We start from the raw sequence: 67,820 nt of genomic DNA, 5'->3' as shown, positions 1-67,820 counted from the left end.
GCCTTAATCCTCTCTACCCAGCTGTTCATTGCACAGCTGAAGGCACCATCTGCCAGGTCACGACCGGAGAGTCCGAGATCAACGCGGCCGCTACAATTAACTCAGTGGTGCTGTCGGGAATGTTTGATCTTCGAAAGACATACTTCTTGATTGCAGGAATTGCCGGCGTGAACCCCAAGCATGGCACGCTGGGAAGTGTGGCCATTGCTAAGTATGCGGTTCAGGTTGCTCTGCAGTATGAACTCGACGCCCGAGAGATGCCACCCGACTGGACCACGGGCTACTTTTCATACGGAACGCTTAGTCCTGGTCAATACCCAACCAGGCTGTACGGAACCGAAGTATTCGAAGTGAACGAGGCTCTTCGAGATGCGGCATATGGCTACGCCTCCGAGGTCAGGCTAGAGGACTCTGCCAACGCGAGGGCTTATCGAAAGAAGTATGCTGCCGCAGGGCCTTCGTACGCCATGGCCACAAGACCCCCCTCAGTTATCAAATGCGATTCTGCAACGAGCGACGTATACTATACGGGTCACTTGCTGAGTGAGACCTTTGAGAATGTGACCAGGTTACTAACCAATGGGTCTGGAACGTACTGTGTGACGGCCCAGGAAGAAAACGCAATCCTAGGGGTTTTGGTCCGCCTTGATATCTGGGGTTTGGTAGACTACGGCAGAGCAATCATCATGCGGACAGGTGAGTCCTGGCCTGTTATAGGTTATTTGTCAAGGCTAATGGGAAGAAAAAGGTTCCAACTTTGACCGTCCGGCGCCTGGCGTTGACGTCCTCGACAACCTACGCGCCGCCGAACAGAATGGCATCACTTTAGCCACCACAAACCTCTACCTGGCCGGAGTATCAATCGTGCGGGGATTACTCAACGAGTGGGATGGTATCTTCCAGAAAGGCATCGCGGCGCCAAACTATCTCGGCGATATATTTGGTACCCTAGGCGGGCAGCCCGACTTTGGGCCGGGTGGTGTCGACGGAGCAGGGCTATGATCTCAGAAAGGCGGCTGTAGATAAGGAGAGCAGTGACATATATTTTTTTCCCAAGGTCAAACGATATGCGTTGTTCCTCTCCGCAACTGATATTGTCGCCCCGACGAGGAGGCACTGGCCTAATCCTGCCACTTATGTTATCGTAGCATTGCTATGGTGGTGCTGGATGCTATTTGCCCTGATAACCCCGAGCTTTCTCTCTGCTCCTCTTCAAGTCTATCCGTCAAGCCGGTGCTGCTCCCGCCTGAACTGCGTTGATACCCGCACGGGCGATACGTCGGTCGTCATCAAAAGACAATGTAGAGTCGACCTGGTCAAAAGACACCCAGTGAGTGTCGAAGTCTTCGTTCTCCTGTTGCGGTCGGTCCTCTGGGGCCGCTGTGGAATCTCCCGACGCGACAAACCAGAAGATGATCTTGAGCGTGCCCTTGGTGACACGCTGAGCGACGGCAATTGGTTCCGTCACGGACTTGGGGTGTGCTGAGACGTCGAGCGACGAAGGTATGGTGGCCAGGGTATCGATGGCGACAGGCAAAAGTTTGGCGTGCATTCCGGTTTCTTCAAAGGTCTCGCGTAGAGCCGTTTCCTCGAGGGTTTCGCCGACATCTTTGCGGCCCTTGGGAAGAAAGTATTCGCCCGTCTTTCGCCAAAAAATGAGAAGCACTTTCGACGCAGTGATGTCAATCGTCACAGTGCCACAGCTGATGGCAAAGCGGTCCGAGAAGTGAAGACTCTTGTCGGTCGAGGCCATGGCGACGTAATCAGTATTCTAGATCCTTTATGAGCGCGAGTGAATACGATGGAGGGATCCGGGAGTCAGCTTGCCTATGGGGTACGGTAGAGATTGCCTGACCTTTTTTTGTGATGGGAAATTTTATTTGCTGATGGAGGGGAGAGGGGGAAAGGGAAGGAAAGAGGGCAAGGCTTGCAGTGGCACGTGAAGCTGCTGCATATGTGGTTTGCCTGTACGGGTGTCACGATAGAGTATCCCACCGGAACTTCAGCATCCCCGCAAGATCGCCAGGGCGTTTACACTATAATAGCTATTTTTTAAAAAATTGATATAAAATTAAATGTTATAGTAAGATAAGGAATTTTAGAAAATAATGTTTTTCAAACTATAAAATATTACGTATCTAATAAATATTACATAATATTATTAATATTTAATAAGAAATACTAAGGTAAGTTAAAAAAGTAAAAAATATTAAGAGGGTATTTAGTTTTATTAGTATTTTATATAGTAATATAAGTATATTCTGAAGATATTTACAAAATTTATATTTAATTCTCTAATATTTTTTAAATCTTTTTTTCTTTTATTCTATTTTTAAATATTACTATTTTATTAAGAATTGCCGACGATCTTGGGGGGATGACGATGTTCTGGTGGGGTACTCTAATGCTCAAGCCACCCGTTGGACGGTAACGCAAACAGTCTAGAGGCAACTATCCGCGTCAAAATAAGCGTCAAAATGAGCGCCAATTCTGTGTATATCTGTAACTCTATTGGATCTATGGAGGTACCTATACTGTTCATTCTCGACCATCTTTGACTAGACCATTTGTTTTGGGCCAACTTTGCGCCCCAAAGGTTCGGTCTATGACTCCTCGCATGTCGACCGCCAGATCTACTCCAATGGCAAGGTTCAGAAAAAACAAGTCGGGACGTTTGGAAAAGTCCCGGGTTAGAATAGCACAGCAGAACAGGGCATGCGCCAGGACGCGCTCAGCAACACCGCCTTGGATTCCCAGCCCATTGATGTGCTCGAGGACAGGACAGACAATATACTCGAATTTGGTCCTAGCCATGGCTTTGTCCAGGAAGCTCGCATTGAGTTGGTATCGGACATGTATCCCAGTTGCTTCTACTGTCCATTCCACCGTCGGCGCCAGCGGGGGGGATATTGCTGTTGTACGTTGTGATAGATCAGGTCCCAGCATGTCCCCCCAGAGAGCGTTGCAGAAGCAGTCCAGGTAGATTGGCTTGACCATGTCCAGTACAATCGAGTGGTGCCCTGCCACCTCGTAGTCGATGTACCGCAAGGTAGGCGTGGTGGTTTGCGGCCCGGCGACCATGATGTTACCCCCATGCCCATCCCCCAGGCCGTACACGTTGGGCAGCAAGGAAAAGTGATCGGCGTCTGGATGGAGGAGCAATTCCGCCTGGTGCAGATAGTGCTGCAGGTTTTGGCGCCGCACATTGTTAACGTATATTGGCAGCTGGAGAAACTCGTCCAACGGGATTGTCGAGCCAGATCCGGAGGTGCGAAATACCGAAGAGGTGCTCGGGTAGAATTGTTTCAGGTGTTTGTTCACGTGTAGCCGGTGGAAAAAGTACTGGTGTATCCGGGCCTCTCGAGAACTGGCACGGCTGGGATGCCCGGCTGAGTAGGAGAGCTTGTAGGAGCGCATGACGTCGTGAGCTCTCTTCGCTTCGACGCTTAAGAGCCAACGATGGTCGAGAGCCCCCATCCTGTTCTCTTGTTTTGGCAACGGTGTTCCCGCAAGATAGCCAAAGCGTATGTCCAGGAGCGATTTTCCGTTGAAGTACTCATAGTATATCCGCTTTTGCGCACGATCGACTGCAATGATGCGTTGCAGGTCGCGCGCTCGATAGAGCCGCCGGAGCAGCGTAAGAGCATCCAGCTCGAAGACGAAACTCCCTGTAGTCTTGATAAAGACCTGGTGACGCGGTCCACCTCCCAGAAACTCCAGGTTGGCACGTTCGCACACTGAATTTCTCGAAAATGGGCTCTGGGCGCCTACTTTATCCGTGACCACGAACTGTGTGTGTGGTGGTGCTGGAGCGGCGCTGGTGTCCACTTTGGTCCTGGCGAAGCTTGAGTTGAGCGCTGGTTGTAGGGTCCATTCCGGCTTGTCGTAGGAGATGAATTCCACCGGTGAAGTTGTCATAGAGTCGCCCTGGTCTGGCCGGATGGTTAGAAAAGTGGTGCGTAGGCTTCTAGCTGGAAGTGAGCTTGGCGACGCGGCCGTTAACGGGCGAGTCGTTTCTCCCTCCAAGATTAGACGGTCCTTGAAAGCTTTCCCGAACGAGGCCCAGCGGTAGAGGGAGAAGGGGGCAGGGCCGAGAGTAGATGCCGTGTCGTTCTGGTGAAGCATGTGTCCCCACTTGGACCAAATGAGTTGTTTTAGTGAGGCTCCCAGGCCTCTCGAGCGTTCGAACACGCACCGCGAAGTCACGAGCAAGTCACATAGAATCCCAGGCCATGCTCTGGTTTCGGAACTCCGATCCGCAGGTACAGTGATTTGGATCAAGTCAAAGTCGGACATGATGTAGACGTTGTCGGTAACCTGGATGGGGGGGCAGACTAGAATCCCCGGACCCAGTGCACCCTGATTGAGCTGTATCGTGTGCAACGTCTTGTGTGACAAGACGCCGAGGTAACTGGATCCGGGATAGGAAACCGCAGCAGCGAGGTGCTCTTGAGACCATATCTTCATAGTCCGTTTGGAACCCGAGCGTGTCCATCCAGAGAAGCGCAAAACTTGCCAATCTAAAGTAGCTGCTAACTCCAGAGCTTCCTGTGAAGATATTCAGCTTCAGACCTTCAAGCGATTCTACTAACGACCTACCTCCCAAGATGCAGCCGAGCCGTCTTCTTCGACTACTCCGAGCAAATCGCAGAGGTCTGCTCTCCGTTCTCTTAGAAGAGAGATTATATCGATTTTCCTAGGAACAAATCCCACGCCATCCCAGTCTACATCACGTATTGACGCTTCAGCTAAGTTTGTCTTGTGGATGATGCTGCCTCCAAGAAAGATGGACAAGAACCCAAGTGATGATGGGTCAATACCCAACTGGAGGTATTCCGACATGGTGAAGGAGCTATGGCAAGGATAACGTTATCGGCCTCTACATGTACACTCGGAGCCACATTCTATATATCTACCCATTTTCGAGAGATATTCCGGCAGCAAGACTTTTTTTTTTTTTTTAAATCCCAAAACTTCTGGTAGGGGGGTGGCCCCGTACTCCACGTAACATTGATGTTTTAACCGCACCCCTCCCCGCTGTCAGCACAGCTGGCATCATAAGCACAGCTGGCATCATAGCTGGCATCATATGCATCTACGAGTGGGTTATGTTGCATTGAAGGTGCGGGACTTTAGGCATCAAGCTGGGAGCGAGTGGGGGGGTTACATGATTAATATTTTCGCATAATTGATTAACAACTTCAATCCTTATTGGCTTCTTAGTCCTGCGTATTTTCGACGTACATTACTAGAAGAAAGGACAGAGTATCTTAACGAGGAAGACGATTTCCTTCGCAAAAGACGACTGCTTTCGACGACGATAACGATAGAGCCCCAGAAAGATGGACATTATGCAGACTGAAGCCCTTGATCAGGTTCACGAAGGGTGCGAAGATGGGCACTCGAGGCTCTCATCCGGGGGTGAGGAAAGTAGCTCTATTGCCCATACTACCACGATCGATCAAGACAGGCTCATGGAACTCGCAAAGGAACTATTCCGTGGCACAGTCCCTCGGGCGCTTGATTTCGAGATTCTACTCCTGAAACGCAAGGAGGATACTCTACACCTACATCAGCGATTCTCTACCAACGCGGCTGAGAAAGAGTCCCAAGTGCTTGATCGGATTAGCGCAGCACGGAAGGAAGCTCGACAAGTATGTAGCTGCTGGGGGGGGAAGAGAGGGTTGGAGGCCTTGGGAGCAGATCCGTTCGAGTTAACGAACAACAGGTTGCTGCTTACACGTGTATATCCGAGTACATGTTTGCCGAGCCACGTATCGACAGGCATTTTTGCTATCAGCGCGTCGTTTCCGAAGCCCGTCTGCGAAAGCAGCCTCTGAAGCTCGTAGATGTGGGCTGCTGCGTCGGGACCGACATCAGGCAGCTTATCCACGATGGCTTCCCACCAGGCGTATGTTCCGAGGGACCTTGCCACTGTCGTTATAATCACTTACAAACCGGTGACGGAATAGGACATCACTGGGATCGATATTGAGAAACGTGAGCGCATACAGTAATCTCACCTCTCGCATGGTGCGCCCGCTCCTAATATCTCGCTCTTTCTAGGTTTCTTCACGATTGGTTTCGCCCTGTACAATCAAAATCGTACAGATTCCCCCACAACATTCGTGCAGGCCAACATCCTCGATCCCGACTTCACCCGACGATTCTCTCACCTAAAAGGGAAATTTGACTACGTGCATTCCGCAAACGTGATTCATCTCTTCGACTACGCAAGCCAGGTAGCCTTTCTACGGGCTCTGGCGTTTCTGGCCAAGCCCGGCGGCCTGGTGTGGGGCAGACAAGTTACAGAGACGGAAGATAGCCCAACACGATCGGTAAAGCTGGAGGGCAAAGGAGAAAGATTCACCCCCGTCGAGTTTATGCGCATGTGGACAACGGCAACTGGGTTCCAGGGGCCAGGCATAGAGTGGACAAGCCGGTTGGTCCCTTATGATGAGCTAAGGCTTCTTCAAGATTATAAGAAGAATACTTTGGAATGGTGTGTAACAATTCCGCTAGAATCTAGTTCGGTAGATATATGATGCATCACGTTGTGGATAGATTTATCACAGAACACGAGTATACTAATGGAATATACTGAGTTGATGACGATGATGGGATGCCTGTGTGACGGTCTATACCGTATAACATTGGCCTCGCTGACCCTTGGCCACCCTGGTGATCATTAACCTATTTCCAGACATGTTACCTGGATAATGATTGTTCGGTAACCTCTAGTTATCCCGATCAGAGCTACGGAACTCTGCTTTTCTTCTTTGTTTCCTTAGATTCATTGTATCGGCAAAGCGTATTCCCCTGCCGCATCTCTGCTATGTGACCATGAACGCTATTATGTACTTAACGCCATTGGCACCCCCCCCCCCCCCCCCCCCCCAGCTATGTACATACATATCTCTCATCACATTGCATTACTCTTATTTAACTCGACGAATACAATCATGGCCTCTTTCAAGACGAACCAGCACGCCAATACGACGACAGACGCCAGCAAGACGCTATTCAAGCTGGCCTCAGAGGCACATACCAAGCCTTTATGTGCTTGATTTCCTGTAGGTGAAGTATATATTTACATTAGACCTGGGAAGAGAAGCAATAATCTGACCCAATGTTATAATGCCAGAGAAATTCTCAAAGACCCATGAATTTGTTATGATCTATTAACATCAACAGTAGTCCTACAATTGCTTAGGTTAAATAGGTACACTGCATTATGTATCTATAGGCATTATAATCCCTGCAGATTGTTGGACCTGCCTGTCTTCATAAAGCCCCTCGCCCTGTTTGGTAACCGTATACCTAGTTCTTATATCTTCAAAGGAAAATTTCCCTCCACTATGGCTAGTATTGGTGGCAACCATATTTCGATCCGGTTACGGGTATTACACCCTATACTCGATAGTTGACCACAATTAGCTAGATTAAGGAATCCATGTTTTAATAAATTATTTGCTATAAGATTTCTTGCGTTAAGAGACGGCATCAACATAAAGAAGTCAAGATAATAGACATAAACAAACATCAGGGGTAGAAAAGAAAGACCTAACAATTGACAAATGGGAGCGATCAATGACACTAAGAGCTAGCTTTGCATTCTGACAACAAACACCCAGGGAAGTTATCTCTAGCGATTGCTTGATATAGATAGTATCAATCTCATAGTAGTCAGCAGATAAAAGTTTTACTGCCAAATTAAGCCATCATCACAAGCGACTGTCAGTTAAGAGGAGAATCCACTAACCATATATGTCAGCCAGACGAGATCATCACAAGTTTAAAGAACTGCATTATACTCACCCATCTACTAACATAGCCTCGCCGCTCATGAACGAGCTTATCCAAGAACTTAGATATATAATACTATTAGCGAGCTCTTCGGGCTGAGCAAATCGTTTCATCGCTGTTCGGTGCATTCCCTGATCAAGGATGTATTGCAATTCCGGGCCAATGCTTCCCATGACAGGAGTCATAGTGTAGCCTAGATAAATAGCATTAATCCGTATATTTTCCGAAGTATATTGGTTTGCATCCTGTTATAGTATATTAGAGATAGCATATATTTTTTCGATAAACATTTTCTTAAAGAGGAAGTGGAAGAGGGTTACTTGCGCTTTTGGTTAGTCCATAATGCCGCGTTTACCTAGGCACTAATATCAGCTTGTTGGACAACATCAGGAATCATCATCAAAAAGTAGTGATGAAATCTCGTCGCTGGAATCGGATAGAGTTCCCAAAGTATCAGCTTCTGGTGTAGCGCTTCTCGACGGAGTCATCGGCAGTGGGTTTGAAACAACTGTCTTTCTATGCGCCTTCCATTTGTGAAATGCCTTGTGGGCATCTTGAAGATGACGGCTTGTGCAGTTTGTAAGAGCAATAAACCTCTCCATTTTGTCATAGAGGATGTTGGCATCGATATGTTTTGTCATGGCTGAAAGCTCAGACAAAAGATTAGTGAATTCCTCTTGCTCCTTGGCTCTACGAGGCCGGCTTCCGCAACGAATCGTAGTCTCTTTCTTGAATCCTCGGCATGTATCGAAATTGAATTCGTTTGCATTTAGAAATGGTTTGATGCCTTCCCGTACGGAGGCAAGTTCCTCGAAAACTCGTGGGTCGATCGTGGTTGTCATGTTGACGCAGGATTGATTCTTAATCGCCATGATATGGTTCTCAACTGTAGAAAGAATCGGGGGAGCCTTAACTTTTAATACCTGGAAATGAGAGGCTGGGGGGCTATGCTGGTTAAGCAAGGGCTCGTATGCATGTTGGTTGTTGATTTCCCTAGCTCCGCATCTTGCCCATGTGTCCTGCTGTGAAGAAACAAGTCACGATAGGCTGACTCTATCGCGATATGTATCAGTTTAATGTAGCTAGTCAAAAAAAGGCAGCTCGTTTCAGAAAGCTGAGTGGTTAATCTATTCATAGATTCCACGTAGAACGGAAATCCCGTGTTGTTTGCGACGGCTTGTCCGTTGTTAATTGCTTCATATTCTTGTGGTGTTGAGAGAGTAGGCAAAACTTTTGATTCTGTGCCAAAAAAAACAAGAAGTCATTGCACCTTGCACTATAGAAACGACGTTTCTTGTTCATAATATGTTCGGGATTTAGCATGGCGCCAGATATCGCCCATGTAATGTTATTAGGTCGACATCACCGCCATCAAAACTCACGCATTACCATCGTTACTATTCCCTCGATTTTAGCATACTTCGTACTAGTATCCACTTGTCACTACGATGGAATCCTTGAACTGAAACTGTGGGAGATGAGAGTCTAAGGTAGGCTTCTGCATTTGACAACCCAATCTATAGCTTAGAATGTAAATATGTGTCTTACTTATAAATTTCAAGGTCCATCAGAGGCACGTGTCGACTATTTTGGTCTGGAACTGCAACAAATGGGGTGATTGTTGATTCACATTGATATGAATGCAATAAAGATGGGTTCTACTCTCTACTCACCATCAAAAACATGGTCATCATTAAATCAGGATACCAGGTTTAAACAGCGGAATGAAGACTCGGATTCGGCTGCAACGACAATCATCCCATGGCACTTGAGAAATTTCACTGGGAATGTTCAAAAAACGCCAACACTAATGCAGTGGCCGCAGCTTTATTTGACTCAAATACGCAGCCTCATTAAACATCTTCACATGGGAATATTCGGGACCTCCGCCAGCTCCAAACCTTTTTCCGTCTCCAAGGTAGACATTGCGGAATCTCGAGTGTGGCAACCCCGGATACGCGCCATGGTCAAATAGTCATAGGCGCACATGTTGGTCCACCCAGCTGTGCGTGCGTCCTTTGCGCAGCTGACCAAATATGAGAGATGAAGGGGACAATTAATAAATTTGTATATTAAAAAGCGCAACCTGTACGCTCAGACTTGGAAACCTTTGAAGCTGTCTGGAGCCGGGGTTTGAGAGCAGACCGGTGTGGTTTCAATCTTGTGGTCTGGAGGTGTAATGGATGGTTTGAAAAGTTGACGGAATCACGAGTTTCCACTACCTCTCTGGTCGTATGTGGCAGTGGTTTTTTTCCATCCATTCCAAATTGCTATTTATGGGTGAAAGTACCTATGTATGGATAACACCTCAATCGTGCAAAATATAGTTTCTGAGTGATGAATGGTTCATGTAAAGACCCTAAATCCGACACTCCGACATAAATGATATAATTCAGCTTACAAGACGCGTTCCAAATGAGCTAGGACCTGTCAATTGTTTGCCCCCCACTCCTCAGTGTATCTTGTTGGCGATACAATTTGTCAATCCAGTTCAACTCTATTCAGGTCTTTGGGAGATTTTGACAAATTTGGTAAATGTCCGTATCAATCTTGTCCAGACATCCATTACTGCGGCGCCTTGAGAGATGAAAGTCTATGGGCTGCGACTCTGCCTCATCTTTGCCGAAAGGGCTTGGCTCCATTCCTTGTTCCAGCTTCGCCATGCCAAACGAAAAGTATTTATGTTTAGATAGCAATGTGTGAGTATACTTATATCTTAGTGACTGTCCTCTCTGGCGACTCGCAAAGTACATATGCATTCACATTCTCCTTTGGGAGTTTTCAAGAATCCAGTCCAGGGAGAATAGACATCCATCGCATTGCAATCCTTCAGCCATGCTCATAATATTGTTCTTGGTGAAGGTACATGAAAAATATAGAGAGTCTAGACAAAGTTGCACTTTTCAGGCCCGCACATTTGTTCTCCATCCGGATTCTCCAGTTCAGCCAGTTCAGGGAACGCAAGGCTGTGGAAGTGCGCCCAGGCTCGAAGCGATTATACGGTATGCTTTGCCACTACCAATCAACTTGCGTACATTGATTGTGTTGCTTTGGTCACTCAATTTCACCAATCACAATCATCATTCGGTGCCCATCAAATCTGCCCAACAATGCCACAAATCTTGCCCACCCTGTTGCCTATTCCCTGTCGAATAAGAGATTTCCCATTCAATTTTCGGAGTCGCTCGTCAATTGTCTTGAGTATTTGTTCATTTTGAAGATTTCATTTAACCAAGTTAACGGTACTGTATCACGCTTGGGCTATTTTTTATCACTACTTATATCACTAACCACTTCACTCAGGCGAAAACAATTTATCCGCCAGGCATCATGGCAACGGTGTCTAATCCTGATGCCACCCAAATAGCATTCGCAGAAGCCGTCCGCGAGTTCAAATCGAAGCTGAAAAATGATCAATTATACGCAGAGATCCTAAAAACTAAGTCAATCGACGAGGTCTATGATGCAACAGACGCGCTTCAGGCTGAACAGGCAAAACAGGGACGACTTCGGCATCTCTCGAAAATCAAGCCATTTCTTGAAGGACTCCAAAGCTACGCAGATACCATCGATACATTCGTACAAGTCAAACCAGACGTTCTTGCACTCATTTGGGGTCCCATCAAAATGCTTATCCAATGGGCCGCCTCTCTAACACTGTCCATTGATGCTCTTGTCAATACTGCAGCTGAGATTGGTGAGCTGCTACCCGAATTCAAGCTCATGGCTGCCATGTTCGGCAACAATGAGCCAGTGAAGCTTGTGCTTGTCCTATTTTTTCAAGATATTCTTGACTTTTATGCCGTGGCTTTAAAGTTCTTTGGCTTGCCTCGTATGTTATGAACCGAGCACAGTATATAAAGTGAACTGACGAGAGAGCATTGCAGATTGGCGAGTCATGTTCGAGGCTCTATGGCCCTCTCAAAAGGAGAAAATTAAAATTGTCATGGATCATATCCAACGGCACACAGATTTAATGAGAAACAAAGTGCGCTTGGAGCACCTCAGGGAGGAGTATGAGCACAGACAGCGAGCTTTCGATCATTTTGAAGCAACACAGAAGAGTAATATGCGTCAAGAATATAACATTATCAAGACTGATGTCTCTCCAAGGTTTTACGATGCTGAGCTGTATCGGATACGAGGTCAGGTCTGTAAGGGGACTGGGAACTGGCTGAAGCAAGCCACTGATTTCAGGAAGTGGTTAGATGGGGACGATGATTCAAGGCGGATATTATGGCTCTGCGGTATTCCAGGAGCAGGTTCGCCATCCTAATTCTCTCGTTGCTACTGCATTGAAATGAGTTGACAAGTTCGATAGGAAAGACTCATCTAGCCGCTGTGGCAATCGACTTCGCCATATCGACTAGAACTATATTCGCTTTTCTCAGCCACGCTAACAGTAGCAGCACCACGGCCATATCAGTTGTACATTCTCTAATATTCCAGTTAGCTTCAGATGACGAAGATCTTCAGGCGATTTTCTGTGGTTCAAATAGAGAAAATCTTAAAAACAGCCTTGATGTCGCTATTGGCATTCTACAAACGCTGCTTAACTCCACCGGCCTCGTGAGCATAATTATTGACGGAGTTGATGAGATTGACCCCTCTGAACGACAGAAGCTACTCAAAAAGCTTTGTGAAATATCTACGGCCTACAAGAAGACTCTTATATTAATAAGCAGTCGGGGAGAACACGACATCTCAACAGTCCTGAGCCAAATATCATCAACAATTCGAGTGGATACACACAATGCTACAAGCATCCAAATATTTGTTGACGACTGGGCACAAACGTGGTTTTCAGCTCACGATTTTCTCCTCGAAGATAAATCCGAGATTGAAGATCTCCTCGCGCCGCTGTCTTCGAAAGCAAAAGGTATTCCCATATTTTTACATTGTTATTGGCCGTCGCTTACTCTCCAGCAGGGATGTTTCTTTACGCCAAGATCATGTTGCGCAGCATTGACGAGCTTGACAACTTGGATGAGATCCGCAACGAACTGAGAGTACTTCCTAAGGACCTAGATGAAGCGTATGGAAGCTCAACGGCTATACATAAACAGGAAGCTGATAAATCTATAGATATGGGAGACTGTTCGAAAAAATCGATCGCAAGTCCGGAATCGTGAAAAAGAAGTGCAGACTTATTCTCGGCTGGATCAGCTGCTCACCAACGCCTTTGACGCTGCTGGAACTAGAGCAAGCTTTGGTGGTGACGATCAGCGACACATCTAGAGTATCCTCGCCACTGAATTTTGTCCGCCTTTGTGGTCCCATTGTCGAAGTTGTGGGGGACAACATTCAGTTTGTACACTTCACGGTTAAAGAGTGAGTAGTTCCACTCCTGCCTCGACGATCTCGCTAACCTGCTTTTATAAAAGGTATGTTCACAGTCGACATAACACTGTGAACTACATTGATCGGACAGAGGCGACACTAAGCTTAGCGATTTGTTGCATACGTTACATGTGCCAGGATCACCACTCTCCCGATATCAGCAATGACGACCTCGAGGTCGGCATAAAGATGGGTAACTACAGATTGCACTACTATGCTACCGACACATGGCTGAACCTTGTTACCCAATACCTGCGCCTAAACCAGTCTATACCTTTATCAGAGGAGTTAATCACAACTCTATACAAGTTTTATAAGGAACGAGGCAAGCAAGAATCATGTAGCCGCAAAGAACTGAATGAACAACGATATCCACCAGAACTACAGAAGCTCGAATCTTGCTATCCAAAGCTCTTTTGTTTCCTTCGGAGTAATGCCCAATTCCAACAGAAATGCTCTATATCGCTTTACCATCTCGAACAAGGTAAAATGTCGTGTTTCTTCGTCCTCTCATTGTAAAGTAACATTTCCTCCAGGGCACTACTGGAGCAATCTTCACCCTATCACGACTTCAACTATTTCAATGAAGCTATATACGCAATTCAATCGATTTCAAGGTCAAACGCAGCATCGGACAAATCATAATTTGTGCTCCATTATAGAATGTCATCATGGCAAACGATTGTACAAATGTGGCATCTTTTCTTGCTCATTTCAGCGATATGGATTCGCCAGTCGACATCTCAGAGACTCCCACGAAAAGCGCCATGAGCTCCCTTGGAAATGCGACATTCCCAAGTGTCATCATTCGGAGACCGGGTTCCTTTCCAAGGCTATGAGAGATAGGCACTTGGATCTCCATCGAACAGAAGCCCACAATGGTTTGTCACATAAAGAGGCATTGTCAATCGACCTTGAATCCGACGAGTTTATACCTTTATTATTTGACCTTGTTTGCATTGATGATCTGGAGTCAGTTGAAAAGCTTTCACCTTTTTTCTACAGGCTCAAAGACAACGATTCAAACTATATTGAACTGCTAAAGATCCTTGGGCATTCTGGGTCTGCGGCAATGACTAAGTTGATTTACGAAAGAGGGATTCGGGAGCAACTCTCATATGCAAGCTGGTATGAACTCTTGTTAGCTTGCGTGGATGGCCAAAATATTGAGTCATTGAAGGTAGTGCTGTCAAGAAATGATGACCAATTTGCAAAAGAGTTCCAACATACTCATTGGCATAATTGTCAGAAGCTTATAGGACGTTCGATCGCAACTGGATCTATGGAGATGATTCAAGCAATTGAGGATTTTGTGAAAGAGGCTTATACGGAAACAAAATGGCCTCTACAGATGTCGTATCTGCACAAAAATACTATCAAAGCAACCGCAAGATGTCTGGAGCGAGAGGAATATCTAATCAAAGCATGGTCTACTCATGATATTGCTAACCCCCCATCTGCGGATCTTGCCAGAGCACTGAGGGATATTGCCCAGACAACATATTCAATACGCCTTTCCAGTGTGTTGCTACAATACGGTATAGACGTGGACGAAAAGCAGTGTGATGGAGCTCTTACGCCACTCCATTGGGCTACCCGCCATGACTGCGCTGAAGCAGCATACTTCATCAAATTTCTATTATATCAAGGAGCAGATCCAGACATTTGCGACCTAATAAGACAAGAGAAGTGTTCTAAGAATATATTTAAATGGCTCGGCATGGCTTGGGATGAATTAGTGGAGAAAGTAAAGGAGGATAGGGCAAGAGGGATTCAGTGGTCATGATAAGTGTTCTACTCTGACACTTAGACCAGGAAAGAAAGAGAATTGAAACTGTAATTTACTCCAGCTTTTAAAATTTCATCTCTCTTCCCTTGTGTATATTGAAGAGCCCAGGTATAAATCTATCTTCATCCCATACCAATATGTAGCCATGTCTCCAAATTTGAGATGGATCCTCAGATTTCAGACAGGCTGGTAACTTCTTCAACTAGTATTTATGAGCTGCATTTCGTGGAGAAAATAATTGGTTTGCAATCTTACTTTTCATCATTGATTATGGATATTTGTTTGAGAAATATCTTGAGAATTCAAGGATCGTCGAATGAGTCTGAGTTTTTCCTCTTGTATCCATTGCACGTACTTTTATATATAGCATCAGTATACACATACATCAGAGGCATTAATTAGTACGAGATAGAGGCAAAGCCGTCTCTTACCGTTTCTATCGTATCTTTCGTCATATATCTCGTTACTAAAACTTCTCGTGATTGTCCTATCCTATGCACCCGATCAAGAGCCTGAGCTTCGGCCATTGGATTCCAATGTGGCTCGAGCAGGTGTACGTTCTTGGCAGCCGTTAAATCGATTCTGTAGATGTACTGATCAGCACGGAATTGTAGTGCTACTGAAAGATTATAAAGAGACTCTGCAGAAACAGCTTACCCTTCAGGAGCAGTACCAATAGTTGCAAGCAATACAGTGCACTTGGGATCCAAAGTAAATTGGTTTATCGCTTTTGGTCGCCCCTCTAGACTTGACTGACCATCAATTCGTGCACAGACAAAGCCGCTGGCCTCGAGGCACTGCTGGGTCAAGTCTACCATTTAGCCCAAGAGGTGAAAACGACGCTATTCTTGAGCTCAGCTAACTTGTCATAGAATTGCACTTTGTTTCATCTTCTTTACCTTTTGATAGGATGCTTCGGGACGCTTTGATCCGAGATCAATTGCTCTTGACGGAGATTGTCAATCAAAGCTTTCAGCTTTGACGATTGTTGGGATGGTCGGGTTTAAACTGCCGAGTACGGTCTTGTCTGCCTTTATAACCAAGAATAGAGTTGTCCAAGTGTGGAAATTCAATATCGTGTCCCTTTTCGCCAGTACTGGTATAGCATCCTCTGCATATGAGTTGCTGGTGTGAAATGCCTAGATTGATCGAAGACCACCTCTCAGAGTTATCAATCCTCAGGTCGCATATGTCACATGCCTCTTGGAGCTCTTGGAAGTCTTGCCAGTCAATGGCTTCCTCGCCTGCCGCCTTCCACAGTTCAAGAGATGACCGTGGAAGAAGTTGCTCTCCGTGGTCGCAGATCAAGCGAAGGAAATTGATAAGCTTTAGGATATTGTTGCTTCTTCGCTCGTCGGAGTTTGGATATCCATTATTATGCTGATAAGGTCCTGATGCAATTTTGACAGCCTCTTTTTCATAAAAGCTATATAAGTTGCGGCCTCTCTGTGTCAATTCACCCCACGTCGTCTTCTCTCGTCGATCAGGTAATGGATGCGATAACTCAAGCAGCTTCTTTGTTCGTCGCAGGCAGGTGCCTTTAATCAACAGGCCAAGTCTTTTCAGGCCGTATGAATGCTTTTCTTTAATCGGCCTTGTGATCCAAAAATCGAATAGATGTTTCTTCATGAAGACAGGCACCCCGACAAAGCTTAGAAGTGCTGCAAAATCGTCGAGAGAGTTGTGAATTGGGGTCCCAGTTAAACACCAACGGTACCAAGCTTGGATATCGCAGGCCGCTTTAAAAGTTTGAGAATTTCTGATTCTGATATGATGTGCTATTATTATAATGTTAGCAAGATTCTCGTCGGTGGCTCGGCACTGCAATCATGTTTACACATGCCTTCGTCTAGAACGACGCGATACCATTGCGCACTAAATAAAGGGCCTTTCTCTTTCCAATCTCGCCTCATTGTTTCGTAAGTGGTAATGACTATATCGGGGTTTTGAAGGCTGTCCAGAATGCTTTTGCGGTCTGGGCCAAGATATATTGCAATATTTATCTTTCTTCGGTGAATGTGACTAGATCCTATCAATACTTGCATTATGAACGGGATGTTCGACGAACCTGTCGCATTGTTGCTGCCAAGTATTTATGGCTAGTTAGAGTCAGCACGTGCTTAAGAAATGGATGAAGCATGGTGTAACTTGCTTGACTTTGGTGTGACAACGAGTGTTGTCCAAGACCGTCCAGGCGGCGTCTCTCCACTCTCGATCTTTTGTGTCTCCATGATATCTAAAGAGGAACATATCAAAGACAGAATGCTAAGACTCTTCCCTAATCCCATCTCCTAAGCTATGTTTAGCGGGTATGATGCATGTAGTATTAGGCATTACTTCAGTTCACTCACATCTGCTAAGACGCCACCACGAGCGAGTTCTGGGCTTGCCTTTCGATTTCCCGTAATTTTATGACGATATCTTAAAAGTCAAAATCAGTAGCTGAACAGGAAGACAGTGGTATGGAGGTATATACTCCGTTGTTGAACCTAGCCCTGAAAATGGCTCCCATAATGATAAGAATCCATTTCTTTCACCTCCGGCTTCAATTGTAGTCAGCCATGCCAGGGCGAAAATCTGATGCCTGTTGGGATCAATATTTGTGCCCTTTCAGTGTTTGTATCAAACATACGAGTATTTCTTACTCTTTTAGCGTGGACTTGAGGCGACTACTCGGCTCTATATCTGTTTTTATAATAGTATCGCTAGCTTCATCAAAGAGTCTCATGAATTGCCATTTGTTTGATGCATTACGGAAATTCGCTTCTGATTTTGGGTCGCGCGTTGTGCCGGATCCTTCTTCTAGCGTTGGCATTTGGAGCCTGGACGAAGAAGATAACGAGGGTTGCAGTACTGCATACTGCTATCACACTCTGAAGGTGATGGATGTTGGAAATAGATACCAGCATCTCCAAGAATATTCCCGATGGTATACTGGTCAGTAGCAAGCCCGTACAAGACAGTTCAAACGGAGCAATTAACTGGCGGCTGGATACTTTTAGACACTGTCGTTGAAGTTTGCTTTCTCAAATCTGTCGGGATTACCAGTTTGGCGTCAGCTTTGATAGTAAAATCTCGAATAATCTTGGTCAAGACGGCATTATTGACCATTCCGGCGTATTTTTGCGATTCTTGAGCTCTAAGCTTTACCTTTGTTTCGCTGGCTTCGAGAATCACTGGAATCTGTGTAGCACCTTTATGACCTTCAAAGGAGGATATCGCCGATACAACGATCTATCAAATGTAATAACTGAGATTGAGATTCACAAATAGCGTGGGAGGCATAGCTTACAATGCCAAAACAAGTATCAGGCTCCGGTTGATCGATTACCGCTGGTACGTTGGCTGTTGTTGACTTGATGTCATCAGTACCGTGACAGACTGTAATGATAATAAGCCAAATGGTTAGAAAGCTGCACGTTAAGTTCGGCCTTTGAGGACTTGCTAGGCATTATGTCTTCCTGAATGGAACAGAGCGTTTCGTCACTACACGTATCCATTTCATCTTCGAACGAGAGTATATGAGCCGTTCCAGTCGTTCCAACAGCCCATTCGATGTCGAAATTTGTATGAATAGTATCTATTTGGGGTCTTTCTGAAGCTGATGAACTCCCAGCCTGATTATGCTGAGATTGACAGCAAGCACGTTTAGATGCCAAGTAAATGCTATCATCGAACTCATCTAGATCGAAACCACGTTTCGCTGTGAGAGTAGTGTGTAAATTCGGTACATGTATGTACTGCGTCGGATCATACAGCTCCATGGTAATATGAAGTTGGGATGAAATGACTACCAAGTTCGCCGGCAGAATAGTAACGACAAATGATTCAACTGCGACACCGCGCTATTATGTCTTCTCTCTACAGCACAGCCTAACTAAGAGGCTGTCTTATAGCACAGCCTCACAGGTATAAAAGCATGTACGTTGGGCACCTCTTCTACTTCATTGGTCGAAGATATACATTTGATGAAATGGGGGCCGGATAATATTCCACTCTTGTCACCATGCATTGCCAGCACACATCACTGCTGCTTATGACTACCTGTTACATGTACATATGCCAAAGGCCTCCTGGTTGGAAAGTTGCCTGTATCTGAGTGAATCTGCCGTCTTTTAAAGGCCAAGCAAGACTGCGCGAGAGTTTGCAACGGGAGTTGATTAGACCTCCATACTTATAGCTGAGCGTTCCATACGATTATAAGTGAGGTTCTACTTATAAGAAATCGAGCAAAGAAGGGACAAAAAGTTACCCAAGGGAAGGAGAAAGAAACATCTACTATGAACTCAATGCATCGAAGAGATGGAATTAAAGCGACTCCCAGTCTGCTACTTCTTTCAAGATTGCCCTTTGAAAAGCAGACACAGTCCCGGGTAGGCAGTACCTGTTGAGCTGTAAATATCTATCACCTCGACATATTTTCAGGGAGACAACACGTATGCACCGGGTCCTGCTGTGGAGCAGGCGTTCATCATTTCCGTAGACCGAGTGATTTTTTCCTGATTTATGGTTTCGAGAACTCCGTAACACAGTTTCAGTGGCCGGTAAACTTTTGAATCATGAACGCCGGTTATACGCGATTCATGCAGTGGCGGATTGACTGGAGGCGGGATCTGCAACCTGGGATCTTTCACCACGCCGCGTAACAAGTCTAGCCTGTGGCCTGGCTGATTCTAGAACTACTAAGAAAAGATGCATCCATTTCTCTTGGCTTTTACATACTACCATCAATATTATGACTACACGCAGGTATTCATCATGCCCTTTTCTGCATTGCGTTGAATTCACTGGTACTACCTACTGTAGGTACTATAGGTACTATACCTCGTCCATTTACCCCTCAGACGCGGTTCGTTTGGTTCCCCCCACTCAGGCTTCTTGTTCCCCCCGTTACAGTGACGTCTCCAGCGTGTCTCTCCTCTAAAGCAGCTAGTGCGGGGCGTCTCGTCTCCCTGGGGCCGGTTCCGTTGTGACTAGGGGAGGGGCACGAGCTGACCCGATGAACCTGTACGAGTAGCTCGACGATCAACGGCTGTGTCATCTGGTTTCTCTTCTCTTTTTCCATTCTCTCACCTCTGCAGGCCATCAATCGTTCGTCTGGCAATCTGTCATCCCGAGTGCCGTGCGATCGTGCATCTACAAACTCATCGCTCGCTTATCTCGATTCACGCGATACTTGCAGCTACCCGCCTTGCTGCCGATTATCTCCCCGTCTCTCCAACCCACCACATTCCCTCATCATGGCAACAACCGAAGAAGTTGTGCGGCGGCTCCAGGAGTCTCGCCCGCCTGCAACAGACGCCGCCACCTACCTGACCATTGTCGAAATGTCCTTGTCTTCAGAGATCCTGCCTGCGCTGCAAGAGATACTGGAGGACGTTTCATTGACCACTGAAATCGGCTGGGACATGGTTGACATGCTAATCCCTATCCCTGGCAGTGAAGAATGCCTGGAGAGTATTGCGCGTCTGGGCAACCCCCGAGAGGTCGTTTTGAAAGTGCTCGAGGTCATGGAGAAAACCACTGCTGCGGGAGAGGAGGGCGATGATGATGAGGAAGAGGAAGAGGAAGAAGCGGGAGAAGAGAAAGCGGGCGGTTCCAAAGCCATCACCACAAAAGGCGAAACAAAAGCTGTCAGGCACTTCGTCACACTCTGCGGAATGCTGGGAATTCTACTCAAACGGCTCCAAGTCAAGGCCCCATCGCGGTTTCTACACACTACGCTCGAAACAGTGCAGAGATGCTATGATGCTACAAGCGCGGCATCTACGGCGGCAGTCATTTCTCTGGTTCAGTCTCTTGCGCGCAAGACGCGGCCCCCGTTGCCCTCGCGAAAATCGAGCGTCAAGCTGGATACGCCATTCCAAGACAGCGACCCGGCGAAACAGGCACCGGACCCAGAAGCAGAGCGCTCAGATATTCTAAACAAAGACGAGCCGCAATTGATGACTAGCTTACTGCAATCGTTCATCACATGCGTCATTGAGGCATATGTCAACTCTAACAGCATCGAGTGGGCCTCAAGAATGCTCGAATACACCTACCCGGAGCGCATAGTGCCTGGCCGAAAGACCATGATTCAAACATTCAAGGAAGTGGTGGAGCTTCAAGCAAAGGATGCTCTATTAGGGCAGCTAGTGGTGCGTATTTCAGTCAAAGCTTTCGTGGGCATCAGATGAAAGTATGGGGTAGCAAAGATGGAAGCTAACGGTATTGCATAGGCTCTTGCTAGTGACCTGGGCTTGTCGAAGCTGGCCCCTTTCAAGGTAAAAGAGTATCTTGAAGGTCCTATACATCGGGCACCTCTCTCCATCGACTTTGACCCCCAGCACCCTGAACAACTCCATTTGTCGACAGGTGGCTTGGTGTGTCTGAATGCTTACTGGATGTTTGCTGCCGACGTATTTGATGCGGATCGAGGCGGTCCAGACGGGGATCTCCTCCCACAGTACATGCTACCAGATCATCAAGTCTTGTTACAGAGCTTTTTGGGCGATGAATCCCAAGGCCAGATTGCGAGTAACCCAGGAACTATTGAGGCCCTGGTCGTAATGGCCATCTGGCTTGATGGCCGGAAAGCAATCTCAAATCCCAAAGGCGCTGAGACTGCTACAGGATTCATGCCCTACCACCATCTGTTGACTCTCATTTCCGTGTTCCACCCCAACATCCGAGTTCGCAATGCAGCAACCGTTGTGGCAGGCTCTATCTTGCACTCCGATCCTGAAGAAGAAGACCGACTAGCTATCCTGGAAGATCTACTAGAGAGCTGCATCTTCTCGTCCCTGCAAGCATGTGCGGTCTCGTGGCTACGAGAGGAGATTATTGCGGCGAAAAAGGCCGGGTCAAAGGGCCGCTTCGCTGGCCCAGAATGCTTCGAGACCATTCAATACACCTTGTTCCCAGATCTGTCACATCTCAAGCAGGCTGATGCTTCCACGTTACTCGACTTCTGGGCTCAGAGTGCACCCTTCCACCTGCAAGTTGCCAACTTTGCGCTCTTCTTATTTAGGGAAGACTACAGGAGTCTGGCTCCCGTCGGCATGGCTGCGGCTATTGAGCACCGCTACGTTGAGCCACTGGTGCATGCTGCGAAGACGTTGGAAAAAGCTGCTGGTGCAAAGGAGGTGGAGATTGACGGGGAGGGCCTGATGCAGCTTGGCATCCTGACGGATACGCTGAGTCGGGTATCCCTACAGTAAAATACAGGCTGTAGTGTTCAAAAGAAGGGCATTGATGAGTGTGAAACTGAATTACCAAAACATTGGGGTGATGGAAAGAAAGGAGAGTAGCCTGGAGTCTGCCGGATCAGACGGGTACATAGTCATTCACATCTCGCCTGAATACCTAGTGTGTCATTTGATCGGTAAATCTGTAAAAGCTCAGAATAATGCTTGAGCGATGAAATCCGAGTTCAAAATTATGCATGGCTGTGCGTTCTATGTAATGGTGAATGTAGAAATATCTGCTGCGTACGTTTCTCCTTTCGTACCCGTTTTCTCATGAGAAAATAAAAAGTAGTTGAAGATCCCATCGCCGTTATCCTATTCCTCTCAACGGAGTGATGAATGAAAATTATGCAAACATAGGCTGCCTTTTATCGTCGACGGTCCCGGTCACGGTCGCGATGCCGGTCCCTGTCCCTATGCCTATCGTGATCCCGATCTCTGTCGCGATGTCTATCCTTATCCCGATAATCCCTATCCCGATCCCTGTCTCTATCCCTCTCTCTGTATTTGTCCCTCTCACGATCGCGCTCACGCTCCCTCTCCCGTTTATAGCTGTCCTCACGTCCTCGACCTTCTTTTCGCTTGCTCTCCTCTCTCCGGTAATCATTCAACCGCGGTCTGGACTTCTTCCCGTTCTGATTCCAGCCGCCGAGATCTTCCTCTTCTTTGAGCTCCTTGGCGCCAAGACCAAGTCGGTTCTGTCGCCTCTTGACTTGCTTGACAGGAGGGCCGCGGGCCTCGCCGTTCCAGCCCATGCCGCGGAGGAGGGCGGCGCCAAACTCTTCAACGGGCATGTCTTCGTAGTCTTGTAGGGTGGATAGCGCGCCAGAGGATTCGACGTCGCGGCGGTAGGCATCGTCTTCTGTTGGGGCTGCAGTGGTGATGACTTTTTGCTCTTTGGATGTTTTGCCAAGCAGGGCATCCATGGCCTCGTCATCGGCAGTTCGCTCGACTGGTGGTGTGTCCTTGCCATCTTGGTCCGCTTCTCGCATCTCGTCGTCGCTGGGCTGTGCGCTCGGCTCCGATACCACCACGTCCTCCGATGCGGCGCTCTTTTCCTTGACCGTCAATCCCCATTTCAGCGGTGTATCCTGGTCGGCAGGCTCAGTCTCGGTTGCAACGGCGTTTTGCTGTGCTCTGGCTTCTTCTGGGAGTAGGTTTTTCGATCCCTTTTGACTCTTCAACTCGTCCTTCCAGCTGCGATTCGGCTGCCGTGCAATGACGTACTCCTTCTTCTCCTCCTTGTGTCGCTTTCGTTTCGTCTCCGCACCTTCTGCGCCGAATCCTGTGATGGCTTCATGGTGCCCTCGACGGCGGTCATCTTCAGAATCTTCAGAATCGGATTCGCCTCCCAAGGCGTGGGAGCGCGGCCGCTTCCCTAGACTCGATGACGGTTTCGCGCGGGACTGTTTCGCTGCTGACGCTGAATTGCTGCCTCCACCAAACTTGATGGCTATGCGACCTTTGTTCTGGTCAGACATGACGCGTGAAATCGTGAAGAATGTTGTTTACGAAAGGTGCATGTACCTTGAGGCCGTGACAGAAGCGTGCTTCAACATTTGGCGGCTCAAAATGATGACTTTGACAAAAAGTTACTTGGTACCTCCAGGTACGTCTCTCGGGCTAAAAAACGTTAGCGCGGAATCGGGAGGTACTTTGCATTTTGTACTTTGTACTTTGTATTTTTCAAGAGTCGGCCAGAAAAAATTGAAGCCGCATTCAGGAGTGGGGGGCGCGTGTGTGGCTGCAAGGGAGGCTTGGGAGGGAAAAACAGAGTTAAAATTGGCCAAAGCTTCACATTGTTGAGACTCAGACGCAGCAGATCCAACATTTCATTCTGCCACCTTGAAACGTGGAGGAATGAGGTTTATCCATTACATCCGCTAATCCACCACGAGGGAATTAAGCTGGTGTGCGCGGGTTGTTAGAGATAGGCATCACTGCAGAGCTTAATCATCGATGGCAGAGTTTATTTCTCCCACGTCGCTGTTGACGCCTAACCGCCAGTGCTAAAACCCACTAGGAGGACAAAAGGTCGCAGATGGATGGATCCCTGATGCGATGCGTGCAGATGCAAAGGGGACCTGGAAGTAGTGGTTCTAGGCATTTATGGTAAACAGTGTGGATGGATGGACGATCCTTGGAGGAGCCAGGCATCGCCATAGATAGGGGTCTTCCGAATAGCATCGTGTCGATTCATTAGGTGTTTTACAGTTGTAGTAGGTAAGTATTTGATGAAAAGCGTCAATCCTTGATAGACTCAAGCGCCGCCGCAATGACAACCAAATGACAGCACACCAAGGCGGTGATGCACCGTGCCGTAAAATCTCAACCTCACTGTGCACTGGGCGCTCAGGGCGTCTGCTCTGCACCGTCTTCGTTAGCGGAGCGACCAGCCAGCGCCCAGCCAAGGCCCGCCCAAACACTGTTAACGGCTAGCGCACCCCATACAGTGCCGACAGGTATCCGCCCCGGCTCCAACTGGCTGCGCTCCGCCAGCTCCAGCGCTCCCCCCCCCGGCCAAACTCCCCCCAAGACAGAGTTTGACTGCCCTCGCACCGACCGGCGACACGCTCAACGGCCAGAAGATCCGTCAAAACGGCCACCACCACGCCTTTTCCATCGCCGTGCATCTCGAGCCTCATCTCAGACGACGTCTCTGGCTATCCTCCGACATCCGTTTCGCCTGCAAACGGATGTCGCTCCCGCCGATGCTATGACGGAGGTCGGCCACACCGATCTATCGAGGCTGCTTCAATCCAAGCGAACCGAGTTCAAGTGAGTTGATGCCCAGTCGAAAGAGCGGATTTTTCCGATTCCAACGAGGTGCTTTACGCCATACTGACCGCCGACAGTGCAACTGTGACATCGCGGAAGAGGAAAGTTCGCGAGCTCTTCGCTGTCACGACTCAGGTCGAAGGCCTACCGCAAGATGCCTTCGCGAACCCCGACGCGCCGGCAACTACCGCTGCGGAATGGCAGTTTCTTCAGACCAGTGAAATATTACAGTTCGTATCCCTGTTTTAATTTTTTTTTTTAAATCGAAAAATCCAAGCCGTTATCATTTGTCGAGGCGGGTCGCGTCTTCGCGTCTGAACTATAACACAAGGTCATTTCGGTGGCTGACTCTTGAACAGAGGAAGGACGTTGAACGAACAGGTTATCCCAGCGCGGCCATTACTGTCTGTAGATACCTTGAAGCGTTTGCTTGCCAAGTCGTTGCAGGAAACAGCCGTGCACCCTCCCGTACCCGCTACTTCGACCGTTGCATCTGCCAAAGTCAAAGGAGCTGCTGTTCCTGCCCCGGCAAACGAGTTGCGACAGCCTCTTGGTTTCATATCGAACGAGTCGATCCCTGCGCCTCCCGAAGAGAGTAGTAAACCTTTGAACAAATCAACGAAACCTGCGCCGGCGCCGTCCGTTCAGAACATTAACAATGTATCACTTCCCGCTGGAGCCAATTCAGGCTTTCCGAACGCCAAGCCTGTTACCACGCCTCCAGTCCCTCCGCCCGCAACGAAGGAGCCAAAGCACGCCGAACAAACGATTAATGGAGCGGCGAGTAAGGATGTTCCATCTGAACGAAGGCCGGCACAGGTTTCCTTTCCTCCAGGGACCAAGGGATCACCATCGAGGGAAACGGCCGGTGATGTGGCGACAGCAGGGACAACAAAGGATGTAGATGTTGCTGGCGATGGTGGTGTAGCCGACAAGTCGCAATCGACTCAGGTTGGGCGTAACCAGGAACTCTCCATCAAGGTCCCCCACTCGGTATCCAAGATTCCCGATGCGCTCTCCTCTCCAGGTTCGACGGCACCAAGTGCAACGACGCCCGGCAATCATGACGTCTCAGCGGATACCAGCCCTGAGCATGATGCTCCCCAGTATATCGACGATAGGATAGAGCGCGAGGTTGATGAAAAGGAAGAGCAAGGTGACGATGTGCAAGATGGCGCAAGTGCAGAGACGGGGACGAGGACAGATATTACGAAGCCGGAACAAGATAAGGCCGATTTCAAAGTTGCCAGACTGGACGAAGATCAGCTTCTTCAAGAGTCTATTCGGTCAAGTGCCGCCGCTGCAAGCCCAGAGCCCGTAAAGTTTCAGAGTGGACTCAATGCTACGACCGCTGCTATCAGTACCACTGAGGAGGCTAAACCCACCACTCAGCCAAACCTAGATCCCCTTACGGACGCCAAAGTTTCTTCAGCGCCAGTTATCAAGGCGACTGAGGAAGTACCTGATAGCCAGGAAGAAACTCCAGAAAGCATGGACGTGGGTCCAATCCAGGCCACAGGATTGGAAAATGTCGAATTACCAGCAGCACAACCACCTACTGGTCCTCCTCCGACCTCTACTAGCGCATCGCCTGTCATTGCTAAGCCAACACCGCCCAAGGAACATGCAGCACCTGAGAGAGCGGTTACCAGGGTGTCGTCGGGAGCCATGAGGCTGAAATCTGTGTCTGAGATAGTGGGAGAGAGCCCGCGCGTCAACAATACAACAGAGCGAAATGCAACGAAAGTACCACAAAACCAGCTGACTCCTATGACGTCTACGCCTCAGTCCCCGCCTCCAAGACCCAAAAATACAGTCAGGAAAGACAGGCCAAAGGGGCACGTCTCTACTGTTTTGTTTGGCAAACAGCCGAAGCAAATGGAGGAAAAGAGCTTGGTTCCTGGCCAGAAGGAAACAATTCAGGCATCTGACGATTACTATACTCCGCTCTTCATCCAGAATTTCACAGGGGCTACCAACTGGATGCAGCCTATCGAGAAGATTCTGTTCCATGCTAACAAGACTATCGCTACCCCTGACGCGTATCTTGCGATTCAAGATCATCAAGCGTGTAAGGTTTTGCGTAGAGTCTACCATCTTCAGCAACACGACAAATGGTCTCTGAGACAGCCCAAGCGATGTCCTGAGCCAACTCGCCCGCCATCTCATTTAGATGTGCTTTTTCAGGAGATGAAATGGATGCGGACTGATTTTCGAGAGGAGAGAAAATGGAAAATGGCCGCGGCCAAGAACATCGCCTACGCTTGTGCGGAATGGGTCGAATCAACCCCCGAAGAGCGCAAGGCTTTGCAAGTCGCCGCGTTCATCCCTCCGCTTAGGACAGACGACGTGACAATGGGCGATGCCGATGCAGACAGCGCCGAGAGCCACCCCACCCCTGATCTCATTACGGAAGACGCAGATTCGCCCCAGAATTCAGATCATCTTGGCGAAGAAGACTTCCCTGAAACTGTTGCGCCATCTGCCATATTTGCTCTGCAGGAAGAGGATGTGGTCTTTGCGCTGCGACGGACGCCTGCTTCAGATAAGCTGCTGGAGGAGCTGCCATTGTACGGGGCCCCCCTAAGGATTCCGCGTTTCGAGCTCACAGGGCCAGAATATGACCCTGATGCTCAATGGAGACGACCTGCCCTACCTCTGAGCAAGTATGTCGAAGGAGAAATGAAGCTTCTCTCAGATGGCCCTCCGCGGAAGCGTAGTCGATATCATTATCGTGATGACGAATCCGATGATGAAAGGGAGAGTCCATTTGATGCAGGTGCGCTCGCACACAATGTCCAGCTTCCACCGCAAAGCTCCGATGTTGCTCTATTCGCCCCGGAATCGAAGCACATCCGTGATCGATTGCACGCTGGTCACCAGTTCCGGCCGCCATCCGAACATCCCATGCCTCTGCAGAGCTTTTATGAGTGTCGTAACCCATCCCAGTGGACTGTGGTTGAAGATGACGAGCTCCGCAGCCTAGTTCGAGAATATTCATACAACTGGTCTCTCATCTCCAATCTTTTGTTCACCAAATCTCTATTTGCGTCAGGAGCAGAAAGAAGAACACCGTGGGAGTGTTTCGAACGGTGGATTAACCTAGAGGGCCTCCCAGCTGATATGCAGAAGACCCAGTATTTCAAGGCCTACAACAGCAGGATTGAGACTGCTCAGCGCGTGATTGCTCAGCAAAACCAGTTGGCGGCACAGCGAGCTTCTCAAGATGGAGGCGCGGTAACACCGATACGACGGAGACAATCAACTCCACTCAGGGTGGAGAGGCGGCGAAACCAAAAGCATCTGACCCTCATTGATGCCATGAGGAAGTTGGCGAAGAAGAGAGAGACCACAATGCAGAAGCAGCAACATTCTGCTGCTCAGAACGCTGCGAAGAAGGTGAATGATACAATGGCTCAACGACCGGTCAAGACACCCAGGGATTACAGTCTGCTCCGATGGGAGCGTGACCAGGCTCTAGCTGAAAAGATGGCGCTCTATGCGCAGCGGCAGGAAACCCAGAGGAGGGTGAGTACACGTTTCACTTTGGTATTATTCGGTCTGATCATAAGCTGACTTACTCCGTCCAGGCTGCTCTCCAGGCCAGAGCCCAAGCTCAGTCCGCCCAGTTGGCCACGGCACCAGGTGCCGCAGCCCCGGCTGGTCAAACCCCCGGGCTTCCTGCAGCGGTTGCTAATGGCGTGAATGGCGTCGTCAACCGAGCGGCTGTTCCTAACCAACTCGCCGTTGCGGCAGCAGCGGCAGCAGCAGTAGCCGCGCAGGGTCGAGCACGGATGCCCATGCAGGCCCCTGCGAATGGCATAGACGGCATCAGCGCTCAAGCCCAGATGGGCGGCAATCTCGCTCCACCAGCGCAGATGAGCGGCATCCCACAAGCTCAGTTGCAGGCTTTGCAAGCGATGCAAGCCCAACATCGGATGCAGATGCCCGGTCAGCAACCTGATGCCAGCATGATGATGCGTGCACAGCGCATCTCAGAGCAGCAACGGGCCGCAGTCCAAATTCAGCATGCGCAGCAGCAAGGGGGCGTTGTTGGAACTCCTGGTCAACAAGCACAGCAAGCCTCGTCGCCCGCTATGCGAAACGGAGCCCCTGCCATTGCTCAACAGGCCGCCTTTATGAACAATGCCCAGGCTATGATGGCTTCGTTCAATGCGACGGCTGGTCATGCTTCAGCAGCTGCCAATGGTCTACATATGCCCACTCTTGCCAACGGCACATCTCCCGGACCTCGACTACCAGTGCAGATCCCTCCTACTATTGCCGTACAGATTAATTCATTGGAAGCGCAATTCAGGAGTAAAAATCCTAACCTTTCACCTGAACAACTTCGCCACCTTGCCACCGAACATTTGACTAGAGCTATGATGGCACAGCGGCAAAGCGCCATGAATGCTGCTGCCGGTGGACAGACTGGTATTGCGACTAGTATTACTGCTACGGCCAGCCCTCATCAATATGCCGCTCTGCTAAGACAACAGCAGCAGCAGCAGCAGGCTCAGGCGCAGGCGCAAGCTCAACAGGCGCAAGCCCAGGCTCAAGCTCAGGCCCAGGCCCAACAGCATCAGGTCCAACACTCACAGCCGACGCCAACGCCAACTCCGACACCGACACCGCAGCAGCAGCAACAGCAGCGACCTCAGCAGGTGCCTCAGTTGCAACAAGCTCAGCAGCAGGCTCAGGCACAGCAATCACCAGCGCAAGTGCAGCAGCAGCAGCAGCAGCAAAGGCCGCAACCACAACCACCACAACAATCTCAGGCCCAACTTCAAGCCCAGACTCAGGCCCAAGTCCAGGCCCAAGCTCAAAGTCAAGTACAGCAAGTTCAGTCGCAGTCGCAACCCCAGGCCTCTCCTCAACTACCAGCACACCCTCCCGCTGGAAGTCCGGCACCTCTTCAGCGTCAGGCCAGTGGAAGCGCAACCCCTTCCGCAGGCAAGTAAACAACGAGCGTTTCTGGATTGTGCCCTGCGGTACTCGTTTTCTTATTGTAATGCAAACGCCTCACGTGGTTATTGATTCCTTTTTCACACGTCTTTTTCGTTCGACGGTTTTTTTTTCGTCAGGGCAAAAACGGGAGGTGTTAAAGCGGGAAAGGGAGGTTTGGGCTGGTTTACACTTTTAACGTTAGATGCCTTTCTCATTTTTTTTCTCCATCCCCCTTCTATCTGTTCTAATGTGGGCTTTAACAATCGGGTTTTGGAACTCTTCTTTCTTCTTCTTCATCTTTCAAGTCTCCTCTCTTATGCTAGAACAGGGGGTTCGCGAGGATCTTTGCTGGGTTTTAGTTTTTTTCTCCCAGCTGTTTTGCGAAAGGCAGGAAGAAAAAAACAACAAAAAAGGAATGTGCTAGGGAAAGCGGGCAGGCGGGCGGCAAATCAATTGTAGAGATATGTACATAGCTTTTATTCATCGTTTCAGAGACAACATTGGGAGGCATACAGACAGATGAGGAAGATATTGCCCGAGGGACCCGAAAAAAGGGGGCTCGGCTTGGGGCAATGGTGGGAATGTTGTATGCAGAGAATCAAGCATCTGGGGTGACCAGCGGGGGCCCCTGATTTATGTTGTCAAAATATGTTCTTGTTTTCTTCTCTACGTGATGTATGAAGTGGCATGAGTAATGATTAATGGAGGATTTGGTCAACAACGGATCGTCAACGAAGAAATGAAGGAAGAATGCAAGGGAAATTTCATCCATTCTATTGTGTTGGTAAAAATTTAAAACGCCGGGTATGATATGTATACATCATATACTTCCCAAGAGTAACAAAGAAAAACAGATAATTAAAACCCCCCCCCCCAAAAAAAATAGAGGCTTCATCTATGACATGCTTTGTCCCTACACGGCTCCTGCTCCACCTCCTCTACTGTTATCTCCGTGAAGTAATAGATGCGGCTTGATGAAATCATCGTCCAACTGTTTAAACAAGCTAGCTGGATCCTCCGCCGAGAGCAACTGCCGAATGGCGCCCGTGGCGGACATTGGAGTAGCAGACGATGGCTCAGCCGGGCTCATGAAGGCACTGCCTTCGCCTGACGGCGGGTTAGGACTAACTGGCGCTCGGGGGGAGCGACGATTCGCAGGGGGCGGCAGGTCTGAGATGTCGATGTCGCTGCCAATATCGGAATCGTCGGTATTGTTGCGCAGCAGATCGGGTCGCTCGGTTTCGGTAGGATTGCGGATCGAATTCTTGCGGCTCAGGCTGTTGGGCCGGACGCCCGTATGCGGTGATGAAGTACCAGATACGTAAGCCGCGGAATTGTCTGTAGGAGCGCTGAGGTTGTTCAGAGCGACGGTGCCATTGCCGTTACGACGAGGATTGTAGCCAATGGCGGAGCCGGAGCGCTTGACCTGAAGACCAGTACCAAACGACTCAATGTCAAACTCGTCATCACTATCGATTTCCTCGACTACTCCTGTGCGAATACCGAGAATCTCCAGCATACGGGCCGTGGTGCCGCCAAAGATGATGACAGTCAGGACCACGACAACCAAGACCGTGGCTCGGAGGGCGTATGAGTTTTCGCCCGTAAGAAGAGCTGCCAATGCAACACCGACAGCACCGCGAAGGCCGGCCCAAAATAGCATGGCTTGGTAGTTGTAGGGGAGCTCATCGCCGACTTCCAGGCCTCTCCTCCTCGCGCGGTAGCGAATGAACCAGTTGATGGCCTTTGAAAGGGGGAAAACGGCGACCCAACGGGCAGCGCATACAGCACAGATGGTGACGATGATGAGAGGGGGTTCAAACTGTAGGGCATTATCTGTGAAGAGCGCCAAGCCCAGGTAGATGAAGATGAAATTCTCAGACAACTGCGACATGACTTGGAAGATGAACTTGGTGGTGAGTTGTGTACGTCTCGACATGTTAAAGTAGGCATAATGTTTCAGCGTGATGCCACAGAAGAGCAGTGACACGATACCTAGACAATGATTAGGCTTATTCATGGCACCACGAATGTAGGGAAGCCTTACCAGAAGCGTGAATACTATGTGAAAAGAAGTAGGTGGCATATGCGATCAAGATAATCAAACAGCTTTCAATCTTGGGGAATCTTCGAACATAGGTAAACTTGAGCAGAAGAGCCGTACCAATGCCGACGACGATACCGATGAGCATACTGCCAAAGAAGACGAGCAAGAACATGCCGATACCATCAAAAAAGCTAATGATGCCGTAGTTGGCCTTGCCCTCACTCTTCTTGATATATTGCGCGGTTTCGAAAATGACAATGGCGATGGCGTCATTGAGAATGGATTCGCCAAAAATGATGGTGTAGAGCTTAGGGTCGACCTTGTACGTGTTGAAAATGGCCAGAATGGTAACGGGGTCGGTGGCAGAGAGAGTTGCGCCGACGGAGATGGCATCGACCAGACTCAATTTCAATGACCCAGGCACCAAGTTGAATACCCACAAGATCAGCCCTATGACCATGGCGGAAAGAAAGGTACCAGCGAATGCGAACGTCAGGATAGTGCCGATATTGCGGAAGAAATTGGCCTGGTGCAGCTCGTATCCGGACGACAGAATAATGGGAGGTAGGAGGAGGTTGAAGAAGATCTGATAGTCGAAACTGATGAGGTTTCGGATGGAATCGCCGGAGCTGATGAGTAGAATAAGGCCAACCACCATGCCTATGAAGCCGACAACGTTAACGCAAGTCTTTTGGTTTGGGAGAAGAGTAGTCGAACCTGCAAAGATAGAAATGACTGTCTCGTGGATAGCAGTCACCTTCTTCTGCTGGAGAAAGTAGCTTGTGAAGAAGGCGATGATGAGCAGCATGATTGATATGAAGATGGCTCTGGCGGCGAAGAATTCCTTTTCGCCAACATCATCTGAATATAGCCAACTGTCAGCAATCGGTTCCCTCTTTTTCCATTCCCTCGCCCCTCGTTCCTCATGTTCCCTCTATTGCTTCCCATTCATCGCGGGGAGACGTTACCTTCGGGGTCGCCCTCTTCTTCCTCTCGCCCTACACGTTGAAACGGTCAGCTTGTCCAGAGCAGCAAATTACACGCAGCGCGACATTGCCGCCAGACATACGTAACAGCTGGAAGCCCAAATTGGCCAGCTCGGTGGCGGCCATGGCGGCCATGGCGTGCGATGTCGAGGTCCGCGGACACGATCGAGGTGGGATTCGGATTCGTTAAACGGTGGAGCATGCGCGAGCCTTGCGGCGCAAGCGAGACGATGCGGGCATGGAATCGCAAGCCGGAAAACAGAGTCGCGACGGGTGCAATTCGAGCGACGGACCAGCGGCGATGAGGCTGGAGTTGGCGGAGGAGAGTTGCAGTTGCTCGGGCTAAGAATCCAGCGAGGACTGTGTGAACATGTGCCAAGTCCAAGTCCGGAGTTTGGCTGCGGTTGTTTATTTAGTAGATGTGGACATGTACCAGCCAGTACCGTGTTATGCAGGTGCCTGGTTGATAGCGATCTAGTAGCGCTCTAAGCCCTGTAACTGGGCGTGGGCTAGTGGATCGCTGATGACGAGGCCGCAAGCCAGGACATGCATGTACTCGTGCACTCTCTGAGCTTAACAGGCTGCCGGCAATATGGACGCTATTGAATATTAATCCCGTCAATACAAATGAATAGAAAAAAAAAAGATTGAAACCGCAGAACAAGTAAATAGGAGATTGATGCCGCGTGGCCTCATCACTCGTTAGTCATTCTGCAGGGCAGGGCACCGATTACAAGCGTCCCAGTGGTTCAACGTGCTACAAGTGTCGGGGCCAAGACGGGAAGACGGAAGACGGGAGGATGGATCGCCGTCCGTGTCATTTTATCGCTGCAGGGCGAGTTGTCCCGTGTCTTTGCAATGTACTCGAAGCCAAGTAATGGCTAGATTGAAAACGATCTTGTTCATATAGATGTGATCTGGCGTCTAACGAGGAGAAATGTGTATACTTGACACGGGGCATTTATTACACACGCAGACTTTAGCAGTGCCTCAAGTGCTCATGGCTGTCTCATATCACTTCCCCTAGTTTCTGTCAGTCTGGTATGGGCCTGTTTAAGCAACTGATGTATAGAAGAAATCCACCAAATAGCAGCAACTCGTTTACAATCATGTCAGCCCATTTCCCAGCGTCTCTCTCTCTCCCTCTTTGGCGGGGCTCTTCGGGGCAGCAGCGCGGGGTGGGGGAGAACCGAAGCTCTCCGGGGCGGCTCGCTAGAACAAGGACGGCCTTTCACCGGCTTCTGATCCTCCCCATAAGCACATGCATCGTCCAACACCTCAACTCCCAATCAACTCCACGACCTGCCGCTCTGCTTTTGCGAATCTCGGCTCTACACGCCACATGATATGATCTAGAGCCGACCATGTACCACCTTGCCAAAGGCCTCTACCTCCTCGCAACAAGCAAAGAAGGTGACCATAGCACAGCACAGCACAGCACAGCCTGACCTCCACTCCACGGCTAACCCAAGAGTCTTGCCTCAGAATACTCCGTCATCCTCCTCGGCCTCGACAATGCCGGCAAGACGACCTTTCACGAGCAGGTCAAGTCCATATACCTCCCCAATGCGCCCGAGCCCAAGCTCAAGACCGTCCCCACCGTCGGCCAGAACGTCTCGACTATAACCCTGCCCGACATGTACCTCAAGCTCTGGGACGTCGGCGGCCAGCACTCCCTGCGCAAGCTCTGGCAGAGCTACTACGCCAGCTGCCACGCCATCGTCTTCATCATCGACAGCACCGACATTGGCGACGGCGACCTGGCGCACGAGAACACGGGCCGCCTGGACGAGTGCAGGCTGGTGCTGGAAGACGTGCTGCAGCACTCGGAGACGGAGGGCGTGCCGCTCCTGATATTGGCCAACAAGCAGGACAGGGAGGACTGCGTCGAGACGATACGCATCAAGGAAGGGCTGGTCAAGCGGGTCATGGAGGGCGAGAAGGGCGCTGCCATTCGCGACTCGCGCGTGCTCGCCATGAGTGCGCTGACGGGCGAGGGCGTGCGGGAAGCAATCGACTGGGTGCGGTCGAGAGTCCAGTGGAACAAGGAGTCACGGCCACCTGTCATGAGGTAGCCGTCGATCGAGCGGACGAAACAAAGCGTTGTATGTCGGTTACAGGCAAAACGAGCGTCGGGATGGTGTTCTGAGGCGTTTCCGGTTGGATAGATATGGGTCGCTTGTTGCTCTTTCATCTGGTTCGCGAGCAAAGCGAAAGCTGAATGTAATCCATCGGCGAGATTGTATTCTGTTTATTTTGTAATAATCCATTAGAGGGAGAATCCATTATCGGGGTATCATGCATTTTGCTTTCCTGATTTTTTTTATCCTTAGTCAACGTATATAGGTAGATCACATTATTGCCCCCCTTGGCATTTTGTCTTCATCTCTCATTTTCCGCAGATAGCTCAGCCATCAGGCCACCCTTGTCTCTCCTCTTGGCATCCTCCGCCAGTTTCCTGTCCACCAAGTCCGTAAACTCTTTTGCTTTTGCCAGGGCCATCTGAGCACACTGTATGATCAGCGTAGCCTCTATAGGCTTGCCTCCGAGCTTTGAAATCTGACATATCTCGCCGTGCTTGTTGAGACTGAACGTGCAGCTGCCCACCCGCAGCTGTTCCTCCAGCCATGTAGTGTCCACCAATACTATCTCGCCGTCCTCGCCAAAGAAATCAAACGTCGTGCAGAATGGAGAATGCAGCCAGCTCAGCGGCACGGGCTCACGCTCCGCAGGTGTGTAGATGGTGAGCGTCTCGCCTTCCATGCTGGTATCGGGCTTTCGGAAGTGCCTCAGCGCGGCCACGACGGCGAAGCATGAGCTGTCGATGAGGCTGCCGTCGGCGGATAAAACGTGAAGATCGATTCTGACGGACCAGCACTTTTGCCCGGCGACGAGGCAGAGCGACTCCGTATCCAGGGCTCCCGATCTCCGGACGGTCTTTTCAAGGAGTCTGGCGAGCAAGACTTCGGTTTCAGTGGGACGGTTGACTTCAAACGAAGGGGCCACCATGGGGCCGAGCTCTGAAGTGATTTGAAAGATGCCATCAAAGGGCCGATCAGGGAACGGCACTGTGACTTCCGCTGATGCTTTGGCCAGTACTCTGTGCATAGAATGTTAGAAATGGCGGCTCTAGCTGTACGTAGCAGTGTAAGGTATGTCGAATATGAATTGGACCTGCCTTGTCTTCCCCAGCTTCACATCTGCCACGCCATAGTCATCACCAAAGCTGAGTTCCAAAGATCTAAATTGGTCGAGTTTTCGGCCGTCTAATCTCAACCCTTCGCTGATAGCCTGGAGGGTAAAAGTCCGCTCGCTTAATGACGGCTCTGCTTCTCGGGGCATGGTGAATTAATATTTTGCGAATTTTCAAGGGAAAAGAAATTTGCTTTTCTGTTTCTCTCCAAGAGCGAAACTCGATGATATGAAGCTCTCAGTGAGAGTGCAGAACGCCACTGAAAAATTCTGCCGGGCGGTGTGCATAAAGTTGCATGCATCTAAGCTTGTGCCGCGACTTTGATCAACGACACACGTGCCTGACTATTACCGACTCTCCATTCTGTTTCAATCTGCTACTTCAGCGTCTTTCGTTCTGCAAATCTTGACAAGATGACTACCGCTCATAGACCAACTTTCGATCCCGTAAATTTCCACTTCTCCGGATGGAAACGACGTCGGCAATGCTAATCGCACCTCTTAGGCTCGTGGCAAAGAGGCCCTGCGTGGCCCTGCCTACCACCAGCGACTCCTACCAGCGCACACCCAGCTCAAGTACCGAAAGGCGGGACAAGGCGGCGACGCTGACGAAGAGCCCACGCGCGACCTCGCTGCGGAACTTCTTGCGGCCGAGGCGGCCCACTTCAAGAAGAAGAACGGCGGCGTCTTGGCCCCTGAGGATGACGAGGAGGGAGATGTGGAAATGACTTTGGCGCGAGGAGAGAAGAGGTCGCAGTCTGCCAATGGCGGAGAGGAAGAGGATCTCGAGGCGAAACGAAGGAGGATATTGGAGGAGAGCAGGGATATCGACGCAGATGACGACAGCGAAGAGGAGGAAGATTCCGACGAGGATGAGGACAGTGATGACGACGAAGATGCAGAGCTGCAACGAGAACTGGAGAGAGTACGAAGGGAACGTGAAGAGAAGAAGAAGAAGGAGGAGGAGGAACGGGCGAGAGAAGAGCAAGAGGCCCGAGAAAGAGACATTGCGCTCGGCAACCCCCTCCTCAACAAGCAGGACTTCACGATGAAGCGCCGATGGGACGATGATGTCGTGTTCAAGAATCAGGCCAGGGGGACAGAAGACAAGAACAAGAAGAAGGAGTTTGTGAATGTGAGTTTTCTCTGTCAAATTTATGTGTTTACCTTTTTCATTCGAGAGTCGCTAACGATTTCCTCCCTTTAGGACATGCTGCGTTCTGATTTCCATAGACGGTTCATGAGCAAATATGTTCGGTAAATGATGGGAGCGGTTCGGCAATATTCAGGGTTAGCGACGGGCAAGATTTTTTCTATTTTTTCTATTTCTTTTTTTTTCTAGAGGACGATAGACGCCATCATCATAATGAATCACAAAGTCTCCTTGGCGACATTACATCTCTTTCATCCACTGACAACACATGCTCCCTCTCAATGCTTTTCTTCCGCGAGCAGCCTACCCTCCATCTCTTCAAATGCCCCCAAGACCTTGCCATACTTTTGATACGTGCCCTCCCGATATCCAATGTCCACCTTTTCAATCGAGCCCTCCTCCGTCCACCGCTTGCCAATCAGCTCGTCAAACGTCTCGCCGTCGTTCCGCTCCAGAGCCCAGCACGCCTTATACGCACCTCCTAGGGCACAAGCGTTACCCCCGACATCGAGTTTGTATACGCCGTCTGCGCCGCCGAGGACGTCGCCCAGTACTCGTGTGATGGCTGGGTTCAGGGATCCGCCGCCTACGAGGTAGATGCGACGGGGCTGCGCGGGGAGGTCATCGCGTGGGCTGTGAACAAGCTTCTGGGAGCGGAGACGCATGGAAAGAGCCTGGGATTCGACAATGGCACGAGCATCAGCTTCCTTGGACCAGCCTTCCGGGGATTCCTTCAGATCGGTACCATCGCCATTGCAGGTGAAACGCCAGGTTCCGGCACGGATGTTGGGGACCGTCTCTCGAAGGTAAAAGTACAAGCCAATCTTGGCTCGGTCGCCCTCGCCGTCCACGCCCAGGGGTTTCGTTTCCAGTACGGCCTTGTTGAAGTTCTCCCAGCCTGTTGCGCCGCCTTCAGGCTTGGGCAACGTGTCGCGGACTTTTTCACGGGCAAGACCACCGTTTTTGTAGCACAGCATGAACATGTAGTTACCGGGTGTTGTAGGGTGGTTGAAGAAGTGATACGACTCATCCGGCTTATACGTAGGCGTGTTCATAAGGAAAGTCGTTGACGTGCCCAGCGAGACGATGGCATCAAGAGGACGCAAGGGGAGCGCAAGGATCGTGGCCGGGTTGTCGCCGGTAAAGGAGACGATCTGGCAATCCGTGCTGAAGCCGTACTTGTTGACAAAGTAGGGCGAGATGGAGCCCATGGAACCGCCGCCGTCCATGCGAGGCTCGCCCAGCTTCTGACGCAGATCGGCTACACCGGCCGGCCCGGCGGAGAGGGCCAGCAGACGCTCGCTCCAGGTCTGGTTGGGGATATCCCAGAGGTTCATGCCGCAGACGTCGCTGACGTCGAGGGGGGCAATGGTGCCCATGAGCACAGAGGCGAGCCATGAAGAGACGAGGGAGATGCGCTTTGAGTTTGCGTAGACTTCAGGCAGGACTCGTCTGATTCTCATGATTTGGAGTCCGGTGAATCTCTGTATGCCTACAATCAGCTTCACACGACGACCGAGAAGAGAGAAGAAGGAGAAGGAGAGAGATCACGACGCAACTCACATGATGGGCACCGCTGCCCGTAACCGCAGCCAACGTCTCCCTATCCCCCAACTCAGCATCAAAAGCAACCAACTCATCACCCGTGCTGTGATCCTGCCAATTCGGCGCAAACTCATGCGCCAGCGCCTTCTCCAGCTGCTCGACCAGCGATTTCTTCGCATCCAGCCCACCCAGCAGCTCCTCTGCACTCGCACTCCAGAACACGCTGCCGTGCTGCTGGCCAGAGCCGCTGATGCCCTTGATGCGGCTCACGGGCACGGGCATCGCCTTGGCCAGCCGCTCCAGCACCAGGTCGAGCGACTCCAGCCAGAGGGCGACGGGGGCAAACACTTGGCCCGTCTGCTCGCGCACGTGGACGCCCTTGTGGATGCCATACTTGGCGCCAAAGTCTTGGTCAAAGTCGACTTTGGCTTCGGCGACGCCCTTGAGGTTGGAGTTGACGACGATGGCTGAGCGGAAGGTGTTAGTTTGCGGTGGCCTTTGCACGGTGTTTTTCTTCATTCGAGGGGAGACGAACCCTTGAGTTGCTGGGTGGAAAGGTCAAAGCCCAGGTAAAGGGGCCCGTTGTCGGCACTCATGTTGACAAGATCGAAATTGTCTTTCGAATTCCCGTATGCTGCCTACTATATCCAATGGTTTGTGTCCCTGTACAAGATCTTGTAGTGATTGGGGGGGTCTATAAATGGTCGTAATATAGCTCAGATCTTCAACATCGCCAAGCCAATACACCACAAAGCTAAAAGCAGAGCCACACCCTTTCAATAATTCAATTTAAGCTTGAAAAGCGTTTAAACGGGCTCTTGCCCAGCTTTATGAAGAGCGACGAAAGCTGTCAGACGTAATAGTTACACCACCCTAAATGATGCCCTGACATACGCGCGCTTAAAACAAAATCCCCATATATGTCTGCGAATAGTTCCATTGTTTCTAGTTTTCTCGGGCGATTAGGCTAAAGTACATGGAGTAAGGATTTGCGGATGGGTGATGACACAATTTAGCCACCTTGGACTACACCGTGATCCTCTTTTTTTTTGTCTTTTTTTCTCTCTCTCTCAGGTTTGGTTGATCATGGGATTGAATTGTCTTTGTCGAAAAGTGCTTGGAGAAGAGGAGATGGGGATGTGGATTATGGAGGGGGTTCTGGAATCAGCAATTTAGCCTAAATAGAACATTGTCACTGCTACTTTGCGGCGCTGCTAGCAAGCGGCATCTTGGCTCATGGGTCTATGTATATAGCACTTGGGTTAAAGATTATTGCTCTTGGCCATCCGCAATATACTCGATCTTACTTCTCTTCTCAAGTAAAGAATGCCATGTAATAGAGACATGCAGATAAGCTTGAAGAACAGAGTATATATAAAGTACCATCATCCATCTCGAATCTCTACGTTCACCCCATTCTCTTTACATGCACCAATTTGGGCATTACTCCCACCAACCCTGGTCACGAACCATCAGCACCACCAGACGGCCGAGAGAACGGCCTGACCGCGGAGCCGGAACCAGACCCGGAGCAATGCCGGAGCAAGGAACTACGGAACATTCGCATGAGAGATCGGAGCCGGGGCTCTGCGGGCCTTGGCGAAGCAATAGCCGTGTGTAAATCAAGTCTAGTACTACCTTGACCCTATCTACCTAGTCTAGGATGTATACAGAAAATAGAAATCAATGCCAAAGGAAAACAAGATGCTGCCATCTCTAGTGTTTGTGCTTGTGGTCGTGATCGTGCTCCTCCTCCCCCTGCTCTGATTCCTCCGAGACGCTTGCCCGGGCGCTGCCTGGGATGAATTCGTCGAATCGCTTGTTAACATCTGCATCTCGCGATACGAAGCGCACACGGATTCGCTTCACGCCGCGCACCTTGCCTCCCACCAGAGTGCGAACCGCATCTTCCAGATCCTTCACATCGTCGATTGTCCATGCGCCGGGCACTGCCATCTCCAGATCGACCAGGTAGTTGGGCCCAGACTTGGTCCCGGTGATGTCCCGCAGTTCGGCTCGATGGCCTTCGCTGACGTTTGCGATTGCGCGATGCGCGTGCTTGCGAATTGACGCCTTGACTTCGTCGTCGAGGCTTTGGTCGATTAGCTCCAGGAAGGCGGATTTCGTGTTGCCCAGGCCGGCGTGCAGGACCATGGCGGAAATGAGGAGACCGCCGACGGGATCCAGCCAGGCGGCGTTTTCAATGACATTGGCCCCGACAATCGCAAAGAGCGTCACGATACCTGTCAAGCTGTCGATGCGGTGGTGGATGGCGTTGGAGGCGAGGACGGACGACTTGCGTTCGCGCGCAACCTTCATGGCTGTAGAAATCGCGTGTTAGAAGACAGATTCACTACAGATGGAGGGGGGTAAGATGGCAATGAGTCCACGTACTGGCTTGGTATAGCCATTCCTTGATCAGAATGGTGCCCGCTGCCAGCCAGGCGGCGTGTAAGCTGGGAATACCGAGATCCGCGTGACTGTGCGAGTGAGAGTGTCCATGTCCATGCCCGACGTGCTCCAACACATGATGGGCAGCTTCCGGGTTCCAATGGCCATAGAGCGTCACAGCGCTCTCGAAGCCCATGTAGAAGCCGCCCACGATCAGCATGCCCGACACGCCGAGCGCGCCCAGGCTCTCGACCTTGCCAAAGCCCAGGGGGAATCGGTCGGTCGGCGACTTGAGGCTCCACGACACCGTGGCAAGGGTCAGGATGTCCGAGGCCAGATCGGCGATGCTGTGCCAGGCGTCGGCAATCATGGCCTTGGAGTTGAAGGCCCAGCCGCCAATGAACTTTGCAATAGCCATGCTGAGGTTGCTGAGCAGGCCGATGCGGGTGATGCGCACGCCGGGGTCGTTCTTGTCCGTCGACATGAGGAAGGTGTTGTCGTGGTGATGGTGATGGCCAAACAAACCGTGGCCGTGGCCGTGATCGTGTCCATGGTCGTGGTCGTGATCGTGATCGCGGTCGTGGTTGTGCTGGTCGCGTGCCTGGCGAGCGGCGCCCATGATGAAGGGCAGCGAGCGGATGCGGCCGCGGAAGACGGGGCAGATGTGAAGCACGGCGCTGCGAGACGTCAAGGTGTCGGCCAGGGCAAGATGGCAATTGGACGAGGCCGACAGCGAGAAGGGCGGCACGATCGGGGGCGAGGACAGCGTCTGCAGCCGGCGCGAAGGTTGAAGTTGATGTGTCCTCTTGACCTGGAGCTGGAGCTGGTGCTGGTGCTGGCTAAATTTGAGACTGGCAGCCCCGGACCAGCGCACGGCCAGGCCCGTGGAGCGCCTGGCCTGGGCAGACATACAGCGTCCTGGTCTGCTTTGTTTCAGCCGCGAGCCGCTGAGGGGAATGCTGAGAGCGGAGGGAGAGGATGCGCCGGGAGGACAATGGCGGCTCTACGGGACTATCGGCCAGCTGGATGCAGACATGAGAGTTATGTTCCTTCTGTCTCTTGCTCCAGGGCCCGGATTGCGCTGCATTGCGTGCGGCGGGAGAGATGCGCGAAAAGAGTTGAAGAAGCGGGAGAAATGACCGGGTCCGTGGTCCGGAGACCGAGTTCGCCGGTCAGGCCACTGCAACTGATTGATTGCACCGCTGCTGCAGGATTGATCAACAGCACCGCACGTTGCATCGGACTGATGCATCTGGTGGATGCACGGGCATGTACCTCGGGGCTTTGTTCCGATGCTGGGGCCTCCTAGAGGTCCTCTTCAGGCGGCTCCAGGGCACTGTTGGTGCCGCTCGATGCACTGGAACTGGGCGCTGGTCCACTGGAAGCGCTGGAGAGGGTACTTTCCATCAGTCAATCCTAATTGATCCAATTGATCTTCTTGCACATCAAGGTGCTCGGAGCTGCCCCGTTGATGTAATGGTGCGTCACTCTTTGTCAGCAGCCATGATCGGGGTGCATCAACTCCGTTGCGCCTAGATCGGACGAAATGTTTAGATAATCACGGAGCTGGATTGATTCCATCTTTGCAGACCGGCCAAGTGTTTGTTTGCCATCAGCCAGTCACTGGGCACGCATTTATTCTAGAGTTCTTCTATTTGCTCACACGCCGCCGACTACACGAGACTGCCAGGTACCTAACATCTGACGGGTACTACCTGGATCTAACACGAGATCACGGTGCCCAATCAAGTATCGAGAGTCGGTTCGATCGACTGGATAATTGATCGTATATCCCTCTCACCAAGCCGGGGAAAAAACAGTCTCCACGACGTCGATGCCAATTGGCACAAGCAGATTCCAATGAGGAAACCGTTGATGCGAATCCCCTACACTGACATTCTCCCGTCGCCAACAATCATCCCCGCCTCGGCTCATTCCCTCCAAGGTGCCCTCGCCGCCCTCCACAACTTCTTCGCAGCGCCTCCACCTAACCAGCTGCCTCACTCTACCGTCGTTCTCACAGGTGCCGGACTGTCGGTGGCATCTGGGCTGGCCGACTACCGAGGCCCCAATGGCACGTATCGAGTGAACAAGACGTATCGTCCCATCTACTACAACGAGTTTGTACAGAATCACGAGGCTCGCAAGAGGTATTGGGCTAGGAGCTTTCTTGGGTGGTCTAGTCTTCTCAAGGCAAAGCCCAATTCCGGGCACTATGCAATCAGAGATTTGGGGCAGTTGGGCTTGATAAGTGCTGTCATTACGCAGAATGTCGATTCCTTCCACCCCATAGCCCATCCTCAGATCCCCTCGCTCGAGCTCCATGGCTATCTAAGGTCAACCAAGTGCACCACCTGCCACTCTGAATATTCACGCGAGGATTTCCAGCATCACCTTGCCCGGCTGAATCCTCGTTGGGCAGCTCTCCTAGAAGAGGCGCTGGCATCGGGAGCTCTCGACACAGAAGATCCTGACGAAAAAAGGTTCAGAGGGTTGAAAGTCAACCCGGATGGCGACGTCGACCTTCCCGATGCACCTTATACCACGTTTAGGTACCCTCCCTGTCCTCGATGCTTGGCCGACCCACCTATCAAGGCAGAGGGCTACAGACATACAGTCAGGGCCGACGGTGACGGTGCCTTCATTCTTCCAAGCTCAGCTGGTGTGTTGAAGCCAAATGTTGTCATGTTTGGCGAGAACATTCCCACCCACGTCCGAACTGCAGCCGAGGATGCCGTCGATAATGCCGGTCGGCTTCTTGTCCTCGGGACATCGCTTGCCACCTACTCGGCATGGAGGTTGGCCAAAAGAGCCAAGGAAAGGGGCATGCCCATCGCCATCGTCAACATGGGTGGCGTGAGGGGGGAAGACCAATTCTTCGAAGACGTAGATCCTACGCAGGCCGGCGAGCGAGCAGTCAGGGTTGAGGTATCGACAGACGATCTTCTCCCAACTTTGGTATCTCAGCTTCGCCAGAGGCTCGCATCTAGCTCGCTGCCTCATGATGCCGCACTGCCCAATGATTCGCGAGAAAACTCGTCCATCTTCAAAGATATGCTCTCTTAGACATCTGTAGATAATAATTGCGCTGCATCATAAACCATGATTCAGAAGAAGTTTCCGAAACTGGCCGTCTTCGTCTTCACAGGAGCTTCGGGTTGGACCTGCTGAGCGCTGCTTTCGGGTTGGCTCGTCATCTTCGCCTGAGGTTCCGTCTGCTTCTGCTTGGGTGGCTTCTCGGGGTTCCGGGATGCCTCGTCGCGCTCAATAGCTTGCAACACTTGAATCATATGTCAGCCACCTGACTGTAATACACATATACAGCCGTTACCGGGATTACTCACCTTCTTCCCATTCTGTTTCCTTCTGAGCATCTCCGGTTCCCAGGAGCTTTTCTACATCTACGTCCTCTCCATTCTGTATGCGCTGGACCACTTCTCGAAGCTGGGCAATTCGTAGTGCCGACTGTCGCATGTACCGCTCTGTCTGATTCCGCAGCGCAATCATCTGAATCGACATGGACCCGATGAACAAAAACATGACAATGAAATAGGTGGCCGGGTTCCACTCCTTCTTCGCCTTTGCCTTCAGCTTGTTGCGGTTCGCCTTGCGCATCGGCTTGGGTATAAGAGACCTCCAAAAAGATCCCTCGACGATGGTTACTGGCGCTGTGCTGGAGAATCGCAGTCCTTGGCTTGCACGTGCAACGTTGTTGGCAGCAATCGCCGCCATGCTTTGCCTCCCGGCGTGCAGCAAAAGCCGTTGAGCCATCATTGTCGAGTTCGTACCTGGATTTTTCTGCGGGTTTTGACGTTCAGGCTACTCCATGCAGTTGGTTGAAGGTTTTCTAGAACCCGGCAAATCGAAGTCGGATCTCCGAAACGGCGCTTGTCCGGCCCAGTTGCCCTGGACGACTCCCGATATTTACCCGTGACAGCTTTAGCCCGGCATCCTTGCTCTCTAGCACATTGAAGATTGATTACCACATTAGGCTCGTGCACTCATTTTGTATAATCAGCTTCATGCCGCAAGGCAGAATCTGTTTTGGATTGGCTTTTGGGACATTGAGATGATATGATTAACACCTCTGGGCGGAAAGAACACTCGAGATGGCTTCATTACAGGCAAAGGTCGACGCCGTCAAGGCAGCCGTTTCGTCAACATCAAGCTGCACGCCCGCCGCCGTAGTAACGCTCAAAGAACTTTTGCTGCCAGAAACCGAATCGCAACCGCCGAGACCAAAGTCACGATCTACAAAGGCCGGAACCGCGACGAAAACGAAAAGCAGCGCTGGCTCAGAGGGCGAGAGTCTGAGCTCACGGGAAAGAGCTGCTCTGGCAACACACATCATCAATGTCGCCCTCAAGACGTTGTCAGAGGCTGCAAGGCCCTTGCCTTCCTCTACCCAGTTGAAACAAAACGGCGATCTTCGAGAAGAAGCGGCCAGACAGTCATCACGAAGATCCTCGTCCTCACCGCTATCCCCTGCGCAGCCCAGAGCCCTCAATCGACTTGCTACGTCCGCCAACGTCGAGGCGAACCAGACGAAATCATCAGCGCCCGCCCAGTCGACCGGATGTCTTGCCACGGTAGAGTGTGCGCGCATTGCCTTCTCTGCACTTCGAGCTATCAAGGGACCAACAAAACAGGACGAAGCAGACTTTCAGCTGGAGACGGGCATGTCAGCGCTGACGGGGAAGCTGCTGGCTTTGGGGATGCATGACCAAGCTTTAAAAGAGCTGAGAGTGCTGAAGCGAAGGTTGGACAGCATAATCAATGGGACACAATCGGGCAGCGCAAAGTCAGGATCCGAAGTTACAACCACCACATCAGCAATTGCCGATCTGTTGAATTTCAATGGCTCCGTCACGAAGCAAAGCCTTGCCACCATCACAGGCTACCAGATGCAGGTTCTAAAGCTAATTGCGGCGACAAAGAAGCCTTCCCACATAGAAGTCATCCTACCCTACCTCGCCGATTCATATACCCGGTCTCCGTTCAACCTACTGTCTGCTCTGGCCAAGGAGGGGGCAAAGGAGGCCGCAAAGGCAGCACGCCAAATGGCATCCCTATCCCAAGTTCTCCTTTCGCTTGCGCCCAGCATCTCCAGCCAGGAGGACGCAGTGGCTACGGAGCCTCGACTTAGCCCGTCCCCCGATGTTGCTTTCGAACTACAATCTCTAGCTTTCCAGATCCAACTCAAGTGGTGGAAATTGGCCGGTCACAAGGGAAACATCGATAATGACGTAGTCTCTCCTTTCTCTCGCTGTTTACGAGCTTATACCCGTCGCCAAAAGCTAGACAAAGGCTCCGTCTACCAAACAGCCTCCGAATCATACGACACCATAATGCAGCTTATTTATGCCCAAAAATATCGTCCAGCAACATCGTTTGATTCCCCTCTAGCATCGATACATCAGATTTTAGGATCCGCAGCTCAGGCTGAGCGCCGATATACCGAAGCGCACCGATGGTTCCAGGAATTGAAGAGCTCGCTAACCCCGGGGCAGGACTCCTCTGTTCTCAGATGCTCCGTCTCGGCGCGCCTCCTTGCCGTAGCCTTAAAGAAGGCCGATATGGATCATACTATTGAGCCTCTGCTCTGCGAGGTCATCGAGGGCCTTGATGGCAGCCTCAGTGGAACAATTGCAGAGCTGAACGAACTTCTGGAGAGCTTGTCGCTTGCAAGGCGCTCCGTCGTTGGCCTCCTGATGACATGTTTAGGGCCGAATGCAGCAGAAAGCACCGTTCCGAGCGACCTGGTAAACCATCTTAAGACGTTCGTTCTCAAATACCCACGATTTGTTCGCCGATGGACAGGACTACCTCCAAACAAAGATGCGTCGCCTAAGCAAGTTCTTCAGTTTGATCAGCGACGACAGCTAGTTGCCCAATCCATAGGACAGACCTTCGATGCCACCCTGATGGTCATCAAATGCGACATCCAGTCAGATGCGAGTGGGTGGCAAGCTACCGATGATGTCCTTCAACACTGTGTCTCGCTGCTCGACTGCATGAATGCTTCGACTTTATCCACCACCAAGATAGACAACCTTGGCACCTACGCCGTCAAGATTTCAAGCCTTTACTTTTCCATCTTTTCGCAACTTCGGAAGAAATCTAGTCGATCAAAAGAGGAGAATAAGCATTTCCTACGGGCCTTGCATCGATCAATTGACGTGGTTAAGGACTGTACCGAAGACGAGAAGGAGAAGGCACAGCTATCGACGAAGATTGAGATGTTTGCCGATTTGTGCAAAAGTTCTGGCAGGACTGAGGACGCCGTGCAAACGCTGCGGTACATCTGCTCTAGTATGGCTGAGAATGGCGTCTTGGCCGATGTTGCCGCTGCCCTCGATACACAGTCTCCAAGTCTTGCATGGAGCATGAACGATAAAGTATCTCTCATGTCACGCACTCTGCGCTCCATGTCCAAGATTGACAGTTCGTGGAACGAGTGGACTTTTCATCTCCCAGAGGCCGAGCGTGCTGCGGTCTTGGAGCATTTGATGCATGTTGGCCTTGCTGGCTCTTCTGCGTCACCACAACCTCTCGGTCTTTACGATACAGCAGTGGCTGCTTTACTTCGCATATATACACTAGAAAAATATCCGGTGCGTCGACTCCGCGTGTTGTTGCATCTTTGCTACCAGAATCTTGGAGAGGAGGAGCACCTTACCAAAATCCTCTCCCTGGCTGAGGAAACATGGGAGCATATGCAAACCGAAGGCAACGGGGAGGATACATCCTTGGCCCATTTCATCCCCCATATGCAGGCTTATTGCACCTCCATCGCTGCTTTAATACGCGTAGATGGATCAATGTCGACACTAATCAACGAGGCAATTGATTCCTGGAAATCCATGATTGGGACTTGTCAGACACAAGACGAGCTGTTTACCATAATAGACGACCCTCAGGGCCTCCTTGATCATCTCCATTCGTTGCACCAGCTTGCAGGCCTTAAAGGAGAGACACGTCTTCAGCTTGCCATTTCGGAGCTCACTATCACCTTGTCAAGAGTATTCGTTGGATCTACCGAAGCCAGCGGTGATGGGCTAATCCTCAGCCATAGCCAGCTGGCGGCGCAATACGTCAGCATCGGGCTCTTTCCTCAAGCTCTTAAGACAATAGAAAAGACTCAAGAGCTTCTCAGTCGCTATGATGGGCTTTCGCGCCAAGTTCTTGCCGAGTTTTGCCTCTCCCAGGCAGAGTACCACACGGGTATTGGCGACATGGACACTGCGTAAGTATATCTTTGAATACCACGTATGTACCAAACAGAACAGAAAAGCTAATGGTTTGCAGATTCGGTTGCCTATCCAAAGCTAGCAAGATTTGCAATAGCCCGTATTCCTCTTGGGCTCGAAGCAAGTCTCACGCCTCGATGGTCATATCCCTCACCTCATTGTTGCAGTCTATTGTTACTCTCCAAGCTGGAGACATACAAGACGCACTCTCACTTGTGAAAACGAGCGTCCGCATGCTTACTCACAACTGGACCAAGCTGGAAGCAGCACTGGAGGCCGACCAAAAGAGCGTCGATATGAGCGTTTCAGAGATTAATACCAGCAGTACAGATTTAGCATCGTCAAAGGGAAAGGTGGCTGGTCCTCGGTTCTGGACTCTGGCCAGTCCGCTCATTCGAAGCCTTTTACACATCTCATCGGTCTACGCCCATATCGGCATGTTTCAGGAAACAGTCTATTATGCCGAGTCTGCTTGGAAGATTGCAGAGAGCACTCAATCCTCGCTCTACAAAGCACAAGTGGCTATCTGGACCGGATCAGTCTACCTCAAGGCTGGAAAGCTTCCCAAGGCACTCGCTACCTTCCAGGAAGCAGAAGAACAGCTGCCGCGTGATACCTGTTCAGCTCGTGTTCGCTTTGCTCGTCAACTCGGAGAGTTTTATTGGGAAATCGGAGAAGACGAGAAAGCTGCCGAGTATCTGAAGATGGCGGAGGAGACAGCTCGTCTTCTCAGCTCGGCCGAGGATGAATACGACAGCGATACTGTTGAGGAACCTGCCGCTGAACCCAGGACTACTAGATCTACCAGAGCAACAAAGACAAAAGCACCAGCTGCCCCTAAACCCTCTAAACGTGTAACGGCCAAGTCCAAAGCGGCAACTGCAACAGACATCATACAGCTACCAAAAGACATATATTATGCCAGCCTCCACGCCGCCATCATCTTGTCACGCACTTTGGGGCTCATTTACCAGAAAAATTGGGCGTCGGCCCTACAAGCCCTGGAACAGCTCAAAGATCTGCCTAAACTTGTTGGCGTGCTCTCTCAGGAACAGGTCATGATGGCAGAATCATTAATCGGCCACAGTATGGAGCAGATGATTTCTGATCCTGTCTTCTCCGTTATGCAGGACTCGACCATTTCATTCCCTGCTGTATCCAACATGGACCTACATGCTGAGAGAGTGCTCCAAAAGAATCCCAGTGATTCCGGTTCTGATTCTCCTGCTTTTGCTGATGCGTTGAAAAAAGCACAAGGGCTTTTAATCGAAGCTCACGCCTCTGCGCTGTCAAGCTCTGACAGCAGCATGGTTCGTCGCATCTCTGCGCTGCTTCAGAGCACCGTCATTCTCTTATCGGCGACATTGGCTTCGAAATCACTCTCAGAATCAGGGCTAGGCACAGTTGCTGTTGACATGGCTCGAAATGTGACTTGGCAACGAGAGCAGCAGACACTGGCGGGTTTGAATAACGATACGATCCCCGTCCGTGTTGCCACTCCAGTCCACAAGCCACCGACGAGGGAAGCAATGGCCGACATGACCAACTTCCAGGAGAACTATGTTGACTTGATCCCGAAGAAATGGAGCGTGATTTCGATTTCTTTGAGCGATAACCGTCATGATCTTTGTATCACCAAATTCCAGGCGGGCCAAGGCCCGTTCATCTTACGCTTACCTTTAGAGAGGGCCAACTCTCGAGATGCTGATTCCGAGGTCTTCAATTTTGAACATGGCCGCGAGGAGCTGTTGGAGCTCATCAAGCTAGCCAACGAAAGCAGTCACTCCGCGCGAGACTTTACTGCCAAAGGAGAGCGTGGTGCCTGGTGGGCCGAGCGACAGGCCCTGGATTCTCGACTGAAGCGACTCCTGGTCACTATTGAGACGACATGGCTGGGAGGATTCAAGGGCATGTTTTCCCAACATCGTAAGAATGCGGAGCTCTTGGCTCGCTTTCAAAGGGATTTCCACCAAATGCTTGACAGGACTTTGCCGTCTCGAAACAAGGCCCGCGGCAAGAAGACGACTGTCAAAACTGAGACTGTCACTTTGGATCCCAGGATCCTCGACCTTTTCATTGGGTTGGGCAATCCGACTGATCCTGACGTCGACTTTGATGAGGCGTTGAATGATTTACTTTACTTTGTTGTTGATATTCTGCAGTTCCATGGCGAGCGGAATGCTTATGATGAGATTGACTTTGACGGGATGGTTTTAGAGACGTACGATGCCCTGCGCGCGTATCACAACGCTGCCAACTCTTCTGAAAGGGAGGAGGGCGCGCATACTGTGCTCGTTCTCGACAAGCTCCTCCATGCCTTCCCCTGGGAGTCGATGCCCTGCACGGACGGCCTTTCTGTGTCACGCGTACCATCACTGGCATGCCTTCGTCAGCTTATTCGAGAGGCTGGCAGAGATCCAGCAAAAAAGTCGCATGGCCACTTTGTCTCAGCAAAGGCCGGCACGTACATCCTCAACCCTTCATCTGACTTGACCAATACGCAAACCTTCTTCCAGTCAGCCTTTTCGGGCCTTTCATCGTGGAGCGGCATCATCAACAAGGCTCCAAAGGAGTCGGAATTCGAAAAGGCCCTCGCCACGTCTGAGATTATGGTCTACTTTGGCCACGGCAGCGGTGCTCAGTACATTCGTGGCAAGACGATCCGCCGCTTGGAAAAGTGCAGGCCGGCGACGTTCCTCATGGGCTGTAGCTCCGCGGCCCTGACCGATGCGGGCGAGTTTGAAAGCTATGGCCCTGTTTGGAACTACATGATGGTCGGGTGTCCGGCGGTCGTGGGCACGCTTTGGGACGTGACTGATCGTGATATTGACCGCTTTGCTGGCAAGACTTTTGAAGAATGGGGGCTCTTTGCCAGGGGCACGTTTGATGGGGCGACGACAAAGGGCAAAGGCAAGGCTAGGAGCTTTGCTGAGGAGATTGAGGAAGTGAGTCGCCATGAGCGCGGTGATGCGCTCCGCAACGTATCGCTCGCGGAGGCGGTGGCGACGGCGAGAAATGCCTGCCGCTTCAAGTATCTCAACGCCGCGGCAGTTGTTTTGTATGGAATTCCAGTCTATATCAAGGATTAAAAGGGGGGTTTTGAGGAGGTATTACGGCATGGGAAACTATGGGATCGGACGGACAACAGGGTAAATTTATGAAAGGGAGAGAAAGTGGAAGCGGATTGATATGACCTTGGATGATGGATATGAGACCACAGCGTTTGGATAATGAAATGGCCTTGCTTAGATGGTTGGGCATGGACATGCATTTTTTGGTTGGTTGGTTTGTGTTACTTGGGCATAGCGGAGGGCGTATATGAAATTTGGAGATGAACGTAGAAATGATATCATGTTATGACATTCTAGTGAAGAGGAGTTGATAATTATAAAAGATATACAATTGGAGGCCACATCAAACTCATCATACGATACCAATTTCAGAGGGTCCTTAAAATCCTTCCCATCGAAGAAATGAACAAAAGTAACACCAATCAATCAATCAATCAAATAGCACACATCAAGCCGTTACCAAAAGAAAAAAAAGATTGAAAGGCCGTTGTGTTTGAATTGTTTGTTCCGTGCCATGCCGTTCCGTCCTCACGAGGCCCCCTTTCTCCATCTCCATGGAGATATACCAACGACAATGGATAAGGGAAATAAAGGTAATAAGAAAAACCCCCCCAAATATGCTAGAGGCAAGGCCAACCATCAAATGCTCCTCCCGCCCCCCCAAAAGACCAAAAAATCGTGTTCCCTGGGTATATATATGGATATACATATGTTCCGTTTTGAACCAAAGAAAAATATCCAATATCCATCCTTCCCAAGCGCCATTTTCCTTTCCAAGAATGCTCACACATGTTTTCATAATCCGGCGTTGTGACCAATTTGACACAGACAGCAGTCGTTTCCCGCCCTGCCGCCTTAAAAAGAGCAAGATAAAATATACGAGTAATAAAGAACACGCCCAAAAGGGCGCCTTGATATATCCATCTCCCGCAACAGCGTGCTATCTCGGAGGGTCGTTTTAGCAAGGCACTTTGCCTCACACGGCTCTCATCCAATAGTTTTCATAGTGTGTTATTACATGCCACCTTGGTGATCAGCCATGAGCATTCCTCCATTGCTACCAAACAAGTTTGCAAAAGGATCGACACTTCCGAATCCCATGTCTTGACCTTCCAAGGATAAGAACCACCCAGGAGACGCGTCTTGACCAAGGTACGGGTTCAGAGCAGTATTGCCCATCTGATCTTGGGTATGAGAATCGTCGCCGCTCATGTTCTCATCCTTCATGCCCTGCTGACTGTGAATCTGAGAATTGGACTGAGGGTTGCTTCCAGACATGCCTCCCCAGCCGCTGGATCCGTTCATCAGAACATTTCCGGCGTCCATGGAGAAGTCTCCATAGGAGATCTGTTTGTCTAGCGAGTTCATCATGCCGTTCGACGGTTCCATGTTCATAGAGAGCAGATCTGTGGAGAAGAAATTCTGCAGTGGCACACTCTGGGGGAATTGTGCAGCGTTAGCAGGGCCCAGTGGCATCATGGGGTATGTTGAGTTTTGTGATTGCGAGACAGCAAGGGAGTTGAAACCAGATGGGTTAGTTGTCTGCACCCCAAGCGAGTTGGGGAATCTCGGCGGTTGTCCAGATTGCTGCTGTTGCTGTTGCTGCATGGCCAGTCTCATTTGGTCATGGAGGTGTTGCCCGCTCATAGCTGCCGCATTTTGCTCGTTCGTCTTCTGCGACTCCGCATTGCCCGTATTCGACACGGTTGGCTTCTTCAGGGGGGCCTTCCGTTTGGACGGTCCGGGTCGCTGCCCATCCTTATCGTTCAGCATTGGTCCAACAGCGGTGAAGAAGTCCTCAATCGATTGCAGCTCTGGCTTCTGTTCCAAAGCACCATCCTCCCCCCGCTCCTTCTTCCTATATACGGCGGGATCCATATAGTCCGTGTCCGAAACTCCGTGAGGATAACGGTTGAACCAGTCAGAATATTGTAGTATCGGGGATGAAGCGGTACTGCCGTTGTTGGGGCCCCCCGTGCGGGCCGCATCGAGGGCATTGCGAAACTGGATGCGAATGTTTTCCACCATCCAGTGGAACATGCCCCAATACTTCATCATGTTACGCAGGAATCTCACATTTACGCTAGAATTCGCCTCTGCGGTAGCTTTCATCGCCGGGTTGCCAGAAAAGATGCCAGTGATGTGGATAGTGGCCGAGGAGAAGGCGCAGTACCCAGCAAAAGGTGTCGCTATGCTACACTGCATCTCTTCGGCGTCTCTTATCAGGTCTGATATCTTGTTGGCCGCCGCAAAAGTATTGACGCTGGCTCGTGCGATGAAGTCATCTGGTGCCTCCTCGCCGACACGATCTTGGGAGAAGGAAACGGCGGCTTGGTGGAGAAAGAGCAAGTTTTGCTGAATGGCCATGTGGAGGTACAGGAGATGCTTTGTCGTGCTCTCTGCTCGGTGAATCTCCATAGCTTCGCGAGTACACTGCAGGTTTTCGGGAAGTGTACGCAGCAGCTCCTCAGTGTCCCGCACCAGTTTAGCATACTCGGAGTCTTTGTTCCACATGGGATATGGATCCTGTTCTCTGCCACCCTGATTCAAGTAGGTAACGACACGGCCCCAAATAGACACGCATCGAATAGTATAGGCAGACGCCCCCATGTTACCACGAGGGTTATCCACCTCGCCTTGTTCGGACGCGTTAGTCTCGGGGACGCTGCCATCAAGATATTCTGTCTGAGCGGGCATATCAAACTGGAAATATTTCTCGGCAACGGGAAGAGGGATCTTGATGGTTTCTTCCTTGATGAAGACTGGGCGGTCTGTGCCGGACGAGTTGAATCGATCCATCATGAAGCAAGCCCACATGACACGGCGACGAATTTCACGGTCAATGAAGCTCAGCTTGACCTTTTTACTCCGCGACTGCGGATCGTACTCCAAATCTTTGTGCAGATGGAGAGCAAAGGCCATGCGAATGGCCTGCCCACCCAGGGCCCAGGCGCGGCCGCCGTGGCATGTTCCGAATTCGTGCATCCCCAAGATGAGAAGACAGGTCAGTATCGTTATATTAGGCCAGTCGTATCGTTTGGTGCAGATGTCTCTGGCGTGAGAGGCCCACTCCTCTCCACGCATGAACTGCTTGGTAGTCGAGTTGAACTTTGGGCTCGATGTGAAGCGCGCGGCGATGGCACACACGGAGAGGACCAGCACAGGTGGGAGCGTATCATTCCTATGGCTCGCGTTAGAGGTTTGGATCTTGTATGGACGGATGGATGGAAAGGATTTCACTAGGAAGGAAAGGCGACGTGCTTCATTCCCCCGTGGAAAACGTGTCGTACTTTAATTTGCGAATGTAGCTTGGTTTATGGAGAAGATGATATGATTGACCGTAGACATTGTCGAAAAAGACCTCGGTAAGGTGTTCCTGGACGTCTTTGGGAGGAAGGGCTTCTCTTCCTTCACGTAGCAGTTCGTTCTCTGCAGCTTCGCGAGACTCGGGCGAGCCGGCCGCATGGTCTTCCGGTAGCTTCGGCCTGGGGGCCTTGGCCCAGGCCTCGAGATCTCGGCCAAATGCTTCGTCGGCGTTGCGTTTTTTGGTAGATGTCTTATTTGACGACATTGTGCCAGTGCCGGGGATGGCGGGTTTGACGACGGCGCGGGGGACCGTCGATATTGTCTCCTGGTCAGCCTTTGGTAGTATCTTGATAATGCGCTCTTCCATGCGCTTCAGTCGCTTGTCGAGCATGGCCATGTAGTCGGTGCGCGGTGCGGCTTTCCGGGTGGTAACTTTGTAAACGCATGGTATGCGTGACCTCATGCAGTGCTTGCAGGCAGGCTTCTCGCCGGAGCAGCGAATCTTCTTGCGACGGCAGGCGATGCAGGCGAGCGGTAGGCGTTTCCGGTCCTTGCCAGCCTTGGTCTTGAGCTCGCTCCAGGCTGGAGGTGCAGAAGACGAGTCGTCCTTTGACTTACCTCCCAAGTCTGTGCCATCACCGCGATTTTGATTCAAGAGGCCGAAGTCGTCATTTCCGTCATCGGTGATGGAGTTGGACGCCGGAGTCGATTTCCTCCCCATCGAACCGTTGGGTAGCTCTACGCTCGGCATCTGCTGGTCGTGTATCGGTACGAATGGCTGCCTCGCAATGCTGTTGACGGCATTCATGTTGTGTGGCGGCACAGAGGTCATGGCGCCGGGCTGGTGCCGGGAGAAAGGGTCGGCCTGGTGGTTATTGATGCCGGGCTGATCAGGCATGTGGAGATCGGGGATGGCAGAGAAGGGAAAATTAAAATCACCAAAGTGAGGATTGGCGCCCATGATGTCGTCGGAAGGCACCTCGCGCTGCCCGCTGCCAGAAGGATCTCGTTGCGCGTACAGCTGGGACGGATCGAAGTTGTGGCGATTTGTGTTGCGGAACTGGCGATTCATGCCGGCCCGGCCGTCCGACATGGTTTGGTATCCGGTCTACAGACCAGAGAGACTAGGTGACTCTCTCTAATTAGGAACGGGGGGGAACAGCAGAAGGGAAGGCCAATTGCTGGGCATTTCACGGGTCTAAAATCCTGGATACAACGGCAGTGCCGTATCTTGTATCTGTCAAGACGGTGCCGGCGCAGCAGGGGCGCACACGGCTGGAAATACTGGGCTGCCGGAAGCTCAAAGCTGATTGATTCTCCAGCAGCCAGACTATGGAGATGGCGATGCAGCGGCAATGGTCGTTCCGGCCAGGGGGATTCTGGCGCGGTTTATGTGAGCGGGCGGGTGGGAGATGCGTGTGACGGTGACGACGATGGATCTTGATGTAGGATGAAGATTGATTAACAAGCAGACCAGAGGCAAAGACAGCGGCAGAGGCAGAACAGAGCAAAAACTAGAGGGGATTCAAGAGAGAAGAACTGAACTGAGCTGGCAGATGAAGCCAAGCCAGGAAGCAAGCACCAGAAGGTGGGACAAGGCAGGTGCAGGTGCATCGATGAAGAAAGAGCCACCAGGCGTGGGTCAGCAGGCACTCCGTACTTGCCGCGTATCGGCAAGGTCGCCCGCAGGTACCGGTACCAACTGGAGTACTTGGCTCTTGTGCTGACACCGCCTGGCCAGGGCTACGACTGCTGCCAGCGCCGAGCGTGTTCGGTGCGCCAGGTGGTACTCGCAAGCGCGGCGGAGCGTACAGGTACTCCGGACTCGGTTCTCGGTACAACGGCGCTCCCTTTTCCGTTCGTGCAGCCACGAGCTTGGCAGCTCTGGCAGGGTTCGTGGGCGGCCGCAAAGTTCAGTGGCCCCTGTGCTGGGTGCGAAGTGAATGCTACCTGTACGTGCAAGTACCAGACCAGCCCAGACTACCAGCGCCTGTAGGGCCTGCTAGGCGGGCCAAGTTGAAGACATCTGGAACCTGTTGGGCTAATTAGCGGGCTAATGCGGTCGGTTGGTTCCATTAACCTGGAGAATTTGGCGAGTGGTGCTCGATTGAATTGACCCTTATATCCATCAATGTGTACGAAGTTGGAGCGCTCGTACTCACATGTACAGAGTACCCGAACGAGGCTGCTGAAGATATGGGGACGGGGCTTTGACAGTTGAGGCGCTTGGTCTACATGTGCATGTACCTATCGATTAGTACTGTACCATACCTCAACATCGGGCATTGAAGCCCAAATACTTACGTTGCCCCTGCCGGTACTATTTCATCATGTCCGTCCTGAGCACAAATGTGCGTCCTGCCATGCTGCCATGCTGCAATGCCCATGTGAGCATGTGCATGCAGCGTTGTGCTGTAGAAGCGCAGCCCAAGGACGAGGCCCTCCTACCAGCCAGTAGGTACCTGGTAGCAGCAGCAGCCAAGGTACCTGAGGTGTGCTTGTGCGTGGTTGCAGCAGCCTGCAGACGCCACTGAACGCCTAGTGTGCCAGTGCACGCCGCTGGGAATACCCCAGGCTGGCGCCTAATTGTGGGGGTGAAAACGGAGCTGGTGCCGAAAAACGGTGGTTCCCGGGGGCGTGGTCGCTTGTGAATTGAACCCAATGTGCATGTGCTGAAATTGAAATCAATGGAGACGGTATATAATAAGGATGGGTGTGGTATATGATGTTGATATGGAAACCAACACAGCACGGGTACATACAGATACAGATACACACATTGATGATAGGAACAGGTACTGAGGGCTGTACGAGCATCGAAATACATATGTACACTTCACACCATTGACGATGCCGTGTATCGAGGTCAAGAGTCTTCACAGGCAAGCAGACAGACGACTACCGTACATGAATGGCAATATTAGCAGGACTACGTGCAGAGCTAGAGGGTCTGATCGCCAGAAAAAGGCGGGCAACAGACAACCAGAAGAGGGGTCGCCGATGACGGGATCACAAGGCTGCTCCAAGTCAATCATACAGAAGCCATCACCAGAGAGAGAGCCGTTGCTTTGCTGCCTCTCCCCTCCTCCCGTTCTCGGCAACCCAATATCAAGGAAGACGCAGACGCAGACGCAGATAATCAATAGCACGGGTAACTTTTGCCGCGACGGGGTCCGGGACGCTGAGGCCCCCAAGCGAGGCAAGCAAGCACTGACTGTGTGCCTCGGGGCCGCCTTTGGGCGGCTGACGCAACCGCCAGCCCTCTGCATCGAGACAAGATGAATGGAACAAAATCCGCCGAGTAGTTTCGATGCAAAGCCCACCAATCGAGATGGCGGATGCCTCCCAGCCGACGCGGCGTGCACAGTAACTGGCGACACGTTGCTCTAGTCCTCTAGTCACCGTTGGACCAGAGCCGGAGCAGAGACGGCGCGGGGGCTGAGCGCGCAAAGAAAGGCATCGTCCCCGAGTGGCTGCGGCCTGCCACTACACGCCAAGCTATGGTTCGAAGGATACCTGTTGTAAATTCCGAGAAGGGCAAAAGGTGTGGTTCGAATTGAGGCTTGCTCCGGGAGCTCCGTTTGCTTTACGGACTTGAGCAAGATCAAACTCAAATCACAAAACGTTCCGGATACCAGATAAGATAGAGCCGCCGGAGTTGTGCTTCATGAGAAGGAGTACGAATACATCCATTCATTGTCGGGTTTCTATCAAGCTGCGTTGGGGGTGACGTAGGCCCCCCCCCAAATTTGGAATCCGATGGTCAAAAGAGCTTGGGAGCACATGTTGCATCCCTCCATCTGCCTGTATTGTGTTGTGATGTACTGTACTGTAAGCTATCACCAAGCGAGGCCATCGTCGATGGCTTCAACATGGCCCCTCATGGCTGCTTTTGGTCATTACCTCTGTGGACAAAGCACAAGCTCAAGTGGACCACGGTGAGATTCTCATCCCGCGCGATAACGCTTTCACGCACATCTGCCCCCTAGAACAACATGTGGCATCTGTCGCAAGCAATGGGTACGAGATGCAAAGCAGCTAAACTAGTGGCATCGAGTCGCAGCCAATCCGCCGTCGCCCACGGCCAAATTCCCGTTGCCTGGAGGTGTGGCCGCTGGGCTGCTAGCTCTACAGAGGACCCGAACCGATGATGACCTCGCCGGACACAACTGCAAATGGACCCCGAGGTAAGCTGTGTTTTACCAACTGCCGTTCATGTCCGCAAGCATCAAGGTCCACTCCGCAACTTTAGCATCCACGAAGTTTTTTTGACAAAGTGCTCGCATAACTCCGGCAACCCAGGAGTCCATATGAACACAGGTAGGGAAGTGTCGAAAACATTACCTGTCACATAATACTAGGTAGTATCCGTAGGTACTGGTAAGTGAGTGCCTGGGCCCAAACATGATGCTATCAAGACTGAACGAACGCCTCGACTTGAATCTCTCTATCCATGTCGAGAAGCCAGCGAGGAAATAGCAGTACCAATCAACGTACGGGGGTAAGAACTCAGCTGAGGTCGCATCAGTATTGATATTATCAAGAACTCGTGTAGATGCACGGTCCGTGCTAGTAAGGTCAATATTAACACGGGAGTGCTAATAGTAGGGAGTAAGTACTAGATTGGTCGGCAAGGTGAAGACCTTGACACATATGGACATCAACACATCGAGGTACTAAGGCAATACGGTGCAGAAACCGTGCAATCTTATGTCTTGCCTGGAATGGAAAAACATATCCCATGTCTGCTTCTTTAGTGCATCAAAGGGGCTCATCATGCCTCCTACAAGGCATTGGAGGCAAATACTAACACATGCATGTATGTACTCATACCATGTACCTTGTTGAGACGGTACCTCGACTTACTCGAGTCGTACTTCAATGTCATGTAACAGCAACAGCAATACGGAGTAGAGCTGGCCGATAAGGCTGCAAGCAACTTGCTTCCTTCCCCGGACTCATACCCACTTGCCGCCGACCTCCTTACCTTATCTGCAAAGAGCTTGGAATGGAATCAGCAAACACGAGTACCTGCACAAGTGTCTTAGTAAGTCATGACTCCCTACCTGGGTACTAGGTACTACCAGGTAGGTAGTAGCAGTAGTTACAACCAACCTGGCGAGGCATCACTCTTGGCAGCAAAGATCGTCTACTCGTACCCTGCTGACGGCAAACGGTCGAGTCTGGTGGCATTGCGCGCGACAAGCGACTCGAAACCCCCAGAGTGCCTGCATATAGCGCCAGCTCAGAGCTAGCAGCGCTCTCTGGCCCTGAAACTTTTGCCCCGGCACCGCTTTTCCGCCTGGAGCGGCGGGCCCCTGTCAAAGAGAGAGCACTAAGGCAAGCCAACTGGCATGACGTCCCGTCGTGCTGGACAAGGTCTCCCACGCCTTTTAAGTTAATTTTAAACGCGGAACCCTCCAACAAAGAATCCCTGCAGGTCAAAATAACTTGACACCGGCCGGCGAACAAGCCAAAGAGGTAGAAAGGCGTCGCAATCATCCGCGCATACTCTTTCTCGTACTGTACAGCTTGCTTTTGCTGGCCAATGGGCAGAGCGAACATGGCAGCTCAACTACGAGTACAGGTCGTACGTGCACAGACATTGAGACAGCCAGGCTCAAGTACAGGTACAGGGAACGGGTAGGTACAGGTACAGGTACAATACAGGCTGCGGAACAAGCACGTGCGCGGCAACGGCCCCGACTCACCTCACCCTACCTCGTTCAAGATCCAGGGATCAATATGCGATATGGACACAAGCAGCGACTGCAATACGGACTCCCGATTCAGGCACCCAGGCTCAGCCCCTGAGATCGCCACCAGACCTCGAGAGATTCAGCCTGCCCGCCTCTCTTCCGTTCCCCTGGCATCTGATCGCTGATGATGCCTCGTATACCCTCTCTCTTGTTGCCCGACCCGGCGCAAAGCCCACAAGCAAAAGACCAAGTGGAGGCGTCGGAATCAAGCACGCAAGCTTTGCAGTGCCAGTGCCAGTATTGGGGCCAGTGTTGGTGCTCCAAAGCCCGTTGCAGACTACAGTTTGCTTCAGAGCACAGCAAGTCAGAGGTGGGTATCAGACGGACGTCTCCCGGCCTCACCTACGACTCTACGATGCAACCTACGGCAGTCATCAAGTGGCGATAAACCAATGCCTATTCTTCTGCCTTGTTTCAACTTTCGATCAGCGGCGTTGCATGCATACATACTGTAATACTACCGACAAACGGGGATCTTGCCAACTTCTCCACTGACATACCTGTAGAACGAGATGGACCCGAAACCCAGCTCCACCTCCGACCAGGCATGACTTGCCCTACGGACAGCGTTCCTTGAAGTGTGGAGGCCGGTGCGCAGCGAGGAATCATCTTTAATATCCGGTTTGCTCACGGCAGGGCTCCCTTCATTGGCGACGAAAGGTGCCACCAAGAAAAAGAAAAGGAAAAACAGAGCTTGCCTGCGTTGTGAGATCGACCGCACTCCTTTAACACCATCTTTTCATCTTCCGCATCGTCAGTACGGAGCTTATATATGCATTCTCTAGGAATCCATTTCTTCCCGGGATGCCCTGTTTTGATTCCCGTTGGAGTTGCAAGGATCCCTCCGTGCGGCCGGCCTTTATCACCGCCTTTGCGATCCCACGGAACACGGATCACGGAACGCGGGATTCATGCATTCGACAATGTTGCACTGCGTCTTTACTGACGATATCCATGTCCTTTTCGGTGCTACGAGTACTTCAACGGGGCAGCCGCTTTCGGCGGACTCCGGAGATATACCCGTACTCAGAGTCCTCCCGGTGACGGCTTGCACTTGCACCCGAGTCTCAGTGGTCCTGAGCATCTCACGCCGAGACACCAGGTTCAAAGTTGGAAATGCGATGATGAATCAAAACAGCCGCCGGCGCGCCCCGCAAAGTGCAACAGCTTCAAGACCTTTATTTTGCTAAACCATCATTGGCTTGGCCTTTACCCCAATCCGCAGGCCAGTGTTGCGCCAGCAGCAGCTAGCCCGGCGGTCATCGCTTATTGCCATCTCTACGCATGTGGCACTCCCTCACCGCACTTGGTCACAACTCTGTCTTCAGCACGTTTCGTCAGTCATCATATCTTCTGAGGACACCACAAAAGTATGTGTTGTGTGGTAGAAACCTTGTCACAAAGATAGGCAGAGCCAATCCACCTGGTATTATCCCACGTGCACGTCCCGGTGCCATTCTCTCTTACATACAAGTCGTTCAACAAATGGCGGGCCACGCATCGAATGGAATCGAACAAAGTCCAGCCCCTCACCCAGGGTTGCTCCCCCGCATATGCGTCATCTCAGAGCCTGCCCTGGCATGGTTGTCTCAAGCACACATCTCGCTTTTCAAGATTGGATTGGCGGGCCGGTGCTCGACTAAGTCGATGACTGCAGTTTCAGCCAAGGTAGCAATTCGTATCGCGCCGCGTCTGCACAAAACTCGCCTGGACACTTCCCCCCGCTACCACCGCCTCGTCCTCGGCTCGCTACTCGTTGCTAACTCTCGCAACAAGTTTATTGTACTAGGAGGTTAACTTTATAGGGGGCGCAAAGCTTGTGAGTTGGTGCTTACCACAACTGATATGCTAGGCAATCTATTTTGATCCTCCCTGGAATGTTCATCACGTCTCTGGGCTCGAGTTCTGGGCTCCCTTCTCTTCTCTCCACTTCGGAATTCACTTTCCAGCCCTGACAGGGTACGATTGCTCTAGCGGCAATAAAAATTGCAATATAGCGACACCATCCCGCTGTTAACCCGACTCAGGAAGTCAACTTCCCGCAAAGCCCGCACTAGTTGCATTCGGGCATTTCCATCCCTTGTTCTCCCGCTTGTCCAGCCTGTTCGCACACTCTTTTAAAGGGGTCTGCTTGTCTGAGAGACTACAGCATGACTGCCAGTATAATATGACAAATACCTAATAGGGACGGTATCTTTGCTCTGAGACAATAGCAACGGAACCAGCTCCGTAGTACGGGTACTGTGCCGCTCCATGCTCGTCACAACTTCCTACATGCCAGCCATGCTCCGGCCGCCACAGCCAGGCCTATATTGCAAGATCATACTTGCACAGGTAATCATCTCTCTGCTACTGCTACTAGCATGTCTCAGCCTAGGTTAAAAATATGATATATTACAGATTGCATGGCCGTTTCTCCTTTTAGCCTCGCCTTTTGTCTCCGGCAGACCCCCCAGTTCAGCCCAAGAAAGCAAATGCCACTCTCCGAAGTAATACAGTGTTGCTACTTGTTTCCCCTCAAGGTATTTCTGTTTACATCATCGCCGTGTCATGCTTTTTTTCACCAGGTATACCTGGGGTTTGTCTTGGTGCAATCATCGACGGGGATTCAGAATGGCGGCTGTTCTCTGTCGCGGGCATAATGATATGTTGGACCTTGAACCTTCTAGAAACTGCCGGCTTGTTGAGGTTCAACCCTCTGTGGGACAGGCCCAAGTGAAACGGAGCATCTGAACGGTTGCGCTTCTGGACTAAGCTCCGTTCCACCTTTGCCCGACTACCCGTGGATAACCCTGGGCTATGCAGGGCAATTCCGACAGACAGGGCTAACAGCAACTTCACCGACTTGCAAGTGTTGATGAGTCTAAGCCGTCGGCCAATATCTCTCTTGACTTGCATCCCCCACAGTCTAAAAGGCACAGACAGATGCGGTAGGCATCACGAGACGCTACACAGTTTTAGGCCCTACCCAGCTATGCAGCCTCGTTGACGGCTCTGGACCTGAGCGATATTGGGCCGTGGGCAATGGAGATTCGCTCTTTATACGAGGCGTAACTGTATCCAGCTAGGCCAGGGCCACCGAATCCTCGCCGTTGATGCTGTAATTAGCATATCGTGCTTAGGCCCAAGAAGCATGCAAAATCCTCCGACGGCCTATGCTATACTGCTTGTATGAAACTGCGCATCAAGAGCATGCGGGCTCCGTACTGGGATATCAGCATCACGACTTGGCGGGCAGCAAAACGGTCGGCTCAAGGACCATTTTCGGAGAAGTTCCGATATGCTGCAGCTAAAGTTACCGAACCAGCCATGTCCTTGGAGTACTTACAGTACGACTACGGATTTTGGTGCCGGGTTTTACGCCAAGTGTCTGTTTTGGTGGCCGGTTTTGCATGTGCCGAGATTCGGCGGCCAGGGATTGGGCAGCAAACGGCTGCAAGATTATAGTTCTGTAATAACGGGACAAGAGAGGGACAACAGGGACAACAGGGAAAGAGAAAAGAACAGGTAGAAGGCTGGGCAGACCAGGGGAGCTTCATCGGAAGGGGGTCCTGTCAAGACCCCTTCCTGGCCGGCCCTTTTGCACCCAAAAGAGGGTGCTGCCAAGGTATGTCGTGAGAAGACTTGTCGAGAAAAGGGCACGCAACGCACATCAGCGGCACAGCCCATACAAAGTGCCCCCTAGATTGGTAGGATTCGCATTCGCATATCCGTCGTACGTAAGCCCCCCCGGATGCGAGCTTTCTCATCATACTGTCAGAGTACATGTATAGACGCGAGTCAAAGGACACACAGCCTGACTAGTTACTTGTGTGCCAGTTGAAGGAACAAGAAAGAGAAAAAGAGAGGTCAAGGGGGGCACCCAGCCTGTCTGTCGCTTTGTCTTGTCTCCAAGGCCCCCAAACATCCAATGGCAGCTCACTCAACGCCACCCCCTCTCCCATTCTCTCTCACCTTCCTTTATCCCGCTTCTATCTATCAGAAAGAGAGCAACAGAGTTTCTCCGCACCAATAAGAAAAGACACCAGGAACCTTTTCCCCCCCTCCGTCTACATACGAGTTACTACGTTTTCTCATTGGAATTTGAAGGTTTCTTGTCAGGATGATCCTTGGAGCTGTTTTGATTGGCCAGCCTCTTACAGTAATAGTAAAGAGAAAAAACGAAACCGACGATATAAAAGGTCAAGAAAGAAAAGATCCACCAATGCCCTGTATTAGGTAGGCGGGCAAAGAGGAGCCCGAAATATTCCAGGGTAGGTCAAAAGCCCGGTTTCCAATGTTTGTGCCAAGAAACGGGGTTCCGTGGCAAATAACCACCACATACGAGTAAGAAGACAAAAGCAACGAGTAAGTTGACACATACTACAAGGTATACTAATATAAAGTGCAGGTAAGCATACACGGCCCGGTGGGGGGCCAGACGGCTCTCGCTCAGCAGGAAAATCCTTCGAAACTGAAATTGAAACCTGGATCCATAAGTCGTAAAATACGGCTCACTCACAGCCGAGGAACCAACGGCAACGAAACGGAAGGAGAGATAGCGAATAAATGAAAAACTGTACATGGCTATCTATCCTGAAGGATTCTTCATGCTTGCTGCAGATGACATACATACAGGAGTACTAGGTAGTAGTTCCATTTTCCCGTTTATACGAGCGTAGACTCGTGCTAGGAATCAAACCCAGGTAAAACTACTACACCCCGCCAGCATCTATTTTGTTAGCTTGGTACTGACCGTCATCAACTTGCCGGTGGCATTAAGAAAAGTACCAAGCTAACAAAACAGATGCTTGCAGGGTGTAAATAAAGTGGCATATAAGAGAGACAAGAAGAGAAAAAAAAAGGGACCCCTTGCGGCCCATGATAAGCGCGTCCAATCGGCGCCCTTGTTTCGCTCAACGGAGTTATATGCTTGTAAGTTGTATGCTCGTATGTCTGGAAACTTGCTAGTTCCTTAGGATCAGCCGCTTGGATCAAGAGTCTAGATGTTGTCATCGAGCTCTCTACCTAGTAGTCTACCTAGTTCTACAGATATCCCGTCAAGGGACGGCAGCGCTTATGCTGCTTGAATCCGGCAGGCTAACTACTCGCAACCTACGGACCATGTGGTTCCTCGACGATCTCCCTCATCAATGCGGCAGGTCGACCACCACGTCTTCAGCCTCCATCACGGATTTGGTCGTCCCTGCATGTGATGGCCCTTGACAGGATCCAGTGTTTTTTGCCTGATTTGTATGAATCGAGCTGTCAAGCTACTGTGCTTAGCAGATAACCAACGTGCTAGGGGGTATAACAACTCTAATTGTATTTTGTGCTGGGCCTATTGCTTATTCTACTACAGACGTCTCCAAAAGAGACATCATCGCGGCCCAGAGGGAAATATTTACATGGCCTAATGAAGGATTGCCGCCCAAAATCTATCATGGTGCTACACCAAATGAATGCTAAACTGTTCCCTTGCTGAGGACCCCCACGACATCGCCCAGAGTTGCCGCCGTGCAGGGCCACAGCGTAGCTCAGATTCGGCCGAAATCGTAATCCCTGTCTTGAAAAGAGGGTACTCGAAAGGATTAATCTCCCTAATTCTTCTCCTCGAGGTCATACCAAGCATCCTGGCGCAGGATGCGGTCTCTATGCCAAGGCCCGAGGAATAGGCCGTCCGGGTCGGCACCATCGCGTATGTGTCTGAACTTGTCCAGGTCACCGCCATACATGGTTTCGATCTCGGAACTATAGGTTTCAAAGTTCTTGGCCCAATGGGGTCTGCCGCCCATATCCTTCATCAGCCATTCGAATGCCTGATAGTAACGTTCCCGACATGGTGGATCGCGCCAATAAGGCCGGTACAGAGTGGCGTTGAGATACAACGTCGGGCCATCCTTGACAGTTGGGTCAAGATAAGGCCGGGCATTTGAAGTAAGAGTCGTATCACTGACGCGAACCTCAACTGGCGCATGAACGTAGAGGCCCTCGGCCGAGAAGGGAATGTTGTGCGGCACATAGTCAGGGTCATGGGGCGTGAGTTGGTTGAGCCAGGAGCTGAGTCTGCGAAGCGCCTCTGGGCCGTTGTGCAGGGGAATCGCCCATTCGTTGACAAACTGAGAATAGAGACAGTTCATCAACAGGGCTTTGCGGCTTGGCTGGACAGCTGTCGTTGTGGAACCGTTGGCAAACCCGTACTGCATGCCAAATACGAACCACTCAACCCACGGAAGGATTCGAGGCACGTACTGGGCCAGGTAAAGCAGATTGTGATAGACGTAATAACCCAAGGATCCATCGTAATAGCTCACCGGTGGTTCACGATGCTCTTCTTCCGTCTTCTCGGCCTGCCAGACTACCGCCCGGCGTGTGTAAGGGAACCACCAGACCCGCACAAACTCGCTCTGAGTCCACAGATCCTTTGGCCAGGCGTTGAACATTCGCAGATCAGAGTCAATGGTCTGCTTCCACTTGAGGCTAAAGGCTGGGACAGCGCGGAAGGTGATTTCAGAGATGATGCCAAGTGAGCCGAGAGAGAGCAGCGCGGCTCGGAACAATTCGGGGTTGTCATTCTTGGAGCAGAACTTGGTGCTACCATCAACAAGAGTGATTTTGAGAGCGAGGACATCCTCGGACATGAGGCCGTGGCGGATACTGCTGCCATGGGTTCCCGTTGAGATGGCGCCGGCAATTGACTGCTGGTTGATGCTGCCGAGATTCGGCATGGCCAAGCCGTGGCGCTCAAGCTCCTCGCACAGCGTATACAGGCGAATGCCGCTCTGCATCACCACGATGCCGGTTTTGTCGTCCACCGAGAGGATCTTGTTGTACTTGTCCAGGTTGACCAGCCATTGCGAGGTCCAGGTTATGTTAGAGGGCGAGTGTCCGCATCCCACAGTGGTGATTCGCCTGCGCAATTTTCGCGCACAATTGACAGTCCGTTCGATTTCCTGCAGCGATTCGGGCTGGATATAAAGCTCTGGGAGGCAGGAAAAGGTGCGCGCCCATGTGTGGTGAGTATGGTTCAAGACGGAGCGCGAGTTGAGGATCTCGTCTCCATCAAAGGACTCCTTGACTTGGCCGGAAGGCTGCATTTCCGGCATGTCGCGGGGTGTGCCGCTGGGATCTTTTCTTGTCTCTTCTCTTCTTCTCTTCTTCTCCCTTGCTGTTTCAGCTCACCCGTTGATCCAGGACAGACAGCGGGCGAGGTTGAAGAGCGGCGTTTCCGATGCCCGCTGGCAGGATT

General features: G+C 51.0%; 19 protein-coding genes across 19 annotated transcripts in view; 9 read left to right on the top strand and 10 right to left on the bottom strand.

Moving 5' to 3' along the window:
- The window catches only part of Triagg1_9399 (uncharacterized protein), a gene marked incomplete at both ends in the record, with an annotated part of 1,405 nt that extends 403 nt beyond the window's left edge, over positions 1-1,002 (top strand). The window contains 2 exons of the mRNA XM_062904353.1: positions 1-696; positions 749-1,002. The exon at positions 1-696 is cut by the window's left edge and continues 85 nt beyond it. Of these exons, the coding sequence (XP_062751693.1) occupies positions 1-696; positions 749-1,002 (950 nt within the window). The remainder of the gene's footprint in view (positions 697-748) is intronic.
- Positions 1,003-1,225: 223 nt separating this feature from the next.
- Positions 1,226-1,753, bottom strand: Triagg1_9398 (uncharacterized protein; the record flags this gene model as incomplete). Its single annotated transcript, XM_062904352.1, has 1 exon — positions 1,226-1,753. One exon carries the CDS (start codon positions 1,751-1,753, stop codon positions 1,226-1,228), a length of 528 nt encoding a protein of 175 aa, XP_062751692.1.
- A 785-nt stretch (positions 1,754-2,538) lies between these two features.
- Positions 2,539-4,842, bottom strand: Triagg1_9397 (uncharacterized protein; the record flags this gene model as incomplete). The annotated part of the gene is made up of 2 exons (XM_062904351.1): positions 2,539-4,548; positions 4,600-4,842. 2 exons carry the CDS (start codon positions 4,840-4,842, stop codon positions 2,539-2,541), a joined length of 2,253 nt encoding a protein of 750 aa, XP_062751691.1.
- Positions 4,843-5,342: 500 nt separating this feature from the next.
- Triagg1_9396 (uncharacterized protein) lies at positions 5,343-6,529 on the top strand (the record flags this gene model as incomplete). The annotated part of the gene is made up of 5 exons (XM_062904348.1): positions 5,343-5,654; positions 5,729-5,911; positions 5,973-6,000; positions 6,067-6,442; positions 6,523-6,529. 5 exons carry the CDS (start codon positions 5,343-5,345, stop codon positions 6,527-6,529), a joined length of 906 nt encoding a protein of 301 aa, XP_062751690.1.
- Positions 6,530-11,136: 4,607 nt separating this feature from the next.
- Triagg1_9395 (uncharacterized protein) lies at positions 11,137-13,665 on the top strand (the record flags this gene model as incomplete). Its single annotated transcript, XM_062904347.1, has 6 exons — positions 11,137-11,638; positions 11,694-11,956; positions 12,256-12,685; positions 12,736-12,841; positions 12,892-13,137; positions 13,191-13,665. The coding sequence occupies 6 exons, from the start codon at positions 11,137-11,139 to the stop codon at positions 13,663-13,665; spliced, it is 2,022 nt and encodes a 673-aa protein (XP_062751689.1).
- Positions 13,666-20,175: 6,510 nt separating this feature from the next.
- On the top strand, positions 20,176-22,137 carry Triagg1_9394 (uncharacterized protein; the record flags this gene model as incomplete). The annotated part of the gene is made up of 2 exons (XM_062904346.1): positions 20,176-21,075; positions 21,157-22,137. The coding sequence occupies 2 exons, from the start codon at positions 20,176-20,178 to the stop codon at positions 22,135-22,137; spliced, it is 1,881 nt and encodes a 626-aa protein (XP_062751688.1).
- A 395-nt stretch (positions 22,138-22,532) lies between these two features.
- On the bottom strand, positions 22,533-23,645 carry Triagg1_9393 (uncharacterized protein; the record flags this gene model as incomplete). The annotated part of the gene is made up of 1 exon (XM_062904345.1): positions 22,533-23,645. The coding sequence occupies one exon, from the start codon at positions 23,643-23,645 to the stop codon at positions 22,533-22,535; it is 1,113 nt and encodes a 370-aa protein (XP_062751687.1).
- Positions 23,646-24,472: 827 nt separating this feature from the next.
- On the top strand, positions 24,473-29,906 carry Triagg1_9392 (uncharacterized protein; the record flags this gene model as incomplete). The annotated part of the gene is made up of 4 exons (XM_062904344.1): positions 24,473-24,942; positions 25,020-25,172; positions 25,302-28,470; positions 28,533-29,906. 4 exons carry the CDS (start codon positions 24,473-24,475, stop codon positions 29,904-29,906), a joined length of 5,166 nt encoding a protein of 1,721 aa, XP_062751686.1.
- An 899-nt stretch (positions 29,907-30,805) lies between these two features.
- Positions 30,806-33,060, bottom strand: Triagg1_9391 (uncharacterized protein; the record flags this gene model as incomplete). The annotated part of the gene is made up of 4 exons (XM_062904343.1): positions 30,806-31,887; positions 31,940-32,800; positions 32,908-32,937; positions 33,009-33,060. The coding sequence occupies 4 exons, from the start codon at positions 33,058-33,060 to the stop codon at positions 30,806-30,808; spliced, it is 2,025 nt and encodes a 674-aa protein (XP_062751685.1).
- A 1,229-nt stretch (positions 33,061-34,289) lies between these two features.
- Triagg1_9390 (uncharacterized protein) lies at positions 34,290-35,000 on the top strand (the record flags this gene model as incomplete). Its single annotated transcript, XM_062904342.1, has 2 exons — positions 34,290-34,338; positions 34,411-35,000. 2 exons carry the CDS (start codon positions 34,290-34,292, stop codon positions 34,998-35,000), a joined length of 639 nt encoding a protein of 212 aa, XP_062751684.1.
- Positions 35,001-35,307: 307 nt separating this feature from the next.
- On the bottom strand, positions 35,308-36,267 carry Triagg1_9389 (uncharacterized protein; the record flags this gene model as incomplete). Its single annotated transcript, XM_062904341.1, has 2 exons — positions 35,308-36,025; positions 36,065-36,267. 2 exons carry the CDS (start codon positions 36,265-36,267, stop codon positions 35,308-35,310), a joined length of 921 nt encoding a protein of 306 aa, XP_062751683.1.
- A 264-nt stretch (positions 36,268-36,531) lies between these two features.
- Positions 36,532-37,378, top strand: Triagg1_9388 (uncharacterized protein; the record flags this gene model as incomplete). The annotated part of the gene is made up of 3 exons (XM_062904340.1): positions 36,532-36,564; positions 36,623-37,252; positions 37,325-37,378. The coding sequence occupies 3 exons, from the start codon at positions 36,532-36,534 to the stop codon at positions 37,376-37,378; spliced, it is 717 nt and encodes a 238-aa protein (XP_062751682.1).
- Positions 37,379-37,548: 170 nt separating this feature from the next.
- On the bottom strand, positions 37,549-39,411 carry Triagg1_9387 (uncharacterized protein; the record flags this gene model as incomplete). The annotated part of the gene is made up of 3 exons (XM_062904339.1): positions 37,549-38,754; positions 38,834-39,282; positions 39,351-39,411. The coding sequence occupies 3 exons, from the start codon at positions 39,409-39,411 to the stop codon at positions 37,549-37,551; spliced, it is 1,716 nt and encodes a 571-aa protein (XP_062751681.1).
- Positions 39,412-40,531: 1,120 nt separating this feature from the next.
- Triagg1_9386 (uncharacterized protein) lies at positions 40,532-42,116 on the bottom strand (the record flags this gene model as incomplete). The annotated part of the gene is made up of 2 exons (XM_062904337.1): positions 40,532-41,136; positions 41,210-42,116. The coding sequence occupies 2 exons, from the start codon at positions 42,114-42,116 to the stop codon at positions 40,532-40,534; spliced, it is 1,512 nt and encodes a 503-aa protein (XP_062751680.1).
- A 950-nt stretch (positions 42,117-43,066) lies between these two features.
- On the top strand, positions 43,067-44,272 carry Triagg1_9385 (uncharacterized protein; the record flags this gene model as incomplete). The annotated part of the gene is made up of 1 exon (XM_062904336.1): positions 43,067-44,272. The coding sequence occupies one exon, from the start codon at positions 43,067-43,069 to the stop codon at positions 44,270-44,272; it is 1,206 nt and encodes a 401-aa protein (XP_062751679.1).
- Positions 44,273-44,313: 41 nt separating this feature from the next.
- Positions 44,314-44,980, bottom strand: Triagg1_9384 (uncharacterized protein; the record flags this gene model as incomplete). The annotated part of the gene is made up of 2 exons (XM_062904335.1): positions 44,314-44,486; positions 44,551-44,980. The coding sequence occupies 2 exons, from the start codon at positions 44,978-44,980 to the stop codon at positions 44,314-44,316; spliced, it is 603 nt and encodes a 200-aa protein (XP_062751678.1).
- A 335-nt stretch (positions 44,981-45,315) lies between these two features.
- Triagg1_9383 (uncharacterized protein) lies at positions 45,316-51,545 on the top strand (the record flags this gene model as incomplete). The annotated part of the gene is made up of 2 exons (XM_062904334.1): positions 45,316-48,452; positions 48,515-51,545. 2 exons carry the CDS (start codon positions 45,316-45,318, stop codon positions 51,543-51,545), a joined length of 6,168 nt encoding a protein of 2,055 aa, XP_062751677.1.
- A 996-nt stretch (positions 51,546-52,541) lies between these two features.
- Positions 52,542-55,926, bottom strand: Triagg1_9382 (transcriptional regulator family: Fungal Specific TF; the record flags this gene model as incomplete). Its single annotated transcript, XM_062904333.1, has 2 exons — positions 52,542-54,708; positions 54,818-55,926. 2 exons carry the CDS (start codon positions 55,924-55,926, stop codon positions 52,542-52,544), a joined length of 3,276 nt encoding a protein of 1,091 aa, XP_062751676.1.
- Positions 55,927-66,171: 10,245 nt separating this feature from the next.
- On the bottom strand, positions 66,172-67,677 carry Triagg1_9381 (CAZyme family AA7; the record flags this gene model as incomplete). The annotated part of the gene is made up of 1 exon (XM_062904332.1): positions 66,172-67,677. One exon carries the CDS (start codon positions 67,675-67,677, stop codon positions 66,172-66,174), a length of 1,506 nt encoding a protein of 501 aa, XP_062751675.1.
- Positions 67,678-67,820: the final 143 nt, after the last annotated feature.

Source organism: Trichoderma aggressivum, assembly GCF_033847375.1.
Source record: "Trichoderma aggressivum f. europaeum strain CBS 100526 chromosome Unknown scaffold_052, whole genome shotgun sequence".
In the NCBI taxonomy this organism is placed as follows: Eukaryota; Fungi; Ascomycota; class Sordariomycetes; order Hypocreales; family Hypocreaceae; genus Trichoderma; species Trichoderma aggressivum.
This window is presented reverse-complemented; position numbering and strand designations above follow the sequence as displayed.